Source organism: Carya illinoinensis, chromosome 12 (assembly GCF_018687715.1).
Source record: "Carya illinoinensis cultivar Pawnee chromosome 12, C.illinoinensisPawnee_v1, whole genome shotgun sequence".
NCBI lineage: Eukaryota > Viridiplantae > Streptophyta > Magnoliopsida > Fagales > Juglandaceae > Carya > Carya illinoinensis.
Genome location: NC_056763.1, coordinates 13,520,590 through 13,592,678, shown reverse-complemented (window position 1 = coordinate 13,592,678; position 72,089 = coordinate 13,520,590). Strand labels below are relative to the sequence as shown.

General features: G+C 37.5%; 4 protein-coding genes and 1 long non-coding RNA gene across 10 annotated transcripts in view; 3 read left to right on the top strand and 2 right to left on the bottom strand.

Moving 5' to 3' along the window:
• The first annotated feature begins 17,612 nt into the window (after window positions 1–17,612).
• LOC122289984 lies at window positions 17,613–21,711 on the top strand. 2 transcript variants are annotated; one of them, XM_043097482.1, is made up of 6 exons: window positions 17,613–17,797; window positions 17,909–18,014; window positions 18,517–18,874; window positions 20,446–20,941; window positions 21,053–21,114; window positions 21,370–21,711. In XM_043097482.1, exons 1-6 carry the CDS (start codon window positions 17,755–17,757, stop codon window positions 21,412–21,414), a joined length of 1,110 nt encoding a protein of 369 aa, XP_042953416.1. In that variant the 5' UTR covers window positions 17,613–17,754; the 3' UTR covers window positions 21,415–21,711. The 2 variants fall into 2 exon arrangements, with proteins under 2 accessions (XP_042953416.1, XP_042953414.1); XM_043097480.1 differs by having other exon boundaries at window positions 17,616–17,797; window positions 17,906–18,014.
• Window positions 21,712–21,991: 280 nt separating this feature from the next.
• On the top strand, window positions 21,992–38,212 carry LOC122289985. Of its 5 annotated transcripts, XR_006236277.1 has the most exons (4): window positions 21,992–23,291; window positions 23,388–23,530; window positions 37,480–37,563; window positions 37,808–38,212. It is a non-coding gene; the product is annotated as an uncharacterized LOC122289985 (long non-coding RNA). The 5 variants fall into 5 exon arrangements; XR_006236280.1 differs by lacking the exons at window positions 37,480–37,563; window positions 37,808–38,212 and adding an exon at window positions 32,435–32,949; XR_006236278.1 differs by lacking the exons at window positions 37,480–37,563; window positions 37,808–38,212 and adding an exon at window positions 32,463–32,943.
• A 4,098-nt stretch (window positions 38,213–42,310) lies between these two features.
• On the bottom strand, window positions 42,311–46,248 carry LOC122289265. The gene is made up of 4 exons (XM_043096248.1): window positions 45,836–46,248; window positions 44,229–45,713; window positions 43,317–44,072; window positions 42,311–43,199 (listed from the first exon to the last, which is right to left on the bottom strand). Exons 1-4 carry the CDS (start codon window positions 46,246–46,248, stop codon window positions 42,311–42,313), a joined length of 3,543 nt encoding a protein of 1,180 aa, XP_042952182.1.
• A 7,063-nt stretch (window positions 46,249–53,311) lies between these two features.
• Window positions 53,312–59,816, bottom strand: LOC122290357 (ABC transporter A family member 2-like). The gene is made up of 16 exons (XM_043097998.1): window positions 59,381–59,816; window positions 58,236–58,467; window positions 57,990–58,159; window positions 57,693–57,878; window positions 57,501–57,596; window positions 57,217–57,417; window positions 56,884–57,043; window positions 56,569–56,795; window positions 55,923–56,040; window positions 55,754–55,830; window positions 55,516–55,605; window positions 55,185–55,328; window positions 54,777–55,097; window positions 54,610–54,690; window positions 53,850–54,026; window positions 53,312–53,733 (listed from the first exon to the last, which is right to left on the bottom strand). The coding sequence occupies exons 1-16, from the start codon at window positions 59,747–59,749 to the stop codon at window positions 53,476–53,478; spliced, it is 2,907 nt and encodes a 968-aa protein (XP_042953932.1). The 5' UTR covers window positions 59,750–59,816; the 3' UTR covers window positions 53,312–53,475.
• An 11,459-nt stretch (window positions 59,817–71,275) lies between these two features.
• LOC122290005 (ABC transporter A family member 7-like) overlaps window positions 71,276–72,089 on the top strand; it is a 10,561-nt gene continuing 9,747 nt past the window's right edge. The window contains exon 1 of the mRNA XM_043097511.1: window positions 71,276–71,563. Within this exon, the coding sequence (XP_042953445.1) occupies window positions 71,486–71,563 (78 nt within the window). The 5' untranslated portion in view covers window positions 71,276–71,485. The remainder of the gene's footprint in view (window positions 71,564–72,089) is intronic.

Below are 72,089 nucleotides of genomic sequence, written 5' to 3'. Positions count from 1 at the left end.
AAATTTCTCATGGAGAAATGATCAGCCTGGTAGGTCCCCACCACCTCAGCAGCAGCCATTTAATCAGGGTGCTCCTCAGCACCAGTATCCGCCATATCAGAATCCTTTGAGCTATCCTTATGTAGCTCCTCCTGGATTTCAGCCTCATGTAGCTGCACAGAGTTCTCAGCCTTCATCATCTGCAAAGAAGACTCTAGATGACAGTATGGCTCAGATGGCCAATACACTTCAGCAATTCATGCAGATTCAGGCCACCACAAATAATCAGAACACTCAGACCATAAATGAGTTGCGAGGCACTATTAATAAGATGAGCACAACCTTGAGCACCCTAGAGAAAGGGAAATTTCCAGCACAGCCTCAACCTAATCCTCAAGTATACAGGCAGCAACAACAGCAAGTGCATAATGTCTCAGGGGATGTTATTGAGACAGCAAAGGCAGTTCTTACTTTGAGAAGTGAGAAGGAAGTTCCCCAACCAGAGATGCCTATAGACACACAGGTAGTTGGTCCTACACCTGAAGATGTAACAGAGACTGATAAAGTTGAGAAAGAATCAGAGGTAGTGAGACCAGAGCTGAAGAAGCCTGTGAGTGCAGATGTTGAGACTAGTAAGGGATACCAACCTGTGGTTCCCTATCCTCAGAGATTGGCAGTTGGCCAAAAGAACAAGTATCACACTGAGATTCAAGAGATTTTCAAGCAAGTAAAGATCAATATTCCACTCCTGGATGCCATACAACAAGTGCCTTCATATGCAAAATTTTTGAAGGACTTGTGCACAGTGAAGAGGAAGCTGAATGTGAAGAAGAAAGCTTTCCTAACGGAGCAAGTTAGTGCAAGTTAGTGCATTGATATTGAGCGAGACTCCTCAGTTAAAGTACCGAGGGGTATTGTAGAGGACGTGTTGGTCCCGGTGGACAAATTCTACTACCTAGTGGATTTTGTGGTTCTTGACATGCAGCAACCGGTCTCCACTATTTATCAAGCTCCTGTCATCCTAGGAAGACCATTTATAACTACATCAAATGCATTGATCAATTGCAGAAGTGGAGTTTTGAAGCTTACTTTTGGGAACATGGCACTTGAGTTGAACGTTTTCAACGCTTGCAAGATGTCAGCACATTTTGATGACACAAGTAATTTGAATGCTGTGGAGAGTTTGACACCAACAGATTTTATTTGCTCAACTTCTCCCTTCTCTGATGATGATTATATTTTTCAAACACCTGAATTTTTACTTGATGAGAAAATTGATCGTATCAATGAAGATGACTTTGATTTTTTTTTTATTGTTTTGCAGATTCTTCATTACCACTTGAAGTACAGTTTGCGGGAGCAAGATGGAAACTCCAGTTTGAAGCTCTACCACCACCAGACATGCTTAAATCTTCAGAGGAAGAAGTTTCCCAGTTGGAGCTGAAACCACTTTCTCAAGATTTAAAGTATGTGTTTCTTGGTCCTGAAGAAGGCACTTTTCCGGTGGTGATTTCCTCAAAGCTAAATCAGAAAGATGAAGCCCAGTTGATTGAAGTATTAAGGAAGCATCGAGGCGCAATTGGTTGGACAATAGCCGACATCAAAGGCATTGATGCCGCTGTATGTACCCATAGAATCCATCTTGAAGATGATGCTAGACCGGTTCGTGATGCTCAACGTTGGCTCAATCCTACCATGAAGGAAGTTGTGAAAGAGGAGGTGCTTAAGCTACTCGCAGTGGGTATCATTTATCCCATATCAGACAGTAAGTGGAAAGATGCAAAACCACGTTTGATTCGCTGGATTCTATTACTTCAAGAGTTCAACATCAACATTAAGGACAAGAAAGGAGTTGAGAACGTGGTAGCTGACCACCTCTCTAGATTGTCATCATCTCCTTCTTCAAATGTCAGCCTTCCTCTTGATGATAATTTCCCGGATGAGCAACTGTTTGTGGTTGATAGAGCTCCCTGGTATGCTGACATAGTAAATTATCTGGTGACTGAGCGAATGCCTTCTGAATGGTCCACCCAAGATAAGCGTCGGTTTCTCTCTGAGGTACGACACTTTTATTTTGATGATCTATATCTTTTTAAATATTATTCGGACCAATTGATTCGAAGATGCATTCCTGATGATGAGTTTTCTTCGGTTTTGAGATTTTGTCATATGGGTGCATGTGGTGGTCATTTTTTAGCAAAGAAAACAGTTTCAAAAATTTTGCAAAGCGGTTTTTACTAGCCTTCCATGTTTAAAAATGCTTATAATTTTTGCAAGGCTTGTGAGCCTTGTCAAAAATTGGGATCCATTAGCAAAAGAGACATGATACTCTTTCCCCTATTCTTACTTTAGAAATTTTTAATTGTTGGGAAATAGACTTCATGGAAACTTTTCCAGTTTCTTTTGGAAACACATATATTCTATTGGCTGTGGATTATGTTTCAAAATGGGTGGAGGTCATTGCTTGCAAAACAAATGACCATCATGTTGTCCTGAAATTTTTGCAATCTTTGTTTGCTCGTTTTGGCATGCCAAAAGTTAATAAGTGATGGGAGTTCTCATTTTTTCAACAAACCATTTTCTACACTTGTGAAGAAATATGGTATTACACACAGAGTTTCTACCCCTTATCACCCTCAAACAAATGGGCAAACTGAATTGGCAAACAGAGAGATAAAAATTATTTTAGAGAAAACCATCAAGCCTAATAGGAAAGATTGGTCGGTTAAACTTCTTGATGCTTTGTGGGCTTATAGGACAGCTTTTAAAATAAATCTAGGGATGTTTCCTTATCGATTAGTTTATGGTAAAGCTTGTCATTTACCTGTTGTTATTCAGCATCGAGCTCTTTGGGCCATAAAACATGTTAACATGTCACTTGATGAAGTTTCAGGGTTGAGAAAATTGCAGATCAATGAATTGGATGAAGCTCGTCGGAATGCTTATGACAACGCTCATATTGCAAAGGAACGCATGAAAATTTTGCATGATCAGAAAATTCATTCAAAGCATTTCACACTTGGCCAGGAAGTTTTTCTTTACAACTCTCGCTTGCACATTTTTCCTAGAAAGTTGAAATCCTGATGGAGTGGGCTGAACATTGTAAAGACTGTTCATCCTCATGGTGCGGTAGACATTGTCAATCCGAAGAATGACAATAGCTTCACTGTCAACGGACAACGTCTAAAGTCATTTCTGAAGGTCTTTGATCCACATGAAGAGATCTTGCTTGTGCAAGACCCCAAGAAAGCGTTTTGATTTGCTTCTCATTCTTTACAGTTTTCTTTACTTGCTTTGTTTTTATTTGTTCTTTTGCTTTGATTTTATATTTCATGTTGATTGTTTGTTTTGCTTGCTTAGTTCTGTACACTTTCTTTTCTTTTGTTCGACTCATTGAGGACTATGTCTCTCACTAGTTGGGGGGTAGCATGTGTGCACAGTTTTAAAAAAATAAATAAATAAATAAGATTTGTGAAATTTGAGCATCTTGGTGGAGTAGTTGAGCAGGATCATTTGTGAAGATTTATTTTCAAGCTTAAACATAGAGCATGATTTTTGATGTATCATATTTTGTTGATATGTGCTTGAAACACTGGGATGTTATGCTTATTGAGATGAAACTTGATAAAATTTTGTAGAACGAAAGACAAAGTTTGAAGGACATTTTGCACATGCTTACGCTTGTAGTGTTCCTTATTTACCATTCATTGATTTAACACTGGAGAAGTAAACTGCAGGACTATCGAGCCATGCCAAAAAAAAAAAGGAAAAGAAAAGAAAAAAGCATTTGAAAAGAAAAGAATAAAAGAAAAAAAAAAGAGAGAGAGAAAAGGAATAAAGGCGACTTAGTGAACTTTCCTAAGTAAAAAGGGCTAGAAATAGTTACCCAAGAATTTGGGGGTTGAGTGTCCAACCTTTAAAAATAGAGCTGGCGTGAAAACTACTAGACCCTTGGGTTTTGAGATAGTTAGAATCAGTAATGATTAATCTTAAGGTTGAAAAATTCTATGGTAAATCATGGCTAGTAATGAGGAACACACAACCGGTCTAGCTCCACACACACATTTGAGTTCTGAGACATTTGCCTTAATTCTATATGAAAGATTGTTGAGATAGTCTTGGTGGGTATAACCCTTGGGGGTTGAGTAGTAACATGTCACTTTTGTGAGAATTCAGAATTGTGTTTGATTGTTTTTGTTTGAATTTCGATCTTTATGCAATATTCATCTCAATTAATTTTCACTATTTTGCTCAAGGATTAGCAAAATGCTAGTTGGGGGGTGTGATTGAGCTGAATTATTGCATTTTTAATACTTTTGGAACCAATATATATTAATTCTTTCATTACTTTATCATTGGTTTTATATGGAAAAATGAATAAATCAAAGTTGTGATTTTAATTGATTAAAAGCATGAATTTCTGCTCTAATTTTATCAGCTGTTGATTAATATGGATTATGGTACATATCGCTCGAGCGACGGCTTCTGGCCGCTCGAGCGAAGTCAAGCAGATTTAAACGCTAGACTTCCACTCGACTTCCGCTCGACAGTGGGCTCGAGTGAGTTGCAGGAAAAGAGATCGCTCAAGTGGAGGCATTTGGCCGCTCGAGCGAATTCAGGCAGAGTCGAACGCTCGATATTTGCTCGACAGGCCGCTCGAGCGAACTTAGACAGAGTCGAACGCTCGATGTTCGCTCGACACTCTGCTCAAGCGAATATCGTATTTTACAGATTAGGATTTATTCCGCCGTCAGAGTATATAAATAATTTTTTACATCTTATGGCCGACCCTTTGGCTGGAAAACTCGGTTTTGAGTATAGAAACACTTAGAATTCATTTTTTTTCATTGATTTTCATTCAGATTCGGAGAGGATGATTCATAAAATCGATCATTCATGCAGCTACACAATTTCCACTGGATCATTCACTCACATTGCAGCAGATTGAAGAACTCCTTGAGGGGTCCAATTGCCACTGCAGCTCAGCCTCCTCCACCGCTTCGAATCTTAATCTTCATTCAATTGGTTTGATCTTTTCAATTCCCTACTTGCTATTTCATTTCAGTTTTAAGTTTCTGAATTATTTTGGAGAATTTTGATTTAGACGTTTGAGTAATTTATTTGTTATTCATTTAATTCATGTTATTTATTTTTATCGTTTCGTTAAGCTTTCATTTTAATAGTGATTACAATTACTGTGGTTTAATTTGAAAATTTATGATTTGAATACAATGATGAACCCTAGAACATTGATTTTGGGGCTTTACAATTTTCAGTGCATGTTTTGTCAATTACTTTCTAATTTAGTTTATTTCTTAATTTAGTTTTATTAAATTCTGAGTTTAATCCATTAGTCCTTTACATTCCAATCCGACAATCAAAATCCAAAAATATGAATCTAATCCAAGACTAGTACCCTTTTTTATCCATTGCACATACCATCATTTTATTTTCTCTTTGTGAAGTTTTTCACATTTTTCAACGAGTTTGATTTTTAAGTAACTTTCCCTGAGGAGACGATTTAGGAATTTATTCCTAATTATTACACGACATCCTCCTGCACTTGGGATAGTTTTAGTGCTACTCATTTTTGAGTGAGTCACTTTCACATGCCAAATGCCACGCAATGATAGGTAACCCGAGACCAAGAGATGAACGTGACATTGATGGAAGCAAAGTTAACAGAAGGAGAATGAAGAGCTAAAGCGGTAGAACGCTGCTACACCACTAGTCAACAATGAACAAATAGAAGGAGATGCGCAAAGTGTAGGAGGAGCCAATGTCTAAGAGTTAGAAAAGAAGAGACTACATGACGAATTGCGTAGTCTCATGGATAAATACGAGGAGATGGCAAGAAAATAGGAGGATCTTCCTCTATAGAGCAGCTGTTGAACCGAAAGGATCTTCCCTACAGAGATGAAGTAATGACAGTGTCACTCCCACCCAAATTCAAACTCCCCCATCTCGATATGTATGATGGATCCAGGGATCTTGTAGATCACTTAGAAACTTTTAAAGCACGCATGACTCTTCATGGCTTTCCAAGAGACACAGCCTGTCGCGCTTTCCCATTAACCTCGAAAGGAATAGCACGCAGCGGGTTTGGAACTTTGCGACCAGGGTCTATTAACAGTTTGAAGAGTTGGCCAAACAATTCTTAATGGAATTCATGGCGAGCAGGAGACGCTGACTACCCGCAACTTACCTTCTCACCATTAAGCATAGAGAATGGGAGAGCTTGAAATCGTATTTGACACACTTCAATAAAGAGAAACTGACCACGAATGATCAGGATGAGAAGATCACACTAGCGACCCTACCGAGTTGGCTGGGAAAACCCCCTCAACTTTAAAGGAATTCATAGACAATGTTGATGATTATGTTAACGTGGGCAACACGTTCTAGACCCTCTTAGAACCCAGGAAGCAAGAGGTGAAGTCAAAAGCCAAACTACACTACGAAGCGGATCTTAATCAACAACGGGAGCTCAGCTGACATCTTGTTCTGGAATGCCTTTGCCAAAATGGGCTAATTGATAAGCTACGCCCGTCACTGACCCTCTGAAGGGATTTTTTAGTGGGGTTGTTCAACCAATGAGCGCCATCACATTACCAGTCACGGTTGTTTAGGGGGCTAACATAGTTACAACAATGACGGACTTCTTGGTGGTTAAAACCCCCTCATCCTACAATGCCATATTGGGGTGCCCAACTTTGAATGATTTGAAAGTTCTCACTTCTACCTACCCCCTGAAAATGTTGTTTCCAACCGAAACAATCGTCAGCAAGGTTTGAGGGGAGCAAATCCTGTCTCGAGAATGCTACGTGCAAGAACTTAAGGCAAGGTGTCACGAAAACCTTGAGCACTAAGCTGCCACCTCCACCATTAATCATAACTAGCCAAGACATGGAGGCTAGTGACAAGAACAATCTAATGCAAGCAAAAGCAAATGAGCCTCTAGAGCTGTTAACATTGCACCTAGATTGTCCAAGCACCACCACTCATGTGGGAACAAGACTCCCACCTGAGTATAGAGAGGCATTAAAACAACTACTGATTGTGCACATGGATGTGTTCGCCTGGAGTCACGAAAACGTGCCAAGAATTGACAACTCCGTCATGGAACACAAGCTATGTGTTGATCTAGCAGCAAAGAACATAAGGTAAAATAGAAGAACCTTCAGCACAAAGAAGTGCATAGCCATAGCCAAGGAGATTGATCACCTCTTAGCCGCAGGATTTATAAGAGAAACATATTGCCCAGAGTGGCTCTCCAACATGGTGTTGGTAAAGAAAGCTAATGGAAAGTAGAGAATGTGTGTTAGTTTCAATGACTTAAATAAAGCTCGCCCCAAGGACAGCTTCCCATTGCCATGGATAGACATCATTGTAGATGCCATGACGGGACACCGGGTGTTGAGTTTTATAGATGCTTATTCAAGATATAATCAGATCCACATGAACAAATCAGATGAAGAAAAGATGGAGTTAATTACTGACAGAGGCCTTTACTGTTATCTAGTAATGCCCTTTGGGCTGAAAAATGTCAGGGCAACTTACAAAAGGTTAGTCAATCGGATGTTCAAACATTAGATCGGGAAGGCATTGGAGGTATATGTTGACAAGTTATTGGTAAAAAGTAAGGAACCTGCCTAGCACCTAGCTAACCTATGAGAATCTTTTGTTGTGCTCTACAAATATAAAATGAAATTAAATCTGACGAAGTGCGCCTTTGGTGTGGATTCGGGAAAATTCTTGTGCTTCATCGTCTCCAAGAGGGGCATCGAGGCAAACCTAGAGGAGATCGATGTCATATTGAATATAAAGCCACCCCAAAACATCAACGACACCCAACAACTGCTAGGAAGAGTAGCAACTTTGAACAGGTTCGTTCCAAGGTCCACGAACAAATGCCTTCCCTTCTTTAGGGTCCTACGAAAGGTTCATCCATGGAACAAGGAATGTGATAAGGCTTTCCAAGAATTGAAGTAGTACTTATCCAACCCACCACTATTGAAGGAACTTTATCAGAGAGAAACCTTGTATGTATACTTGGTAGTATCTTCTCATGTCATTTCTGCAGTCCCAGTTAAAGAAAAAAAAGCAATGCAAGCACTAGTGTACTATACTAGCCACACATTGAAAGGCAATAAAACCAGATATCTGTGAATTGAAATGCTAGCATTTGCATTAGTGACAGTCGCTAGGAGATTGCGGCCATATTTTCAAGCTCATCCCATGAAGGTATTAATGAAACACCCCCTGAGGAGAATACTACAGAAACCAGACAGCTTAGGTATATTGGTTGCATGGTCAGTAGAACTCAACAAATTTGACGTTGAGTACATACCTAGAAGCATAATGTAGGGGCAAGTTTTGGCAGATTTCGTCACCGAGTTCACCTGGTTCCCAGTGGAAGCTGAAGTTACACCTCATTAGTAACCCCAGCAGGTTTTTGTTGACGAGTCCACTTGTCAAATGAGACGAGGAATATGGATCTGCCTCGTCTCATTTGACAAGTGGCCGTCGAAGAAAATGGGAAAGAGCATTATTACATGGCCATACTCACATTTAAAACCACTAATATCTAAACCGAGTACAAAGCTTTGATAGTTGGACTCTCAATCGCCAAAGCTTTGAAACAAAGGTGGATTCCAAAATCATGGTAAACCAAGTCACCGGGGCGTACACTACGAAAGGAAAAAAGTTGAAAAAAATACCTAAGTCGGGTGTTTGAGATCCACGACCAACTGACCAATTTTAGTCTTAAGTAGATACCAAGAGAAGACAACGCAATGGTAGACAAACTGGCCAAAGCTGCCTCTGCAATGGATGAGGTAAATATCCCCTAGGAGGTACACAAAAGAGTGATAGAGATCCTAGCAATTGGAATGCAAGTGAGCCAGGTAGGGCCCGCAGGGCTAGAATGGGCCAAGGCAATTTCTGAGTACTTGGACTCAGGCAAGCTCTCCAAGGAGAAAGAGGCAATGAAGAAGATCAAAAGGCAACATGATTTGTTAGAGTTGATAGAATCATTTACAAAAAACGATTTACCGCCCCCTTGCTAAGATGCATCTCACTTGAGGAAGCGCAATACATCCTGCCAGTGATACATGAGGGCATATGTGGGAATCACTCTGGTGAAAAAGCTTTGGCGAGGAAAGCCCTTAGGGTGACCATTATTGGCCCAACACCTTTAGGGATGCCAAGCAATTTGCGAAAAAGTGCAGTTAATCTCTATCACTACCCCATGGTCGTTCACCTAGTAGGGAATTGACTTGGTTGACCCCTTCCCACCAAGGAAATGGGATAAAACATATAGTCATTGCCATAAACTATTTCACAAAATGGGAGGAGGCGAAACACCTTACAACTATAATGGCAAAAATTATCATTAAGTTTCTATAGAAGAACATCATCTGTTGATTTGGAATCCCTTATAGTATAATATTCAATAACAGGAAGTAGTTTGGCTCAGAACATTACAAAGAATGGTGCAAAGAGCTAGGAATCCAAGCTAAGTACTCATTACCTAGGCACCTACAAGCTAACAAGCAGGTAGAGGCGATAGACAAGTCTTTACTTGGGATTTTAAAAAATAAGCTAACTGATAGGAAGGAAGAGTGGTTAGAAGAGCTCCTAGGAGTGCTGTGGGCATATAGAATGACCATGAAGACCCAAATAGGCGAAATATCGTTCACATAAGCTTTCGGGAGCAAAGCACTCGCCCTAGTGGAAATCGATTTGCCTACATACCAAACCCGCCACTTTAGCCAAACTGAAAACAACAAAGTGCTAGAGGCACACCTTGACCTCCTAGAGGAGAAAAGAGAAGAAGCCAAGATCCAAAACGTTCTCCACAAAAGAAGGATCGAGCAAGTTAAGTCTAGATCCTTTAAAATAGGCAACCTAATTCTCAAAGAAACGGGACTGACAACACAAGATGAAGGAAAACTTAGGCCACATCGGGAAGGGCCATACGTAGTAGTAGCTAACAACCAACTGGGATCATATTGCCTCAAGGATAGCCAAGGAAAGGAGTTGCAACACCCTTGAAAGATGAGTATCTGAAAAGGTTTTACGCTTAATTCTTTTCCCTTATGTATTCAATAAAACAAGTTTAATAAAGGGGGATGGTTGTTCAGCTTGCATGCCCACGACCCTTTTACATAGCCACCAAAGTTGAGCCCAAGGACTCACAGTGTAGCCAAAGGGTGTGGAGGTCAAAAGGCTCCATGAACCCCTTGCTTAGCCACCAAAGTCAAGTCCAAATACCTCCAATGTAGCCAAAGGGCGTGGAGGCTAAAAGACCCTATGACCCCCTTACTAGCCACCAAAGTTGAGTCCAAATACTCACGGTGAAGCCAAAGTGTGTGGAGGTCAAAAGACCCCATGACCCCCTTACTTAGAAACCAAAGTTGAGTCAAAAGACTTTGGGTGCAACCAAAGGGCGTGGAGGTCAAAAGACCCCACGACCGCCTTACTTAGCAACCAAGATTGAGTCTAAAGACTCCTGGTCCAGCCAAAGGGTGTGGAGGTCAAAAGAACCCACGATCCCTTTACTTAGCCAACAAAGTTAAGTCCAAAGACTTCCGGTGCAACCTCCTTACTTAGCCACCAAAATCGAGTCCAAAGACTCGCAGTGTAGCCAAAGGGTGTGGAGGTTAAAAGACCCCATGACCCCCTTACTTAGCAGCCAAAGTTGAGTCCAAAGACTTTCGTGTAGTCAAAGGGCGTGGAGGTCAAAAGACCCCATGACCCCTTTGCTTAGCCACCAAAGTTAAGTCCAAAGACTCCTGGTGTAGCCAAAGGGCATGGAGGTCAAAAAACCCCATGAGCTCTTTACTTAGCTACCAAAGTTAAGTCCCAAGACTCCCAGTGCAGCCAAAGGGCATGAAGGTCAAAAGACCCCACGACCCTCTTACTTAGCCACCAAAGTTATGTCCAAATACTCCCGGTGCAGCCAAAGGGCATGGAGGTCAAAAGACCCCACGACCCCTTTACTTAGCCACCAAAGTTAAGTCCAAAGACTCCTAGTGTAGCCAAAGGGCATGGAGGTCAAAAGACCCCACGACCCCCTTACTTAGCCACCAAAGTTGTGTCCAAAGACTCCTAATACAGCCAAAAGGCATGTAGGTTAACAGATCCCATGACCCCCTTACTTAGCCACCAAAGTCGAATCCAAAGACTCAAGGTGCAACCAAAGGGTGTGGAGGTCCAAAGACCCCAAGCCCCCTTACTTAGACACCAAAGTCAAGTCCAAGGACTTGTGGTGCAACCAAAGAGTGTGTAGGCCAAAAAACCCAGGACCCCCTTACTTAACCACCAAATTTGAGTTCAAAGACTTGCGACGCAGCCAAAAGGCATGGAGGTCAAAAGACCCCGTAATCCCCTCACATAGTCCAAAGTCGAGTTCAAAGACTTGCGGTGTGGCCAAAGGGATTAACCACCAAAGTAGAGTCCAAAGACTTATGGTGGGGCCTGCCTAAGCATGCCTGAACACTCGCAATGAAGCAAGCAGGTGGCGGACATACATGGATTAAACCAATTTTAAAGATTACAAGGTAGGGCCCAAAGAGAGCAATATATTAATAGTTCAAAATATTACAACAACACATCAATACGAAATTGTCCAAAACATTGCCCAAAATATTACAATAGTTCAAACCATCCAAATAAAAGATAGGGAAATCTTTAGGGAGGTGGAGCGGTCAAAGGCTTTGAGGGTGACGGTGAGAGCAAGAAGGCGTCAGGCATGTTGTTGCGCCCCAAGGAGTCGATGAACTGGCATGTAGCTTCATCATGTTTGAAGGCATCAAGATCCAAGCACTTCAAGTCAGTTCGAGGATGGGCCAGTAGGTGAGCTTATATGCGGCCCATGCCAGAGCCATACCTATACCCAAAGGTCTAATCCCTAATATCACTGGTGAATGCCAGTTGTGGATGTAGATGGACCACTTCACCCCTTGAAGCGGTCAATTTTGCTTCCAACTTCGACAACAGTTTCTTGTGCTCCTTCACCTTCCCATCTAAGTGCATCATGGTTTGGCTCATCTTGTCATGTTCAGCATCTATTTTCTCTAGATCCTCTTTGTAAGTGGCAAGTCTACTGTGCAGACCTTCATAGGACCCCTCCATCTCCGACAGCTGAAGGCCAAATTGTCTTCGAGCTTCCTCACATGATGCCTTCGCCTTTGAAAGATCAAGGGAAAGCTACTTGTGGTTTTGCTCAAAAGCAGTTAATGCTTCGAGGTAGCTTAAGCATCGTTGCTCTATGGAAGCCAACAACTGCTAAGAGGATTCCAACTCTCCCTTAGCGTGGGACAACTAGGCTCAGGCTGAGTCACGTTCAGGCTCTGCTAATTGCAAAGCGAAGTTGTGTTTGGCATTGAGGGACTTGGCCCGAAGTAACTCACCATGAAGCTTAGACACTTCATCGTAAAGGAGGTCAAGGTCAGCCTTTAAGGAGCAGATATGCCCATTAGCTTGTTCCAAATGCGATTCCACCTCAATCTTCTTGGCAAGCAATCGAGTCATTTCTTGCTTGGCAAAAGATCCAAACATCCACATGGTGCGTACGACACAATCTTTTATAATCCAAGCCCCCAAGTCATCCATGCCATGCAAAACACAACAGCATAGTAAGAAATGGACAATACACAAAAAGAGAACAATGATAATAGTGAAACCAGCAGTGTCATACCAAAGACCAAAAATCTCTCAAGAGGTGAAGCATTCTACCACGGCCACATCCTAAGGAAGAGGACTAAAGTGAGAAGGTCCCTCGACCCTCCTGTCTTGGCTCCCCAATTCTCCATCTGGGCCCTTCCCAGGGAATATGTTAAAGGCATAGAAGAGGTAGTAGCAACCTCTATCTTTGGCACAAATGTATCTTGGACCAAGGGGTAACAAACGCAAAGTTGCCGTCGAGGTTTCCATCCCCTCTATCTCCATCTTCTTCGTCCCCCCTTCCATGTGATCTTATTTGAAGGATCCACCCACCTCCCTAGGTAGAGGAATCCACATCACCAGCAAACAAAGAGGGGGAGGGAAGAATAACGCTAGTCTCATCGCTCCTAGCTCCCACTGGGAGTTACCACTGCATTTTTTTTTTAATTTTTTTTACTCGTGATTAAGGAAATATTTTTTAATGATGTTGTGAATTTTTTTAAAAAAGTAAATATTAAAAGTATTAAAAAAATACATGAAAAAAAAGTAAAAAAAAAAAAAAACACAAAAATAACTAGCGGGAGCTACCAGTGGTTGCTGTAGTGGCACCTGAGGAGGGAATGGTGACCCTTTCATTATTTTTGGGTGGGGTTTCACCCCCAGAGATAGTTGCAGGCAGAGAACTAAAATTTGAACCTTGGTCATTACTAGTAGTAGGAGTCACCGCATCAGACAGTAAGACCCCAACCACGCCCATTGAAAATGCGTCGTATATGTTTGATGCATACTCACCACCATTGAGAGTTGAGACTGGTGAGAGAAGAGAGGGGAACTCAAAAGTCTAACCCCTTGGCAAACAAATCAAAATTGAAGGACATGGCCAAGTCAACAAGGGTTTGGCCCATGAGCCCATCAAGTTTGTCTAACCCGGGGTATGTAGGTGGCGACACTGACATTGGAGAAATAGAGGGCGTCTCTCCCTCCAAAATGGGGTGGACATTAGAATCAATGGCCGTATCTAGCCCCACATTGTCGGCCATGCCCTTAGCATCTTTAATGAGGCAGTTGGCAAGCGCCTTACCCTCAATTTGGCGAAGGCGCTTCTCAAGAGTTTCCAAAGGTGGGGAAGAAAGCTTTTCCTTGGAAAGGGGCTTTATAGCCTTCAATTTACTCCCTCTTACATGGGAACTGTCAGGTACAACAAGAAACCAATTGATGTTAATGGGAGTTAGGAGTTTCTCCATCCACAGGGCATCGTCATTGTCTTTAGCCCAATTATTCGATGCGATCACGTTCATGGTCAGCTAGATCTATAAGGATCTTTTTTTCATCAAGGACCTACCCCAATTAGCCCGTATGGAAAAATCCCGAATGTTCATTTTTTAGCCTGGAAATTCGCAACCATTTCCAAAAATAAAGAAAAATTTCTTTTAACATTGTTTGGCATTCAAATGGCGACTTTTAAAGGCCGCCAAACATTGGGAGCAGACACAAAAACTACAGATGTTACCTAACAGCCCTTTCATGGAGTAGAAAGAAAGGAGTTTACGGGCAGTCAAGTCTAGGTACCTCTCCCCAAAAGGTTTCAGAACCATGTGGAACACTACACATAAGCATAAAAGCGCACGACAAGAGTGCGAATGGAGTTGGGCAGGAGCCAGTTGAAGAAGACCAAAAACATTATGAACAGGGTGACAAAATAAGAGGCGCAAACCGTGCATCAGAGCAAAAATAGGGAGGGTAACTCTCCCCAAAAAAATCCTCCTTGTCGACAATGCCCTTGGAGGGAATAATGAGATTCACATAATCAGGAATACGACACAAAGCCCTCAGCTTTGTCAAGTCTTGGGCAACAAGTGTAGAGCGCCATGTGAACCCTTTAAAGAAAGGTGGAGTCTGACCCTCTAAATATTTGGGCACAGAACGGGAAGAAACCCTGGAAGGGGTTTGGGCAAAAGCCTAGTGGGAAGTGTAGGAAGAACCACGATGAGCTATTTGATGTTTAGATTGGAGGAAACAAGGTCAAGATAGTGGGAGGTTGCGAGTCTCTTTGGAAGCTTTAGGATGCAAAGAGAAAATGAAAGAACTCGAGAAGAATGAATGACCCAAGAAAATGAAAGAGGTAGGAGAAAGAAAGCATTGATGAGGGATTCCTGAGAAGGCAAACGATGGACAATGCCGTTGATTACCATTTTTGAATAAAAATGAAAATGAGGAATAAAAGCGTGTGAACAGTTACAGAGAACGTGTGTCATGTCTCTAACATACCAGAGTTAAATCTACAGCAGCTCGCACCCTAGTTAGCCTAAAACCCCAGCAAGGTATGATCTCTGGGGTTACCATTTGTCTCAAGCTAGTGGGATAGGAGGAAAGCATGAGCTGGTGAATTTTCCACGTGTAGGCATGAAGGAAATTAGCTGGGTAACTAGAATTGATAGTTAGGGACTCAAAGGAATAAGTCCATATACTAAAAAGCCCACGTCTGAGGTGCCATGGGCTGAACTACAAGCTCAAGAATTGATCTCGTTAATATGCATTATAGATAATAAGAATAGATAATACATTTGACTGATTAGGAATGTGATCACTCCACTTTATATAGAGAGTCTTCAAGATACACTTTAGAGTTCAATCGTTATCACCATCATCAGTACACTTTTATAAATAACACCTAAATGTAACACATTTACTATGTGGATTAATATACTTATATTGAGATTATTTCTCTTTAACTTAGGCATTGGAGTTCTAATTGGCACCTCATGCTGCCCTCTCATTTTGTTGCAAATTATCCGTGTTGTTAATGGTGTGAAACACCTTCTTAATAAGAGTATTTTTTTTTTAAAAACATACTACATTTATTAATAACTGACATTACAACTTTGACCTGAAACATACATTACAAGTCAATTATAATATTAATAACTCTTCAGTACATAACTGTGACTGACATGATCTAGTCCATGCTACAAATCTTTATAGACTACCGTCTGAGAAACAGTACAACTCTATTCAAGACAGAGTTAACAAATCCTAAACTCTATCTAAGACAGAATAAAGAACACACTCTATAGATAAAAGTTTAAGAGATTGTGTTTTTTTTTATTCTAAAATAAAAGACATAACAGAAATTAAAAATACATAGAAAAAAATTAATTACATTTTAGAAAGACAAATCCTTATTTTCAATTTTGAAAAAAAAATTATAAATAAAGTAACTGTGATGTGGCATGCTAAGGATGCGAACCTCTTTCTCTCTCAACATTTTTTCGTTATTTTCAACCTCCATTTACATTTTTAAATAAATATTATCCTTTTGTTGCTCAGCCTCAGTTTGTTTACATTATGAGATACCGAAAAAGAAAGAAATAGACGTTGGAAAGAGAGAGATGAGACGTTGGAAAGAGATACACCATTCGAAAGATACAGTGATAAAGGTAATCGAGCCCGAGAGTTAAAAAGAGGAATAGTGGGAGGTCATGCGGTGAGAGATGTGTGAGGAGTCCAAAGCGTTTAGACATTATTTTAAAAAATAAATTGACGCCAACTTTATGCGCAAGTCTTTTTTGTAAAAATTGGACGCAGATGTAAGAAAAATGATTTTTATAAAAATAAATTTGCAATATAAAGTGATTTCGTGTGATTTGAAAGATCTATTTTTATTATAAAAATAACTTTATATTAATTTTAAAGATCCATTATATTAAATTATATTACTTGATAAATCTATTTTTACGTAATTCTATTATAATTAAAACATTTTTCTTAAAGAAAAAGGCATTCCATTTATGACTAATGTTGGCCACCACTTTAGGCAACTTATATTGAGGGCCGGTTTAAATATTTAAATTTAAATTATCTCATCTCATATAATTATTATAATTTTTATATAAAATATAATAAATAATTCAATTTATTCAAATTTTAAAATAAAATTAATATTAAAAAATTATATTATAACAAAATATCAAATTTTATCTGAATTGTATAACTAGTCAACGGTGGCTAACTCTTTGGGCGGCCCAATTGGGGTGGTTGGTTAGCCATAGGGTCACCCGTCATGGGGGACCTCCTCTTTTCTTTTTTCTTTATTTATTTATTATTTTTTTTTATAGTTTTTAGTTTCTTAATTTTTGTCACTTTTCTATTTTTATTTTATTATTTTTACTGTTTTGATTTTTTTTAAATAACTACTTTTACGAAATTTGCTTTGTTTTTAATTTTAATTTTTTATATTAAGTTTATCTTTTTAATTATTATTTTTATAACTTATTTTATATTCAAAATTTTAAATTTGTTTTTATTAAGTCATGCTGACATGACATGTGCCTAATTCATATTAAATTTCTTATATAAAGATTTTATTCACAATTCTTACACCACATAACACATTTAATTTTTTATCTTTTTATTTATTTATAGTAAGTATGTGTTGTAGAAATACCAATCTTTTATTATTATTTCATCATCCAACTCGTCATACTTATTTTTGAAGAATAATATTACGTATAATAATTTAAAAGAATATGATTTATTATTAAAAAATTAATTTTTTTAATTTAAATATGATATTTATTCTTTTTTTTTTTTAAATCATTAGACTACGCTTAGACAATCATGACATGAAATACCATTTCTCTTCAAAATTATAATACTCGCACCAGCACCGTAAAGGCAGTTCCAACGGCAAACTCCGCCTGATTCGAAATTTCGAAATTCAAAAGAATCAAAACACTCCGTTTTTTTTTTTTTTTTTTTTTTTTTTTAAGAGGAGCGTCCTCTACAACCGGACCCGCGTGGGTCCCATCTCCATCTCCAGGTAACAAGACGACCAGCGCTCTGCATTTCAAATTCAAATGCTTCCCTCCCTCTCTCTTGTGTTTTGAGGCTGTGGGACCCTGGGGTTGGCTTGTGGTTTCTTGACTTTCCCGCCCTTGAAGGACATTGATTGGGTAATACATAAGTGTAATTCGGAAACTGATACAGAAATAGAAAAAAAGTAGTTTTACGTTATAAATTCCACTCTATTGGGTTCCATTAAGATCACACACCAACACAAACGTTAGATCAAGAGATATTCAGAGAGAGAGTGAGAGAAGCAGAGCCATGGAGGAGTCATCCAAGGATCAGACCAACACTCCGCTCCCAGGTACTCTCTACCTTTGCTAGCATTCCTTTCTCTGTTTCTTTCCTTGTCTTTCAAGATTTCTTTTAATTATGGCTAATGTTTGGTTTGGGATCTCTTCATGGAACGCAGCAGGATCGGCAAAACAGAAGCTTCAGCGGTACCCGCTGCGGTCTGCGAATAAATCCAAGGAGGAAACATCTCCGGTAGCCGAATTGCCGAACCTTTCCGCATCTAAGCGGTTCGTTTTCTTCTTTCAATCTTCACTCTTTTTTCTTTTCCCAAATATCATTTTTGTAGTTCACAATGTTTCTTGGTAATGGGTTTTTGATGATTTGATTGTCTGAGCACTCATAATTTCCTAGGCAATATAAAAATTTGATTTTAGATCCTTTTCTTTCTCTGGGCAATTTTAGATCATTTTAAGTGATGTATATGATGTGTTTCGCTAAACTATGTCCATTGTACTGAGCACATAACACGTTTTCCCATCCCAAATTCCAATCCTTGGATATTTCGTTTTGAGCCATTTTCAAATTTTGTGTGCAGTAAATGTAGTCTCAACCAATATATGATGTGTTTCACTAAGCTATGTTCGTTGTACTAAACACATAATGCGTTTTCACATCACAATTTTTTCGATATCTATTTTTGTGCCATTGTTAAATTTTATGAGCAGTAAGTGCTGTCGAAACCAAAAGCTTTGAGTCAAAACGGACTGATTTTGTATTTAAATTTTTCAGAGGGATTTCTACAGCAAGTGTGAGTAAAAGTGTTGGCGTTCTTGATCTCTCTATTAAGGACAAGTCTGTTAAGCCACCTAGAAGGCTCTCCATTCCTGCCAAGTCGACTGTCCGTCCTGCGCCAAAACTGGCTGGAAACATCACTCCAATTTCAGAGGCTAGGGGAAGAAGTTCTGCTACTGGTCAGGGGAAAAGTGATACACCTGTTTCAAATGTTTCCAGAACAACAAGCCGGAAGAAGTTCAGTGTTTTGTCATCAGCATCGTATTGGACATCTCAGATTAAGCTCTCTGAATCTGCTGCTAAGCACTCAATTTCACTTGGCTTTTTTAAACTTGCCTTGGAGGCAGGATGCGAGGTATACCAATTTGCTACTTTCCCACTCTTCCTTGCTTCTGAAATTGCACAATTAGATGCAGGTTTTAGCATAATTGTTGCAGAATCTACGTACAGAAATCAGTCTCCCAATTTAGTCGAAACGAAGTAGCTATCTAGTTTTAGTTCTTAGGATCTTATGATTGGAGGAATATTGACAAAATGAACATAAAGATTGCTGCTTCAGCCTTGGGAATTGCAAATATGCTTGTTTTTATCTCTGTTTGATGCTTCAATGGTTCTTATTTTGCTGAGAGTTCTATGCTGACTTCTTAATGTTTATATTTTCTTATGTTAAGTGCCCTTTTTTTTTTTTAAAATATTGTGATGGTTAGCAGGTAAATTTTATGTTTAGAAACCTGGACCGATTATACAAACATTTGTACTAACAAAATGAATGAATGCTACATTATTCTCTTAGTTGTTTTATATGGATGCCAAGGAGGTTAGGTATTTGCTTATTTCATGATGCGTTTAAGAATTTTCTAATGTTAGCTAAAAGCTGTCATGTAACTGACGATAAAATCAGTCAATTATTTAAACTATACAAAGGGGTAGAGGCATCAGATACAATTTATTGCATATATAATTTTCGAAGCGTCTATTTTATGTTTAGTCATGTCATTGTATGGCCTTCATAGATTTGGCACTTAATAAAATTCTGTAGGTTTGGAACGATTTTATTATTTTTAATAACAAATGCACCTTTAATTCTTTCAACCTTTCTCTTTTTTCCCAAAGCCACCTCCTTCAACCACTTGAAGAGAAAAATACCCATCGTTTCTCTCAACTTTTCCTCTTCCAACATGTTGTTTGTTGTATTATTCTTTTAAATTAAGTAAATAGAATGGGAATAAAGACTGCAGAGTTTTTCTATAATGGAAAATAGAAAAACAGATAGGAAGTCATAAGTGTTGGAGCTTTCAGGAACCATGTGGTTCTGATTGGACAAAAATTTTCAAAACTAGCCTTCATTTTCAACAATCTGAATAAAATAGCTTACAGTCTTGCACTTTATGGCATCAAATGGTCTTAATTTTTTATTCCTGTTGCTTTTATCTCTCTTACATAGAAATTTTGAGTATCCCAGAATCGTTTTGTATGTGAACGAGTGTTCAATGTGTGCTTTTCTATTCAGTTCAAATTGTTATGGATGGAGTAAGATCGAGTGAATGTATATATGTTGATGCTTTCACTTTATCATATAAAATCAACTTATGATATTCTAACTTGACATATTGTTTTATGCACAAAAAAAATTAAAAAAAAAAAAGATTTATGCAATTACATATTTTTTTAAAATTTTCATTATTCTTGTGCATCATGCAGATCTAGGACTAGTTTATATAAAGGTGAAACTGAAGTGTTATGTACATAAATCCTGTCGGTATTGCAGGCACATTTGTGATTTTAAACCGTTTGTTTATATATACAGGGTCGATATTGGACAAGCACAGCTCCTTAATTCACTTTGTATTCCTTGAAGTTTATGCATGATTTGATTTTAAGCTGTTTCCTGTTTTTTTTTTTCCTCACAAATAACTTTGAACTCAGCCTCTTCAACGAATGCGAGATGAGCTCAAGTTGTATGCTCAACGATATAATCTCAGTGAATATGGGGAGCCTTTGAAGGAATTATTTGAAAGGTATAATATCTCAGAAAGCACAGAGCAGTTGCAGGTCTCCGAAACCTATTCTCAGGTGCCTGAAGAGGGAACTAGATCATCTGACGATGATGTCCATAGCTCTTCTTCTACTGTGGGAACTAGGAAACTGAAGCCCAGGTCTTTGAACACTGATGCTACTCAAGCTTCGGAACTAAGCAAATCAGCCAAGCAGGATACCATTCAGAAGAAGAGTCGCACAATCGGGACTAGGGGATCTTTGAATAAGAATTGGGGATCTTTGAACAAGAATTCTGCCAATTCAAAGTCTGTTTCAGAGCCTGGGGATCGTAAATTGCCAAAGAAACCCGAGAAGCCAACTAAGCTGGAATCCAATAAGGAAAAGGACAAAATGAAGCAGGGAAAGAAATCTTCTGCTAAAGCAGGCAAGCATACATAGTTGTGTTTTTTTCTTTTTTACATTTTCTTTTCAGTCTATGAAGACATACTTAAATTGATTGCATGACATGCTGATTGTGATTTGCTGTCTTTTACAGTTCGAGTCAGCACTTTGCCTGCTGAGAATATGCCCCAGGAGGAGGAGAACAAAGAAAATATGGTATTGTTATTCAGCATGCTTTTTCTCAGTTTCAACTTTTTCATCATTGCTGAAAGCTTTATTTGTTTATTTGAAATGATTGAGTTTTTATTCCTGGGTTTTGTGTGTTCTTTGAATTTCTTCCAATCTGTACACTAATTGTATTGCTATTTACTACTGGTGAATGGTCAATATGTTTAGAGATGCATTTCATTCACGTTGTTAGGTCCTGTTGTGATTATTTTTAATAATTCTTCCCATCCTCTTCCCTTGTAGGATGCTCTCCCAATAGAAGAGATCAGCTTGACCGGAGTCAGTTAGACATTCTGCGACAAAGTTGCTGAATTTATCATTCTTATTCTCTTGGGTTTTGTCTTCAGAATTTTTTAAGTGAGGGCTTTTCATTTGTATAAAAAAGTGACGAAAGTGAAAGTGTTTCAGTCTGGTGTGGACGATGTTTCTTTTTTTTTTTTTTTTTTTTTTGTTGGGGATTTAATCTTTTGTTTATCTGTCTAATATTACACAGTTACTGGTGAAACTGTACTTGAATCATTAAACCTATCTACTACTGGTTTAATATTTTGTAATCTGTTCATCCATAAACTTTGATTTTTGACATACTTTGTTTATAACAATGTGAAATACATTCTGATAGTCAAAAATCATCCAGGATGGTTTTGAAAAAAATATTTTAAGGGGATGAAATTCCCCACCCCAATCAGTTTGAACCGAACCAACCGTTGTATTAAAGGTGTTATTCACATAACTAAGAAAAGCCACTATTAAAGAAGTTACATTAGATTTAACTTGCATAGAAAAAATTAAACAAACTTTGAAAAATCATCTACTAAAGTAAGATAGCAGCGCATGCCATGCATGAAAGGTAGTGGCTAGAATATCATAGTCTGTAAGAGAGATCTTTATTATTCCAATAGAGAACTTTTATCAAACGGCTCAAGTGCAGCTTTATTTCTTCAATATGGTATCACGAGCCTAAACAAGACTTGCGTCCAGCTCCTTCTCTATTTTCTTCTGGCTTCTTTGTCTTCCCTCCCATGGCATCATCTAATAAATCATCCCCCACAAACATCCTCAACACAGCCTCTCACTTATCACAATCAAGCTTACCATAGATAATTATCTTCTATGGAAAGCTCAGATTGTACCATTTTTATAGGGTCATCAATTATTCGTATGTGTTGATGGGTCGTTTCCTATGCCTACCCTGTCCTCTACTGATATTCCTAATCATGAGCATACCAAGTGGGTTCTTCAAGATAAATCGATTATGTCCACTCTTAATTCTTCTCTTTCTGAGTCGGTGTTAGCTAAGGTTCTTTACTGCACTACGTCTTCTGAAATTTGGAGTACTCTTCAAAGCCTCTTCGCTACAAAGTCTTCCACTCATGTTGTCCATACTCAATATCAGTTAGCCACTTTGAAGAAAGGCCTTGAATCTGCTTCCGATTACTATAACCGAGCAAAATCTCTTGTTGCCACCTTGAGTGCTACGGGACATACTTTGAGTGACTCTGAGTTCTCTATTTTTCTTCTTGCGGGACTGGGTTTTGAATATGAATCACCGATTGCCTCACTTACCACCCGTCCCGATCCCATTTCTCCTCATCAACTCTATAGTTATCTTCTGAATCATGAGTCTCGTATGTCTCATCAAACTCAAAATCTTCTTTCTAATAGCACACGTGCTGCGCATAATACTACCCATTTTTCTCCAAATACTGCATCCATTCGTGGTCGGTTCCTAGCTCGTGGAGGCAGATGAGGTTGATCTTCACCTCGTGGTTTCAACTCAGGACCACAAGCTTTTTCGTCTCAATTTAATGCGTCTTCTCCTCGTCCAGACACTCGTCCTCAGTGTCAAGTTGCCAAAAATTTGGTCACGCAGCTTTGTCCTGTTATCATAGGCCACTCCTTACCCAGCTTCCCCCTCACCACCTCTCACAGCAAATTATACTTCTCTCTCTCATTCACCTTCATCTGCCACTACCTGGTTCCCAAATACAGCTGCTTCACATCATTTTACCTCAGAGTTCAACAACCTCAACTTGGAGTCGACGCCATATCAGGGACCTGACCAAGTTCGCATCGGGGATGGCTCTGCACTGGCCATCCATCACCTTGGCACAACTCAAACGCCGACCACTTCTGGCAATTTCCTTTTAAATACCATTCTTTATGTACCCTCCATTTCACGCAATCTCCTTTCTGTGTGTCAGTTTTGTAGTGATAATTGTGTATCTTTTTAGTTTCAATCAGATTTGTTTTTTGTGAAGGATTCACGCTCCCAGGAATTACTCCTCCAGGGTCACGTTGAAGATGGTCTGTACGCCTTGCCGCCAACTGCCTAGATTTCCACCTCCTCCCCTCAAGCTTTTCTAGGTGTTCGGACTTCTGCAGCACAACTATGGCATTCGAGGTTGGTTCATCCCTCTCCTCACACCACATCACTTATTTTGCATTGGTTTAATCTTCCCCTCACTAATACTGCTTCAATAAGCCACTATCCCGCCTGTTCCAGTGCTAAAGTGCATGTTCTGCCACACCAGCCTTCTCCCTCACGTTCAACTCGACCTTTCCAGATTTTGTTTCTAGACGTTTGGTGCCCTGCCCCGGTGCCTTCCATGCATGGCATGTGCTACCATCTTTCTTTGGTAGATGACTCTTCAAAGTTTGTCTAGTTTTTTCCTATGCAAGTTAAATCTGATGTAACTTGTTTAGTATTGGCTTTTCTTCATTATGTGAGTAAAATATTTAATACGACGGTCGGTTTGGTTCAAACCGATTGGGGTGGGGAATTTCATCCCCTTGAATTTTTTTTTTTCAAAATTGTGGTATAACTCATTGGGTCACATGCCCACACTCTCATCAATAAAATGGGAGTGTGGAACGTTGATACCGTCATATTATTGAGACGGGTTTATCCCTTTTGTCTCATGCATCCATTCCACACATTTATTGGGGCCAAGCCTTTCAAACAGCTACTTTTTTATAAAAAATAAATTCCATGCCAACTCCTCTACTACAAAATAAGTCACCATATGAAGTTTTAAAGGGTCAAATGACTCAAATACTAGATTATAAATTTTTTAAAGTGCTCGGGTCCTCTTGCTGGCCCAACCTTCGGCCTTTTAATCAGCATAAATTGGACTATGATCCAAGTCCTGTGTGTTCATGGGCTATAGCATTGATCACAATGGATACATTTGTCTTCATCTTCCTACATGCCGTAATTACATCTCTAGGGTATAATATTTGATGAGTCCCTCTTTCCTTTTGCCTCTCAGCCCAATCCTTCTTCCACAACGATGGGCCCTAATATTTTGCCCTCTATTTCTTCTCAACCCATGTCACATATTCCTCTCATTTTACCTCAATCTAACCCAACAGCCCCTTTTGGCCCACTACTAATTCTCACATGACCCAACCCACTTCATCTCTTAGGGTTTCACCTGATTCTATCACTTCTGCATCTCCATTAGACTCATCAATAGCCACTTCCTCTAGCACTTCCTTCTCGCGAAAATCCTTCTCTTCCTTCCACAGAATGCTCCTCTTCTTCTCATGACCAACCATTGCCTTCTTCCACAGTCTCACTTGTGGTAGAGGAAAACTGTGGTACAATCATGGACTCTCAGGGGTTACAAATAATATTCAATAAGACCCAAACCCCTGAGTCAAAATACTAAAACCAAAACCTGAATACAAACTAGAGCCAGAAGCAACAAACAAAAATAAAACAAACGAACCTACAACAAAGTACCTGCAAAATAGAGTTAGTGCACACAAGATAATAAAGCAAATCAAAATAAGCCGAGACAGAATAAAAACCGAGGACTGCACTATCGCTAGTTACCACTACACTGGACCCTTGCATCGAAGAAATGGAAGACCCCATTTATCCACTCTAAGCAAACCACGCAATGTAGGAGGTGCATTTGTCATGTGAGTCCATTTAGCATCACCTTCCCTTGCACCAAATCTGACTAACCAATCAGCAACTGCGTTACCTTCCCTGTAAATATGAGAGACTATGAAGTTCACCTCAAGAAGCAGAGCTTGAAGCTCCTCCTAGTAGTCCTCTAAGTACCAAATGTTGCATTGATCATGTTGCAACCAAGAAAGGATCACCTTGGATTCAATTTCAATGTCTATCAAATGAAAATGCCTTTGCTTGCAGTGCTTGATACCTTCCAACAAGGCCATCAGTTCAGCACGGGCACTAGAGCCATAGCCAAGATTAACAGAGAAGGCTAGCAACAGGGAGCCATGCATGTCTCGAATAACACCTCCTGCCCCTGAAGATCCTGGGTTTCCGAGACTACTACCATCAGTGTTGAGTTTTACTCGATCCTAAGAAGGCTTTGTCCGTGAAATGAATTGAATTTGATGTTGTTGAGATGGAATTGGAGGAATGTTTAAACTATGTAAAATGTATCTATTAGCTGGAGTAAGCTTCTTCACCCTTGAAATGCCATGACTAATCATGCCAATCCAATGTTTGATAGAATACCACACTGCTTGAACCGAATCTAAAATGCCTTTCATACGCGCTAAGCACCTTTGCTCCCATAGTTTCCATGATATAAATGTGGTTCTACCAATCAGTAAGCCCAATAAAGAACCACATTTCTTCCATACCTCAACTGCAATCTCCCCAGTGAAGATGACATAATTCTGATCTTCATACCTACCTTGTTGGCAGCATTCACATTTCGAAGTTAGAGGAATCCCAATTCTTCTAATTCTATTGTCCACAGCCAGAGCACCATGCCAAGCCTTCCACATAAGGACTAAAAATTATTTTGGAAGCAAATTGTACCAAATCCACTTATGCCCTTCCCAAACAGAACCTCTAACCCGAATACACTCCCAAGCTGATTTAGTGGTAAACATACCACTATCAAATTTAGTCCAGATTAACACATCTGCTCCTTTAATTTTAGCAAGCACATTGAGGATACTATCAACTATTTCCATTCCCACCATCCTATCTAACAAATCCACATTCCATCCATTGTCAAGACAATAATCCTTCACTTGTAAAAGAGGTTGCTCACCCATAGGAAAATTTTCAGTAAGAGTCCCCTAATCTAATCACTTATCATACCAAAAGAAAACATGACCATAATTAATCTTCCATTTGGAGTTATTCAAAACGAGGGGAAGACAATTAGCGATCATACACCAAAATCTAGTACCTTTTTAAGGTTCTAACAGCAACAAAGGTCTATTACCAACATATTTGGAGAGGAAAAAATTAGCCTAGAGAGAATCCTCGTTCATTAGTTTCCATGCAAATTTTAAATGGAGGGCTCTATGCATATCATCTAGATTTCTAATTCCCAAACCCCCTTCGGTAGTAGGACGACATATTTGATTTCAAGCAACCCATTTTCACTTTCCCCTTCCTTTACTTTCTCCCCCAAAAAAAAGAACTCAACAACTGATTTAAAGAATAAATGATGGCTTTGGGAACCTGCAAAACTGCAAAAGAATGCAATGCCATACTAGTAAGGACATGTCTCAGTAAAATTAATCTCCCACCCATAGACAATAATCTCATTTTCCAACCACTAATTTTCTTATTAACTTTGTTCACAAGTTCCTCCAAATCTGCAATTTTAAGCCTCCCCGAAACTATGGGGACTCCCAAATATTTGAAAGGAAAAATACTCTCGCAAAAATCCATAATTCTCTTTAGATGACATTTACGAGTAATGGAGATTTTCTTCGAAAAAAAACATTGAGTTTTTTCTTTACTAATTGATTGACCAGATCACTCCTCATAAGTAGCCAAAATTTGCAAAAGACAATGGATAGAATTCCAAGCACTATTAGTGAAAATAACCACGTCATCCGCATACATAAGGTGGGATATCAAACAAGTGCCTTGAGGTTGAGAAATTGGCCAAGTATCTTCTCATCCACATTTTGCTTAATAAGTCTAGATAAAACTTCCTGGAAAATAATAAACAAGTAAGGGGACAAAGGGTCTCATTATCTTAACCTACGACCACCTTTGAAAAAACCTTTAGTAGTACAATTCATCATGATAGAAAACCAAGGAGTAGAAATACATTCATTGATCAACTCACAGACTTGAGGAGAAAAACCAAAAGAGCAAAGAACCTCCAACAGGAAGGCCAAACTAACACGATTATATGCCTTCGCCATATCCAATTTAAGCACCACATTCCCCCCATGAACCTTCTTGTGAATAGAATGAACCATTTCTTGAGTAAGACTGATGTTCTCAAAGATACTCCTGCCAGGGATGAATGTGCCTTGTTCCAGAGATATCATTTTAGAGAGAAAAGGAGTCAAACAATTCACTATCACCTTCGAGCAGATTTTATAAAATATCGTACAAAGACTTATGGGTTTAAATTTATCAAACCCCATAGGAATATCAATCTTCTAGATTAAAACCACATAAGAAGAGGTATAAAATTTGGACAACTTACCTCCTTAGAAAAATTCCGAGATTGTGGCCATAACATCAAGTAGAATAATATCCCAACATCTCTTAAAGAATCATGAGCCAAATCCATCCAAGCCCCGTGCACTATTAGAAGAGATAGAAACCAAAGCTTGGTGAACTTCTTCAATAGAAGGAATAGCAAAAATAGCGTCACTATCGGCCATAGATACAATCGGCGAAATGAGATTAGTTAAATCCGGTAGCCTACTAGAAGACTCTTCTTGCAAAAATTCTGAAAAATAATTAACAGTAGCTATTTGAATTTCCTTTGAGGAACTCAAATAGGTACCATCTTGAAGTCTCATATTCAAACTCTTTTCTTCCTTTTATACGATAAATAGGCATGGAAAAGTTTGGAATTTTGGTCTCCTTCAAGTTGCCACTTAACTTTCGACATTTGAGCCAATCTAACCTCTTCATGGTGCCTCCATTTAGCCAACTCCATTTGCTTATGCAACATCTCATGTTCAATACCAGGGTTCCCGTTCATTTAGCAAGTTTGACTTTAAAACATCGACTTGCTCTTCAAGATTGGGAATATACGAATCAGTTCTACCAAAGACACGTGTATTCCAATCTCACTGAGCCCCCCTTAGCTTCTTAAGTTTAAGGGCCAGCTTCAAAAGACTCGGACCTAATATTTTGAATACTGTATCGGATGTAGTACCGGTCAAGGCACTAGAACGAAATATTTCGGTACCGGTACCGTTTCGTGATAATCGATATATGAATAAATTATACACAAATACATATATATATATATATATTATAAATAGTCTGATCTGAACTGTGGGTCAAAAATGAGCTTGTAGTTTGAAGAAATGAAAAAAATAAAAGTTAAGGCCAAAATACCAGCTGGTATTTGGACCGGTACGAAACATGTAAAATATCTATACCGGACCAGTGGCCTGTATGACATATACCGGCTGGTACGGTACGGTATTTAAAACACTGCCCATACCACCTACGTCCTCCTACCAAAAAGTAGCCACAAAAGAATGAAAACCTTCATGCTCAATCCACATTTGCTAGAAACTAAAAGGAGAAGGGCCATAAGAGAAATGATCAGATTGAAACTCCATAAGCATCGAAGAATGATTTGATGTTGATCTCGATAAATAATTGTTGGTTGCATTCAGCACTTTGGTTAGGCAACTAGCATTCAATAAACATCTATCTAGTTTCGCCCAACTCCTCGATAAACCACTCTGCCCATTACACCAAGAGAACCTCCTTCTCACAAACTTCATTTCAATAAGACCGCAATGGTGAATCCAAGAATTAAAATCTTCAATTGCTACTCTTGGATGAGGTCTCCTACCCCGACGTTTAGAATCCTCCCTTATGATTTTAAAATCTCCTGCAATAAGACAAGGCTCATAGCCAAGGACCTGGCTATTTAACTTTCATAAGGCTTTTCTATCAATCATAGTGCATCTGGCATAAACAAAACAACAAAGGAAATTATTGAGACCATTGCCAACTCAAAGTAAAATAAATTGCTCACTACTTAAAACCAATTGAACTAAGATATCATCCTGCCAAAAAACCCAAATTTTCCCCGCAACCCCTTCATTAGAAATAAACTAATCCATATGTAAGAGATGCAACAAACCTTGAGCTTTCTCAGACGATGTAAAAGGTTCCATCAAAGCAAATATTTTAAATTTCATTCTAACAACCAATTTCTTTAATATCCCTCTCGAGGTGCCTAGATCTCGGATGTTCCACGATAAAATTGGACCAATCATAGAGAAATGTTATTGGGTCTAGCTAACACCCGAGATGATCTCTGAACATTTGCAAACATCTTCCAACGTCCTTTCTGTTCAAATTCCTGGTCCTCATTTTCAGTGGCATAATCTCTATGTTTAGCAAAGATTTTAGTGTAGAGTTTTGGATCAGGTTCAAAAAAAAAATTCTTCCAACGTAAAGGTTGCAGCAGCAGGTGCATTAGCGTCATCATCACCACTGGTTGCCAAAAGTCCCTCTCCTACAACCTCCTGAATATTTTCAACCTTCTCAATCTGTTGTTCTCCCTCTTTAGGCAAATTATCTTCACCCGACTTATCATCAACTTTGGTTTCCTCCACTAGGATATTATAGGAAACCTACATTCCACTATGAGACATATCCTCCTCCTGAATATGGATTGGTTCCACCAAATCCACAATTTGGGGAGGCAAGTTTTTACTAGTGTTGCCAAGATTAAAGTCTGAAATAACCAGTCTACCTTTGCCTTTTCCAACTTCATCCAGCGGGAGAGCATCTTTAACTTCCTTCAGGTTTCAGTTTCTAATCTCTTCTTCCTCTCCCAAACTTTTTCACCATTCTGCAGGGTCTTCATTATGCAGGTACGCACATTGTGCCCTTGAATCTTGCACTGAGAACATAAAGCCAATAAGGTCTCATAGATCACTTCTTGTTTAGGACCACTCGCTAGCAACCCGATCCAAAAATAAGGAATCGGCTCCTTCGCTGCATTCATCTCCAGACACAGACATGCACCATCCGTATGAGTTGCACAAACCGTCAGGTTATCTCTGAGAATGTAACGGCCTATTGGTGCAGTGAAGATTTTTAAAAAGGATTCTTGATAAAAGTTGGGTGGGGAAACACAAACCAAATAGGAACCAAAGAGCGTTCTTCATCTTCATCAAAATCAGGTTTCCATTGAAACACACGGTATTGGACACCATTCACCTCACAGGCTTCATGCGAAAGAGCTTTCTGAAAATCTGATTCATTTGACATGCCAACAAATACGTTTCTGGGATGCCTCATCGTTGAAACAACTAGAATGCATGATAGACCCCAATGATTGTGAATGTAAGACCTTATAGCATCCAGAGAAGGCCTCTGTCATAGGAACTTTAGAACAATGGAGAAATGGAAAGGTTCAACGGATTGAGCAATCTCCTCCTTAGAAAATTGAAAACACACTTTGCCATCTACATACTTAGGCCCACAATGAGACCCAGACATCTTCGGGATTGGTTGAGGCACTGTCGAGATGAGATCAACATAAGTATGTCGACCTACCTCTACGTTGTCCACCATGCAGCCCTACGAACCCTAGCTTCATATACCAAAACCCTAGCAAAGCCAAAATATTCAAACCCTAGCTTTGTATACCAAAACCCTAGCAAAGCCAAAATATTCAAACCATAGCTTCGTATACCAAAACCCTAACTACGCCTTCTTCCACACACGCAATGCTCACTAGGTGGTAAACAAACACTTATTGCCCTCGCCGTTAAACTGACGAAACTGTTTCTTGGCCTTTCTACAAACTGACAAATTCTCTCACCACCGCCTCTGTTTCTTCTTGCCCCACCATTCCCGAAATGCCCACTTCATTTACAAAGGCCTCCAAGTTTGTTGAATGGCATATTGCCATGGCAATTGTGATTGATGCACTTATCAACAAAAAAACCTAGGATCTTGTCCCTTCTTCTCCCACTTATAAGCTCCTAGATTCAAAGTGGGTTTTGAAAACCGAACGAAGAGCTGATGGATCCCTTGAGTGTCGCAAGGCGCGCCTTGTTGCTCAAGGGTTTAATCAGCTACTCAGTTTGGATTACCATGAAACTTTCAGTCCGATTGTTAAACTGGTTACTATTCGCCTTTTGTTCTCACTTTCTGTCACTTCTAATTGGCATCTGTATCAACTCGACGTACAAAATGCATTTTTTCACAATGACCTTAAGAAGGTAGTCTGCATGAAGCAACCTCCCAGTTTCGTGAATCTAGACTTCCCAACTCATGTTTGTAAGTTAAGAAACTTTATTTACGGCTTGAAACAGGCTCCTAGAGCTTGGTTTGTTAAGCTTAGTCATAGACTACTGTATCTCGGTTTTACTTGTTCCAGTTCTGACTCCTCTCTTTTCATCATGCGTATTGTTTCTAGTTGTTTATATATCTTGATATATGTAGATGACATTTTAGTCACTGGTTCAAATTATGTGCTTGTTTCTGATTTTATCAATTCCTTAAAGCGATACTTTCATGTTAAAGATTAAGGGTTGCTTCATTCTTTTCTTGGTATAGAAGTCTATCGAAATCAGTCTGGCCTATACTTGTCCCAACCTAAATATGTTACTGATTTATTACTATGTACTGGAATGACTAGCTCCAAAGTTGTAGCCATACCTATTTCAGTCTCTGAGAAATTAACTGCCTTAGATGGACCAACTTTTGAGGACCCTCACTGGTATCGTAGTGTTATAGGAAGCCTTCGATATCTTACATTCACTAGACCTGACATATCTTTCGCTATAAATCGTGTTTGCCAATTCATGCATTGTCCACGCCTTCCCCACTAGAAGGCTATTAAAAGTGTTCTCAGGTATCTTAATAAAACTCGCCATTTTGGTTTATGCTTTTCTCCATCTTCCACTTATACTCTTGCTGCCTTCTCTAATGCCAACTAGGCTAGCTGCCCTAATGATCGTCTCTCTACAAGAGGTTTTTGTATTTACTTTGGTACTTTCTAAATTTCTTGGGGTTCTAAGAAACAACCTTTTGTTGCTCGGTCTTCTATTGAAGCCAAGTATAAGTCTGTTGCTACTACTGCGTGTGAGGTTATTTGGTTGCAGTCATTATTACAAGAACTTGGAATTCAACTTCCTATTCTACCAAGACTTTGGCATGACAATCTTGGTGCCACCTATCTTTCTCTCAATCAAGTTATACATTCATGGACGAAGCATGTAGAGTTAGATTATCACTTTGTTCGGGAAAGAGTTGCGGCCAAATCCTTACAAGTCTATCATTTCAAGTAAAGATTAGATCATAGATATGTTTACTAAACCACTTTCTTCTCCTCGGTACACATAGATTCAATTAAGCCTCACTATTGTTCCAGTGATGCTTGGATCGCGAGGGGATGTTGAGACAGATACACACTCTGCCTTACCGAAATATCACTCACAACAACCTTCGAGAATAGTGGAGAATATTCAGGAAGATTCGGTCTGTAAACAGAAACAATGATGTGGCATAATTCTGTTATGATTTGTTTTCTATATATTCTGTACTGTGCAATGTAAAATGCATGAAAGGTTGTGGCTAGAATATCGTACTCTGTAAAAGAGATCTTTATTATTCCAGTCGAGAACTTTTATCAAACAGCTTGAGTGCAGCTTTATTTCTTTAATATGCATTATTGATACAAGAAAGAAATCAATGAAATCTTCTTAAAATCAAAGAGATAACGATGCCTTCTTTAGCATACAAAAATAAATTACAAGCCGAGCTATCTTCAAGTTAGAGTGTAAATTTTTTAAAAAGTGACCTAATTTATTTCTTTTTGAAGTTCCTTAGCCTTCTCTCAATTTATGATAAGTGAAATCATTTATCTATGGTTAGTTAATACATGCAAAGAAAAGTTAAGTTAGGTGTATTGAAGTTGCTTTAGGAAAGGTTTATAGTGAGTTGAGTTGAGATGAGATGAAAGTTGAATATAATATTATTTTTTTAATATTATTTTTACTTTGAGATTTTAAAAAAATTAAATAATTTATTATACGGCCACCAACTGGGTTTTTAACAAATCTTTTTGTACATCATAAAGTTTCCTAATATCTTTTGCCATCATATGTCGAGAAGGAATGTTATACCTAAGTTCCAAGTAGCTCATCCATTATGACCATACGAGCTAAGAGTTTTCTACACTCCTCTGGATTGCACTTTGTAAACCGCTTCAACGTTCTCCCCACTCTCATCTGCCATTTTTTTTTTTTTAAGTCCAATCTCTAGTCTAGATTGAATTTTTTCTTGTAAATATTTTAACATTAGACCCTTTTTGTATTGTTCTTCTAAGTGGACCTTCAATTGGGATGTACCGTGTCTCCTATACTGACATCCATACATTTTACAATAATGGTTACACTTAACATGGGGGTTATTGGGGTCACCACCCTTTATTTTGGTGAAGTGAGGCTAAACAATTGAAACTTGTTTCTTGCTTATTGGGGGCATGGAGGTAGGGGTAGGGGTACGTGTAGGAGTAGCGTTAGGGGTAGGAATAGGAGTAGGGGTAGGAGAGCTAGCACTAACACTTGAATTGGCTGACTATCCATTCCGATTGACTCACAAAAATTTGAAATGATGCAAAAATCATAAACAATTAAAAAATAAAACCATAAAATCTTGAGCATCACAACAATTTAAGGTTTTGGATTGAAACTCCAAAATAGATTGGGGTTATATTGAAACCTATAACATAGTTAAGGAATTCGGATCGAAACCCTAAATTAGTTTAGGGTTTCGATCCAAAATTCTAAATTTACATACACAAAAGTTTTTCATACAATCACCAATTCACACAACAAACAACCAAACCTCCACGGTACACAAATCACAATCTCATCCTCCAAATCCTCAAATCAATCCCATCTCCATAACTAAAAATAAAAATCATGAGTTGGGAAACTTACGATGATGGAGATGAAGCTAACTTTTGGCTACGACGGTGAGGCATGCAACTGACAAACTGAGAGTGAGAGAGGGAAGATCTGAGAGAGAGTGAAACAAAGATGAGAGAGATTTGAGAGTGGGGCGGGGGACTTAGCTCAGGGGGCTCATTTTAGGTATCAAGTAAAACGGTGTCATTTTGGGGATCCCCAAAACATCACCATTTTAATATCAAGGGGAGTTTTTTTATTTACATATATATATATAGATAAACGGAGTGGGCTGAGGCGGGAGAAGACGGGTCGGGGCTCAACCCACTATCCACACCCGCTGGGAGTCCAAATGCCACCCGCATCTGGTGAACAAGGGCGGGTCTTTGGGTGCGAGGGCCCACTACACTCCTCCAGGTAGAGGTTGAGTCGATTGATGGGTGACTCACTCAAAAATGAGTAGCACTAAAGCTATCCCAAGTGCAGGAGGATGTCGTGTAATAATTAGGAATAAATTTCTAAATCGTCTCCTCAGGGAAAGTTACTTAAAAATCAAACTCGTTGAAAAAAGTGAAACAAAGAGAAAATAAAATGATGGTATGTGCAATGGATGGAAAAGGGTACTAGTCATGGACTAGATTCATGTTTTTAGATTTTGATTGTCGGATTGGAATGTAAAGGACTAATAGATTAAACTCAGAAATTAATAAAACTAAATTAAGAATTAAACTAAATTAGGAAGTAATTGATAAAACATGCACTGAAAATTGAAAAGCCCCAAATTCAATGTTCTAGGGTTCATCATTATATTTAATTCACAAATTCTCAAATTAAACCACCGTAATTGTAATCACTACTAAAATGAAAGCTTAACGAAACGATAAAAATAAATAACATGAATTAAATGAATAACAAATAAATTACTCAAACATCTAAATCAAAATTCTCTAAAATAATTCAGAAACTCAAAACTGAAATGAAATAGCAAGTAGGGAATTGAAAAGATCAAGCAAATTGAATGGAGATGAAGATTTGAAGCGGTGGAGGAGGCTGAGCTGCAGTGGCAATTGGACCCCTCAAGGAGTTCTTCAATCTGCTGCAGTGTGAGTGAATGATCCAGTGGAAATTGTGTAGCTGCGTGAATGATCGATTGAATGAATCCTCCTCTCTGAATCTGAACGAAAATCAAAGAAAAAATGAATTCCAAGTGTTTCTCTACTCAAAACTGAGTTTTCCAGCCCAAGGGTCGTCCTAAGATGTAAAAAAAAAAACATATATATACTCTGACAGCGGAATAAACCCTGATCTGTAAGAATGCAATATTCGCTCGAGCGGAGTGTCGAGCGAACATCGAGCGTTCGATTCTGCTTGAATTCGCTCGAGCGGCCTGTCGAGCGAACATCGAGCGTTCGACTCTGCCTGAATTCGCTCAAGCGAACATCAAGCGTTCGACTCTACTTGAATTCGCTCGAGCGGCCAAATGCCTCCGCTCGAGTGATCTCTTTTCCCGCATCTCGCTCGAGCCCACTGTCGAGCGAAAGTCGAGCGTTTGAATCTGCCTGACTTCGCTCTAGCGGCCAGAAGCAGCCGCTCGAGCGAAATGTACCATAATCCATATTAATCAACAGTTGATAAAATTATAGCAAAAATTCATGCTTTTAATCAATTAAAATCACAACTTTGATTTATTCATTTTTCCATATAAAACCAATGATAAAATAATGAAAGAATTAATATATATTGGTTCCAAAATTAAAAATGCAATAATTCAGCTCAATCAATGGGACAAGACATGCACGTCCATGCAGCTTACCTAAAAACTAGGCATGCAATCTGCTTCATTGTAAAAATTGCCCACGTTAGGTTGGGCCTTGCTTCTGCATTCAGACATATGGCTTGCAGGTTCGTATTCCTCCTTTCCCATGCATGCTCTTGTTGACATGTCATTATTGGAGCACAAGCCTTGGTATGTCACCTACTACCATCTGAGCTCCTCCGTGTTATCTCAAAGTGTTCCCAACTAAGTATTAGGTTGTCTATTGCTCATTGCTCATCTTATGTATGGTTAGCACGTTCTTTGCTCGCTTGATGTATAGTGCGTACTTCTTTAGTTGCCTTATTCTCTTTGTGCTACTCGTACTACCCGAGCATCGCGATTCCTTGCCAAACCACAACCGAAGACCCATGAGTACCAAGGGTGCCACAATTAATATTCTTAACAAATTGAATAGTCATGGTAGAGTTACAAGAACATGGGTCGGCACTAACACATTTTTTCCTATGAAAACTAGCGATTTTGAAATATCATAAAGAAATATTTTACCTTGCTTTATAATAGAATAAAAACGTTCACAATCGTTTTTTAACTAATACACCTATAACTCTCAAACTCTTGTTTAACTCATTTAACAATCAACTAATGAAAACATATCGCTTTATTAAAAATAATATATAGTTTTACGAAACTTTCATGTGTTTAATATAAATTATAAAGTAATTGTACGATCGAGAATGATAGGTTAATCATTTCCCATTACATAATTGTATTTTCTTTCTATTAGTTATATTTGCAATAAGAAGGAACATAAACAACAAATGTAGAGATTGACAAGATGGATGGCTCATATATAGGTTGAGGAATTTTAGTTTCTTATTCTATATTATGCCAGATGCCCATTGAGATTCAATTTCTGAGTTGAACTTCTGTCGAGATGGATGATATGAAAATTTTGATAGTACATTATTATTCAAAATAATAATAGTTAAATAAAAAATATAATAATCGAATTTTAGAAAACAAAAACAATAATTTGAAGTATCCAGCTTTAATTATATATATTGGTATTTGTGTTTTCAAAACGATTTCATTAAAAGTGAAATAATTAAAACCACTTCCCATTGAGCTTGAAATACTTTTCCAAACTACCATTATATACTACGATAGGAAGGCTAGAAAATTTCCAGCGATTACAATTTGGACGCAAAAAGCAAGTTTGTCTTTTATAATTTTGCTTCTGGTGAGTAAGAAAGTCGCCTGAAATAACTTATTGCGGCGAGTTTTAATTTTTTACGGTGACAATAAACTATGGTTAAAATTATATTCATGAGCAGTATAACAAAAAACCTAATTGGATGTAAATGTTGATCACCATATCAGTGACCAAGCTGTGGATGACAGGGGTTCCTTAGATTTGTCTTCCACCATATTTATCTTTCTAATATCTCTGAATTGAGTTGTTAAGAGATTGGTGTGAATTTGGTAGAAATGAAAGATAATTTTTAGTCATTGCATCTCATTAGAAGAAAATGATCTGGTTGGCTCATTCGGGGACCCAAGTTTTGCCAAAGCTTATAAAATGGTACTTAGACTAAAACTCTACAGTTGAGTTATTCTTTCTCAAAATTATAGGTGGCCTTCAACTTTCATTTATCTTTGATATTTTTGCTTTTACTAACCACTCAATCTGCATGTTCCAGTTAATCAATTGCTTACAGTGGAGAATTCAAAATGAGATTGACCATATACTGGCAGTGAGTTGCATCACAACGTGAAAGAAATGGGTAATTAGCATGCATTTTCTGGGCCAAACACATACACCACACATACATCCTTGAAATTGATATTTAATATCTAATTTGTAGTAGGATTTGATGAATATTAATGGAATACATGTATCTTATTTGCATTTAGGATTTTGATCAAGAATTCCCTCTGGATGTTTAGCATTAACTTCAGTATACTTGAGATTATGAATTTATAATGTGAGTGGATTTTGCATTGATCTCCGGCTTTTTGTTAAAACAGCTGCAGATGTGATACTTTGGCAGCGGAAGAACGTGACCGTTATAAGCATTTTAAGATATATAATGAGTTGTACGACGTTGCATGCATGGCACAGAATGAGTAACGCTTTTTTTTTTTTTTTTTTTGTGGTTTTATTATTTAATCCTTGTTATGGTTAGCTAGTACTTCCTCCTCTCTTGTTAACGACTTGTTAATTCATCCATTCTGTTTCCACAAGTCCTTGTAAGCATATATCTTGGTTTCCTTACTAGGTTTAGTTGGCTTAGATCGATCACATTTTCTTAGAATTGCATTTTGAGCTGCTGATGATCTAGCTCTTCTTTGATGCAAAAGATGTCTTGTAACTTCAAACCCAAACTCGTTTTGCCATTCTTCAAAGATGAATGCAAATTATTCTGTCGGGAATGATCGGTTCAGATTCTCCTGAGAAGAAAATAACATGCTTTTCAGTGATAAGATTTGTTTAACGATTCATATCTATTTTATGTATTTGGGGGCTGTTTTAATACAAAGTTTTTTATTAGGTAAATTACCTTTTCCGGCTATGAATAGTAGCCTCAAAAATGATTTTCTACGGCATTATATCGTAGGAAATAATACATCTCAAGCGTTTTTATTCACCGAAAATAAATTTTTACGGCGGAAAAAAAAAGCCAAAAATGGTTTTTCTGGCTAATTTAGGGCTTTTATGATGACTTCTTGTTGCAGAAAAAAGCCATTTTATTGCCGAGAATATATATAATTTTATAAAGTTAAAGAGATAAATGTATAAAGTGGATCTCACAATATTTATCATTGTCCGAATATATTTCTCAGATGGCATTAAAAATTTAGTAAATGTTATATGTGGCGCCCTCGACCCTCACGTATGATTTGGTGGAAGTCGTAACATTGGGATGATGACCACACAGGTCACGCATCCCATCACCAAGTGCTTAGTGTGTGCAACATGCAATAAGTCTGCATCAATAATAATCGCAGCGAAAACATGTAAATGGTAGTCAAGCTAAGTACCAAAAATTTAAACAGTACAACAAAACAATTACCCTCCAGGAGGTTATACAGTCATCCGACAAAAATAAATAAAAGGGGGAAACAAATCCCACGACAAATAACAACACAAGCTCCATTGCAATCACTCCTTTGGCAGAGTCAGTCCCTCTAGCTCATACTCTTCCTCTACATCAAAGTCTACATTTCCATGAAACAGAATTGTAGACAAGAATGCCATAGTGAGATTTCGCAATCTCAGTGAGTAATCACCAAGCAACAATTAAGCAACCATACATGCAAAAGACCACAATATCAATTTTTCCAACCTTTTCCCAAAAGAACACATTTAACCAGAACCACACATGCCAAAAACCCCATTGGCCCAAACATATCCATTTATTACACATGCACCATGGTCTCCCCTAGAGACTATCCACACACCTTGTCTCCATTCGTCATACCACGGGTAATGACCGTGCATGTGACTTTGTAACCAGCGATGCCCAACTCTGCGCCCGGCGTGTACGTGACTAGGCAATATCCTCTTGCCCCCAACAGCAGAGGGGCCATGGAGTCGGTACGAGAACGTTACTGTCTCGTTCGAGCCCCAGCGACCTAGGGAACGTCACTCAGTTTTATACGCTCCCAAGTGATCAGAGAAACTCCACCAAGATAATGCCACATCTCGGTTTGGAGTCATGATACACACACACCCATATGTTATAGCCAGCACATACAAACCCAATTTCCAGTTCATACAACATGGCATAACACAGTATAGTTATATTATCAAGACAAATATTAATAAAGGTAAATATGTAGATGCATGTAGACAGCATATTGGATGACATGGCATAACACACATTAGACAATATACATCATCACAATAATCACAAGGTGAACAGTTTAACAAACCCAACTACATGTGTAATCCCATCCTCCATCCGGCCCATGGCCCAATTTTTGACAACAACTACAGTGATTATTCCCAACACTTCATCGGCCCAAGGCCCTTCTCAAGTCTCAACACAACCAAACTGCATATAGTGTTAGTGGTAAAAATGCATTTCTAAACCCAAGGATCACATCAGAAGATTGCTTACAACGCGGTCAAGTAAATCAGGAAGATCGAGCGTGCGTTGGTCTATGAGTCCCTCAATTAGACAAGCAAGCGCGTCGCTATGTGGATGAACACCCACAACATTAGTACGAAGTTAAAATTCAAATCAAAAATTAAATTAAACAACACAGGCAGATGGCTCACCAAGGAGTCGCCAAAAGTGGTGGCGCAGTGGCGAGGTTGAGTTACAACCCACGGGTTTGGTGGTTTGAGGGGTGTGGGATGACGGGGATCATGTTTTGGTGGCTCAGGGAGGGCTGAAAGGCCAAGGCGAGACAGTTGAGTATGGTTGGACACGACGACGCACTGCAAAACAGCCTTAAAAGGCTTCAAAACCTAGAATTAGAGAGGGGGAAGCAACTAAAGCTTGATTTGAAGGATAGAATGGCCAATCGAGTGATGCTTGGAGGGTGTGGAGGCTCGGCCTATTTATAGGCCGAGTTGGGTGTCTCCGCTAGCGCAGAAGGCATTGTGATTGGATAGAAGGGGCGGTGCAGGGTTTGCAAGGGACCACCAAGTGGCACTCCATTACAGGCCACAAGCAGTGGCGAGCTCCCACGGCAAGGAAGCTCTCGTTTGTAGAAAAGGGTTGAGCAAAAAGTAGAGGAAAGGCTCACAGGTTGGGGTGGTAGGCAGTCGAGCAAATCGGTGGAGATGGCCTGGCAGATAGGACGCATGGAGGTGGCTCAATGGAGGAGGTGGGTGGCGATGCAGGGGTTGGGGCATGGAGGAAGAGGAAGAAAGAAAAATGAAAGAAAAAAGAAAGAGGGAAAGAGAAGTGAGGTGTGGCGCAACAGATGGGGAGGGAAGAAAAAGATGAAACCCTAAGGGTTTCTACCAAAACGACGCCATTTTCAGCCTTAGGTGCTAGGCTCTCCTCACTCACATAGGCTCGGCCCTCACAAGAACTTAGTAATAAAGAAATAAAATAGTAAAACCCAATAATAAAAATAATTTGAAATAAGGAGCCAATAAATAAGAGCTAATAAATTAACAAATAATAAAAAGCACAAAAATAGCACATTATAAAGTCTAATTTATGTATCTATTTCTCTCACATTAGTTTTAAGAAATTTGATCTTCAGCCCTACTGAACACGATGAAGATAATAAGTTGGGACTCTTGTGGGCTTGGAAACCCACGAGGAGTTCAAGTTTTTTGGGATTTGATTTGGAGATAAGATCCCAATGTGGTTGTTCTGAAGGAAACCAAATGTCACACCCATTATATGTCTATGTTGAAGTTTTATCTGGAATTTTCAGGTTGTTTTATAAAGAATTGGAGACGATGTTTGCTCAGTTTTGATGGAACCAATGTGGTATAGAGAAAACGATGCATTGGGTGGGTTGAAATACATTGTGTCCCTCTAAATTTCAAGGTGGTATGGGTTGTAATAATTTGAAAATTTTTAATCTATCATCGTTAGCAAAACAAAGATGGAGGCTTATGCATGATTTTCATTCATTTTTTTTCCTGAGTTTTTAAGGCGAAGTATTTTCCTCACTCTTCATTTTTAAAGGCAACTTTGGGCAACAATCCATCCTATGTTTGGCAAAGTATTTTTGCTACCAAGAATATTCTTTATCATAGGTGTATTTGGAAAGTTGGGTGAGGTGATTCTATCAATATTTGGGATGACAAATGGCTCAAAACAAATTTGGCCTCTTATTTTCCAGTTGCTGGTCAGAATTTACAAGAAGTTTCCACTATTAGTGCATGATTGTTTAATAGTGATTCATGTACATGGAATGAGGTCCTAATTCATATTGTTTTAGCGATATATCTAATTCTTTGATTAGTAATGAGTACCGCAAAAAAGATAAGCAAGTACAGCTAGATACATCGAGTAATGCATTAACAGCAAGAGGGAAATCACGATCAAAGTATCCAGCAAAGAAGAAAGGTTTTCAATAGAATACTCGGGCCACATCATGTGTTTCATCAGTCGAGAGAAAACTTATGAAGATGAGTGTTCTTTGTGTCACAACAAAGGACACTAGAATAAGGATTGTCCCAAACTGAAAGGACAACATAAGAATCAACCTATCACAGTCAATGTCGCCAACAAAGATGAAGATCCAGACATTGCCTTGTCAAGTTCATCATTTATTTGTCATTTCGATTAATGGATTATAGATTCCGGAAATACCTATCAGTCCCAATCGAGACTGGTTTACTAACTTCACAAAGATTGATCGTGAAGCAGTACTTATGGGCAACGAGAATGCCTTTTTTTTTTTTTCAAAAGAGGATGGGCCACATGTCCAAGAGTAACCCCACCCTAAATTTATACAAAAGACCCTCACGTATGGCGGAGGAAAACCGTGGAACAAAATAGACACTTGGGGGGCTACAAGAAACACCCAAAACCCAAGTGTAAAACAGATATATTAAGCTAAAGCCAAAACCAACAACAAACAGCCACATCCCAGCATGTGGAAAAGGCCAAAATAAGAACCGGGTTTTACTTTCTGAGGGCAAACAGACCCATTTTGTCCACTTTTGTCCACTTCAAGGTACCATATGCTACATCTCCCTCCTCTCAACCAATTTGCAACTAACAAGGAGTCCACTTCGATCTCTACTTTCTCAAGTGCTAAGTCCTTACAATATTTTAGCCCATGATATAAAGCTCGTAGTTCGGCTTCATTATTGGTCCCAACCTCCATCTCTTTTGCGTAGGCCAACATTATACGACCCTTATCATCACTAATTAGGCCACCAGCGCCCATCTGACCCTGGTTGCCTAAATAGCTCCCATCCACATTAAGTTTAGCCCACCCCACACTTGGCTTGTTCCATTTCACCAAACAAGGTGACGGACTAAGTCCCACTTTCATCGGGATACCAAGGTTTTGTAAGACTTTGTCATCCCCATCATTAAACTTTTTGCTAGTGCGTAATCTTAAACCAACCCAAGCTAAGGCAGCTTTTATAGTCCCCCACAATCGATCTCCATTTTGCGTCTTCCTTTCCATACGAGCTTTACATCTCCAAACCCAAAGAGACCAGGTTATAATACTAGGAACAATGCCAAGAAGCGTACCTTTTTGGGTTGAATGGGATGCTTTGCGAAACCATAGTTCCATATTTTCCTTCCACTGTCTCCTATGGGCATACGGCATGCCCATAAGAATAAAAGCGCGTCTCCATATGTACGAAGCAGTCTTCCCTATAGCAAGGACATGGTCTTGATCTTCTATACACCCATGCTCACAACACTCGTATCTAGAAGCTAGGGGAATTCCCAAGTTTCGAAAGCGATCATCAACACTAAGGCTATGATTCAAAGCCTTCCAAATTATAACCGAATACTTCTTGGGGAGGGCGGGGTGCCATATCCAGTTGGCTCATTCAGATTTTGGTGCGTGAACACGAATACACTCCCAAGCCGACTTAGATGAGAAAACTCCATTCAAGGCCGGTTTCCAAATTAGCACATCAGTGCCTTCTTTGTGTGCCCCTAGGCTATTTAGAATTTCTTCTGCTTTTGTTTCCCCCACCAAGTTTATTAGCAAATCCACATCCCAACCATTCTGAATTCTGCACTCCCTTACCTTTAAAGATGGTTGTGCACTCATCTCGCAAGACTCCACCAAAGGGCCAGACTTTAACCAGGGATCCCGCCAAAAGGAAACTTGTCCTTCCTTAATCCCCCACCAAGCATTATTAAGAATATTCGGAACCATAGTCATTATACATTTCCAAAGAGGTGATCCTTTAGTGTTATCAACTAAAGTCACATGCTCTCCCTTACAGTATTTTTTCCTGAAAAAATTTGCCCATAGAGAGTCACGAGACAACAGGTTCCAAGCAAGCTTCATGAATAGGGAAGACTGAACTTCTTCAAATTTTCTTAGTCCCAGCCCCCCTTCCTTGGTCGGCATACACACCTTTTGCCAAGCCACCCATTTACGCTTCTGTTTGCCATTTGAGGTACCCCAGAAAAAATTGCTCATAATCCTGTTTAGCAAGGAGACCACTTTCTTGGGAGCATGTAACACTGAGAGTAGGTGAACCGGGATGCTTGATACCATATGGCGTAGTAAAAGGAGACGAGCACCAGCTGATAGAATCCTATTTTGCCACCCCTCTAGACGATCACGGATACGGTTTAGTAAATCCTCAAAATAAGACACCTTTATCCTTCCACTAAAGAGAGGAACACCCAGATATTTAACCGGAAATAGGCCTTCTGAGAAGAAGGTCAACTGAAGAAGATTTCTTTTTCGGGCCGAGTTGACATATTTGGGGAAAAAAATGGATGACTTCTCCTTACTAACCACTTGACCCGATCAGCTTTCATACAAGGCAAATACATCAGAAATGGCTTGCAAGAAGGCTCTACCCCCTTTTGCAAAGACCACAATATCATCAACATAAAATAAATGGGAGACTAGGGGTGTGCCCCGAGGGTGGGAGTAAGGTGCAATTTTCTCCATCTCAAAATTATGTTTTAGCAAGCGAGATAGGATTTCTTGAACTAGAATGAACAAGTAAGGGGACAAAGGGTCACCTTGGCGCAGTCCACGACCACTGGGGAAGAAACCTTTAGCAGACTCATTCATAACCACTGAGAACCATGGAGTCGAAATATATTGTCTGATTAATTCACAGAACCGGGTAGAGAAGCCAAAAGATGTCATAACATGTAGTAAGAAATCCCAGTCAAGACTATCGTACGCTTTGGCTATGTCCACTTTGATGAGTACATTTCCCCCACGGACCTTTCTGTTTATCATGTGAATCATTTCTTGGGCCAAAGTGATATTTTCAAAGATGCTTCTCCCTGGCAAGAAGGCCTCTTGTTCAGGAGATATAATTCTGTTTAGGATAGGGGAAATCCGTCGCACCAGAATTTTTGCAAATACCTTGTAAATGACCGAACACAAACTTATGGGTTGAAACTTATCAAAAGCTGTGGGTTGTTGCATTTTCGGAATGAGAGCGATGTACGAAGCTGAGTAGAATCTTGGCATTGGGACCCCACTGTACATGTCTCTGACTGCTGCCACCACATCAGCTTCAACCAAATCCCAGCACACTCTATAGAATCCTGAGCCAAACCCATCAGGGCCAGGACTACTATCTACGGGGATGGAAAACATAGCCTCTTTTACCTCTTGGATCGAAGTGAGCTTTAGGAGGCTATCATTCTCCTCCTCTAGAATAGTGGTCTGAACATAGGCCGACAAATTTGGGAGATCTTTATGAGGTCTCGCTTGAAGAAATGAGCTAAAGAAGTCCACCGCACCTAAATGAATGGATTCCGAGGTGGTCAAATGTGAACCATCTCGAAGTCTCATTTCCTGAACCACAGGCTTGGATCGTGCGACATAGGTCCTGAAGAATTGTGCCGATGCCTCCCCTTTTTCTGTCCAGTTAAGCTTTGCCTGTTGGTTTAGTCTGATCTCTTCTCTCTGAAGCCATGTACCAAGATTTTCTTTAGCAACTAACAAATCTGATTCAATAGATTTCGAGAAACCAATCTGAAGTTGGTTTTCTAAATCCTCAATCTGCTTCTCTAGATTCTGTATGTTGGTTTCAGTGTGCCTGAAAACCCGCCAGTTCCATTCCTTTAAAATCCCTTTCATTTTCTTCAATTTGGTAGTCAAACTGAAAATACCCCTGGGCACAATTGGGTCGTTCCATGCATTTTTTACCACATCTTTGAAGTTCTCATGAGAAGCCCACATTTGTTGGAACTTAAAGGGGGTGGGACCATACCGAGTATGAGGGGATTTTAGAACAAAAGACATTGGGGCGTGGTCAGATGTCGTGCGAGATAAATACCTGCAAAAGCATCTGGTAAGGAGTTGGCAGCCAGTGAGTTCAGCATACATCTGTCAATCTTCGACCAGCTTCTAGAGAGACCCCTCTGGCCATTGCACTAAGAGAATTTACTTCCTACTGACTTCATTTCCATGAGTCCACAATTATCAATAAACTCATTAAAATCATCCATAGCAATCCTCAAACGAGGTCTCCCGCCTCTTCTCTCCTCCTCCCTACGAATAATGTTAAAATCTCCAAGGCATAGCCAAGGAGTGTCTTGCACGGCATCCAGTTGTAACGACCTCCAGAGTTCTCGCCTTTCCAAATAACTGCATCTGGCATAAACTACTGATATGAAATAACGTTGAGAATTTATAACCAATGAAATGGTGATGTGTTGGGAGCTAAAATTAGTGACTGTGATATGTAAGCCACCTCCCCAAAGCACCCAAAGTTTCCCACCAGCACACTGATTGGAGAAACTGTGTTCGAACTTCAGTCTATATTTCAACATTTCCAACCTGTTCTCATATGCAAAAGGTTCAGCAAGCATAATTAAATTTAATTTCAACTTTCTAACCAACTTACCCAATCTTATCCGGGATGATTTGAGGCCCCGGATATTCCAATATAATGGGCTACAATTCATAAATCCAAGCATACGGGCTTGCGAGGCACCCGAGTTGAGCTTCTGAGTTTTTTCCTACCCTTTCCTTGAGATTTCTCCTTTTTTTCGTCACTGTCCGATGGATATTGTTTATTTTTACTCAAGTGTTCCGCAAGTTCATTTTTTGGTTCTGAGTAACTTTCTTTGGCCCTACCGTCTTGTGTATTTCTGGAATTATATTGGTCCCCTTGTCCAGTATCTTGCGACTCTTGAACAAACATTTCTTCTGGCCTAGTCTCCGGCACCATTTCCACACTTATTTCATCACTACCCACAATGGCATCCCCGTCTAAGCGTAGGAGCAGATTTGCAGTCTGTTCCCCTATCGGTGATAGTTCCGGAGTTTCACGAGAATTGCCTTGAGCTTCTGTTACTTGATTTTCTGTATTTCCCATTACGGCTTCCTGTTCCCTTTCATACGACCACAGTTCCACTGTATTTACCTCCCTGTTTGCATGATCTTGCACCTCTTCTCTTTCCGTCAAAGGCCCTTCTGTTATTGGTTTATTCCCTGTAGTTGAGTCCGTCCCCACTCTCGGAAATTCAGTCTCTATCTCTTGGGTTGGTTCGGCAATCATTGGTTCAGTATTTCGGCAATTCGACAACTCAATAATTACTGGGTTATAATTCTCACCATTTTCCCCGTTAGCTACCTCCCCCATTTCCGTTCGGCAGTTCGGCAACTCAGTAATAACTGGTTCATTATTCTCATCATTTTCCCCGTTAGCTACTTCCCTCATTTCCGACCACACCACTAATTCATTAGCCTCTCTTTCGGCCTCTACATCTTCAGCCTGTTTATTTGGTTTTTCCTTTTCCATTTCCATCAGACAAGTTCTTGCTTCCATTTTTAAACTCACGGTATTATCTACCTTTAAACCACTCGGACCAGCACCCCCAGTTTCAACCATTTTCAGCTATTGTAAAGGCTCTGTTTCTTTACCTTCTTCTTCTCCATTTGTTAAGTTCTGAAGCTGACAAGTTTTTTTATTTTCCTCCCTTTCTCTCCCCTTTTTAACTCCAGTGTTCTTGGCCCCCTCTTTCCGTTTACACTTCTGGAGATTATGGCCTTGAACTCTGCATTTAGAGCAATAGGCAGGGAGTGTTTCACACTCTATCTTCACGTACAAGCTGGAACTATGGTTGGGCGTACCAATCCAGATTCCTCGAACTGGTTCTACGGCAGCGTCCATCTCCAAGCAAACTCTCACTCCGTCCGTCTTGGTGGCGCATCTTGTGGCATTGTCACGGCGTAGGAAACGCCCAAAAGGGGAAGTAATATTTTTCAAAATGGATTCATGGTAAAAGTTAGGAGGCAAACCTGGAAGGAAAACCCACACTGGAACTAGGGATGGTTCGGCCTCCTCATCAAAGTCTGGATGCTAGTGGAAGCCCCGGTAAGGAACTCCATCTACGTCGGTTGCTTCCCTCGATAACGCCTTGACAAAATCTGGTTCATTGGAGAACCGAATGAACACGTTTCTGGCTCTTCTCATTGCCGAAATCACAGGTTGAAACTCTAAGCCCCATCGACTCCGAATAAAGGCACGTATAACATCTAGAGATGGCCTTTGCTTGAGAAACTTCAAAACCATGGAGTATTTGAAAGGGACAGCAAACCTCTCAATTTCTTCTTTAGAGAAAATCACACAAACTTCTCCATCTATCACCTTGGCCGGACGAAAAGGGATTTCGACCTCCGGTAAGGGCTGAGGGGATTGAGCCACCATGTCTGCGAAGTTTCGCTGCCGCCCAACGTTCGCCGTTGGCCCAGGGCCCCCAGCAGCAGCCATGCGGCGCTACTCTGTTTTGAACCCTAGCAGAGCATAAAGATGGAAAGAGGGCAAAATCGTCCAGCGCTTGTTGAGTACATAAAGTACCTTCGGCTGACTATAGGTTCATGAAAAGGCCTTTGATTTTGGAATATTACTAGGGCAACGAGAATGCCTGTAAGACTCAGGAAATAGGGAGCATTCGATGGAAACTACACAATGGAATTGTCAAGACTCTGACAGAAATTCAGTACATTCCGGTCTTGAGGAAGAATCTCATCTCACTTGGATCTCTGGATTCAAATGGATTCAAAATCACTATTGAAGACGGAATTCTCAAAGTAGTAATGGGAGTTCAGGTGGCTATGAAGAGTTTGAGGCAAGGAAATATGTACTTATTGCAATGAAGTACTATTGATGAAAGAGCTTCCACAAGCTGTGAGAAGGTAGATGAGATTGATGCTAACACGCTAGTCTTTGGCATATGCGTATAGGACATGCCAGAGAAAAAGTTTTACAAACACTGGTAAAGCATGGCTTACTCAAAGGTGCCAAGATTGGCAAATTGTCATTTTGTGAGCACTATGTAATGGGGAAGCAAACGAAACGAGAATCAAGTTTGGAACCGCTGTATACAATACATAGGGATATTTGACTATGTACATTCTGATGTTTGGGGACCTACCAAAATTGTATCTTTGGAAGGTAAGATTGGTTTGTAACTTTTGTAGATGATTATTCTCATAGTGTGTGGTTGTATACGATGAAGCATAAAATTGAAGTGCTGAATATCTTTCTTGTTTGGAAGAAAATGATTGAGATTCAGACTGGCAAAAAAAATCAAGCGACTCAAATCAGATAGTGGAGGAGAGTACACGCTAGACCCCTTTATAGAAGCATGCCGAAGAGATGAAATTGTCAGACACTTCATGATACGAAGAACACCACAGCAGAACGAATGAACCATATTTTGTTAGAGAAAATACGATGTATGTTCTTGGATGCTAGATTCAGTAAATAATTTTGAGTTGAAGCTGTGACATATGCCTGCCACCTCATCAACCAATTACCCGCAGCTACCAATGGCAGGAAAACACCCATTAAAATGTGGAAAGGTACACATGCTACTGATTATAACTCTTTACACATTTTTGGATGTCCTGCTTACTATCATGCTAAAGAAAGTAAGCTTGATCCTAGAGCCAAGAAAGCAAAATTCTTAGGCTTTAATACTAGTGTAAAAGGGTATAGACTCTGGTACATAGAGTCTAAAAATGTTATCATCAGTAGAGATGTAACATTCAACAAGTTTGAGATGCATAAGTCACATAAGCATAAAGATTCTAATGAAGGTAGCCATCATGGCGAAACACTCGGTGATTCGCAAAAGGAGGAGTTTACTACTTCAAAGGATTCAAGAGACACAGATGAAGAGCATGGACAATATGAGATTGATAGTCCAGTTACAGTACCTTCAAGTCAACCTGAATCAATAGCAATAAACAGGTCAAGATGAGAGACACGTGTACCAACATATTATGCGGACTTTGTAACATATGCATTACCAGCTGAAGGGAGTGAGATCCCAACCACTTATAGAAAATCCATACAGTCCAATGAATAAGCTGAATGGGCAAAAACAATGAATGAGAAGATGCAATCTCTTCACCAAAACCAGACTTGGGAGCTTGTGTCGCTTCCACAAGGAAATAAGTCAATTGGCTATAAGTGGGTTTTCAATCAGAAAGATTATCAACCTGGTAAAAATGGAGTATGATACAAAGAAAAATTGGTTGCCAAGGGCTACGCTCCGACAAAGGGAATTAACTATAATGAAGTATTCTCTCCTGTTGTGAAGCATTCATCCATTTAGATATTACTAGCTTTGGTTGTACAAAATGATCTTGAGTTAGCACAACTTGACGTAAAAAAGCCTTCCTACATAGTGATCTAAAAGAGGAGTCTGTCTTAACCAAAAGGTTTTAAAGAAGCTAGAAAAGAAAAATGGGTTTGCAGTCTGAAGAAGTCTCTCTATGAGTTGAAGCAGTCACCTCATCAATGGTACAAGTGTTTCGACTGCTTTATGATAGACCTGAAATACACTCGTTGCCAATATGATCACTGTGTGTATTTTAGAAAACTTGCAGATGGATCTTTTGTATATTTACTTTTATATGTAGATGATATGCTGATTGCATGTAAAAGCAAGGTGGAGACAAATCATTTAAAAGCTCAGCCAAGTCATGAGTTTGAAATGAAAGATCTAGGAGAAGCAGGAGGAATATTGGGCATGAAGATCAACAGAGACAGGGTGAAATGTACAGTTCACCTTACTCAGAAGCAGTATCTGAAGAGAGTACTACAACGCTTCAATATGAACTCAAAGACGAAGCTCGTGAGCACTCCAATGGCCTTATATTTCAAGCTTAGTGCATTGCAGTCTCCAAAAAATGATGAAGAGTGGGACTATATGAAAAATATCCCGTATGCAAGTATTGTAACAAGCCTAATGTATGTCATGGTGTATACATGACCTGATATCTCCTAGGCCGTCAGCTTAGTCAGCCGATATATGCATAAACCTAGAAAGACACACTGGCATGCGCTAAATGGATTCTACGGTATATTCTAGGGACCATATATCTTGGTTTAAATTTCAAGAAAAGTGAAAATAGTCTAGTAATGAGATATGTTAACTCAGACTATGTAGGTGGTCTTGATAAACGTCAATTGACAACTAGATATGTGTTCACTATAGTTGGAGGATCAGTTAGTTGGCGATCAAATTCGCAATCTATAATTGCACTATCATCCATGGAGGCTGAATACATGATTGTAACAGAAGCCATGAAAGAAGCCATTTGATTACAGGGACTAGTAACAGATTTGGGCTTTAAGCAACAAGAGGTTATCATTTACTGTAACAATCAAAGTGTAATTCATTTGGCCAAGAATCAAGTGTATCACTCTCGAATAAAACACATAGATGTCCGATTTCACTTTATACGTGAGATATTAGAATAAAGGAACATTCTACGTCAAAACATTGGCATTTAAGACAATCCAGCAGATATGTTGACAGAAGTCGTCACAGGGATCAAGTTCCAACACTACTTAGACTTTATCAATATCATACACTGCTTAGCACCTTCGGGTGTATTGGCGCCTTAGGGCATATTTGATAGCGGAAGTCTCTTATGTCAAATCTAATGAGCATTCCGAGGAAAAGATGCAATCATTTGAATGATGCAACAGTTTGTAAACAGCCTAGTATGGCACACTTGAGTGGAGGGGGTGATTATTGAAAACCACCTAAGTGTGAAACCAAGAAGTCCAAAGACTGCTCTACACCGTCCTATATAGTTGCAGATTGAACATAGCTGCTGCAAGTCACCATTTGTCATTAATTTGTGGTTGATATTTAGTAGAACTTTTCATAAAAGAAGAGCTCTAATGTGTAAACTTTGTGTGTGCAAAAACAGATGAGAGAAGAGAGTTTATACTGAGCGTTTGTAAACTTGTACAAACATAATGGATTTTACTCCAGTGGACATAGGCAAGTTGTCAAACCACTTAAATATTGTCTCTATCTTTTCTGTGTGTGTTCTGGGCGGTTTTGAGTTCAACAAAACTGTCATTGAGGTTGAATGTGGTTTTACACCTGTGAACAGGAGGTTGACACATGTTCACACCTTGCAATATAGGATTTTTGCTTATTTTAAAAAGGCTCTACAAAGTAGCCGTGTTTGGCTATAAAAGATTTTGAAAATGTTTGTAAAAGGTAAATAGAATTTAGAAAAGATGTTTGATTATAGTACTCTTTTGGTAATAGTTTTTGTTGTGATTCGGGATTTGAATGCAAGAGATGATTGGGGGGAAATTATGGGTTTGTCATTGGTGCCTTGTGAGAAGGAATATTTAGTGTCGAGAGTGCAGCTAAGAGCTGTGTTTGGGGAAAATGTTGTTCCCCTTGTATCTCTTCCTTTTCTATGAACAATATAGCAGGGGGATTGGGTTTTGTATAAAGTTAACAAAATTCAACAATGTGTGGGGATTTCATATGATAGATGTGATGACCAATTTACAGCACTACTCACTGCGATTGAGGTAGGCCACTCATTTGAAACCAAATCAAGATTTAAGAAAAGCAGGGAGTTTAAGCATCTTTCTTGAGCAATCAACTATGATGCTAAAGGAGGTAATTCAAGTCGAGGGAAGACTAAAGAAATGGCATTATAAAGCTATCCACGTAGAGGGAGTTGCGGATGGAGTAGTAGTCTTAAAAGAAACAAGGGGTTGGGGTTGGGGAGATGTGTTATGTTCCCGTTCGGGCTTGGTGTATTTTGGATATATTTCTAATTTTCATGGCTTATTGGTCATTAGGGACTCTCTAGTATGGGTTATGTGTTTTTTGTATACACCCAATATACTTAGTTGCTCCTATCGATATTAATATATATAATATTTTTACTTATAATAAAAAATATATATATATATATATATATATATATTTGCTGTGATATTTGTAGTAATTTCCTTGAGATTTGAAAATGTTTGGTCTTTTTTTTCTTTTTGGATTATTTCTTCGGAAACTTCCACTACACGTATATGCTGTTTCACCAATTCCTCGAATATTTCTCTTCAAACCTTAGCCAATTTCTTTCCCCTCAACTTTTGTCATTGATCTTCCTGCTCCTACATGCAATTTATCACAAGCCATTTAATTTCAAATATGCTGCCACGCTTGTCCTCTCTGATTATTCATTCCACTTACGCATTGTCATTCATCAAACTCAATCCATAAACAATACCTATATTTTTTTTCTCCCAAGTCCTATCATACCTAACGCTTCAATTCCGTCTCCCATCCCTACATCCCCTCCTATACATAACGCCTTGGCAATAAAGTGGCTTTTAAGCCACTTGATTGGTACAGTATGGCTGGCATTTAAGCTCATAGGCACCACTCCCTCTTAACATTTTCTGCTCCTATAGCCATTCTAGTTTGAATACTGGAACCAAAAATCTCAGGAACAAAATTCGAAACTTTGATTTAAAGGCAAGGAATTGTAGATGTTCTATGAATTAGACTAGATGTTTGCCAATTTTTAACAGGGAATATAATCTTCCCAACGATTAGGCTGAATTAAGACCATAAAAAATAAAGAATACGAAAATTTGTAACATCGGATGATTTGGGTACAAAGCCAAAACCTGTAGAAGTTTTTTAGGTATTCAAAATACAAGATATATCTAACTGAATGGTAATGCTCACTAACTGTAAAAAAAATGCACAAAAACATTATAAATACAACAACTCAAGTATATGCACACGTCAATATTAATTTGTAATACCGATTTGATCGGGATTGATCACAACTCCATGGACTGTTCCTGCCCGGCCAAAGAAATTTCTTTCAGAAGTGGGTGCTGAAGGCATTGTTGGAACATTAGGAGGGACTGGAATCTCGGCTGAGTGGCCAGAAATGCAGAGGGCACCGGTATCATCTTGCTCCCAGTACACTTCCACCATTATTCCTCTTGGATTCTCTTCAGATTCTGTTCCTGGAATCCCCACAAACCTGGCTCCTACAGGTATCTGTGCAATCATAGTACAAGGATAAGATATCAGTGCACTGCTACACTCCTAAAAAAAACTGTTTCACCTGAGGTAACCTGGTTTTAACAATATAAACAATAAAGAATATATCCTACCTGAACTGAGGCTCCGGATGTTAAAGTCAGAGTTTCCAACCTCCCTTCAACTGCAGCACTCTCTAGCTCTGCCTGCCTTGCTATATTCAAGAAAACTTCTTCCAGAGTTGTAAGACCCAGTTGGATGTCAGATATACCAAATTCTTCTTTTCTATCTTCGAGATTCTCGAAAAATTTCTGTTCAGGATTAGCAGGACCAAAGAAAAAAGGTAATAAGCAAAAGTTGAAAAAAAGTGCGGAGGAAAAAAGAAATACATTATATGTATAGATGAAATTGATTTGTACAATCATCTCAAAATCTCCAAAATCAGTTCTAGTTATAAGTACTCACATGTTAGAGTGTAATCCAATGAACATAAAAATATGGGGGATTGTTATTTCTTGAGCTATACATTTCACTTTATAACAGTTCCAACCATGTCATAATCTTCAATCAGTTTTGAGATTGATGAAGATATTGTGGCAGCAAAATTAGCAATGAGAGCTTTACAGAATTATTTTATCAATCAACATCACACAATTAAAGCTGATGCAATCTTTCTCCAATTGGACTTTGTGATATGTATCATTTCAAATAATACAATCAACATCAAATAATGCCTTGGGAAAAAAGAATTAATAAATACGCTGACTTAAGGTTCAAACTTCTGATACCGCATTAACGGAAAATGCAATATGGTTCCTGATATTTGTAAACACAACAAAGGACAACTTTAACACCAGGTACAAGGTTAAAAATACAACCGAAAGAAATCTTTACCGTTAAAAGCCTCTCTCTATCATGAGGGATCACGAAAGTCAAAAAGGCTTTATTCTCCTCTTTTGGTACTACATCCAATCGCTGCCAAAACATTCCCCTTGTTAGAAGCCAAACTCATTGCATGTTAAAGAAAAGTTTTGATCAATCAATTTACTTTTTTAACTTACATCTTTAAAGAACTCCTTCACAGCCTCGTGATGAATTGTAGAAACTGCAGCCCCATTGGAAAGAGCATGAGTCGGGGGAGTTTGTCCATTTGTTCTTCCCAAGAAGCTAACATTAGCAATGAAACCAGTGCCAAACTGTGACTTTAACCTGATTGAGGTTCCAATGCAGCGAAGCCTACCCTTGGCCATGATTCCTATGCGGTCACTCAAAATGTCGGCTTCTTCCATTGAATGCGTTGTTAGGACAATGGCACGCCCTTTCTTTGCGTCATTTATTATGTCCCAGACATGCCTCCTTGTTATTGGATCCATGCCAGTTGTCTGCCAATTAGGATAAAAATTGAGAATTTTCACATAAACAGATCATGTAATAGAATAGCTGCGCATGTTTATTCGTTTCTGTATTACCGGTTCATCCAAAATGACCAACTTAGGATCGCCAATGAGAGCTATTGCAACACTGAGGCGGCGTTTCATTCCTCCACTGTAACTCCCTGCTCTAATTTTTGCTGCCTCAGTGAGTCTCACCTCTGCCAATGACTTCTGAGTAATCTGCATTTGAGCAGAATTGTTTATCTTAAACAACAGATACGGAATCAACAATAGATTATCATCTTTGCAGTAACACATATGAAGGCCATTGCATACTCAGTTTGGGATTGTGAAGTTTGTTTTTAATCTTTAATTAATGACAAGGACGAAAGCAGATGGAACACCCTTTTGCATGCATAATACTTACCGCTCTTATAGAAGCTGGGGGTATGCCTTTAATACAAGAAAAGAGGTGGAGGTGCTCTTGGCCAGACAATGCATCCCAAAGGATATCAAACTAGGAAAAGATACAAAATTCAAAAACAGGTTAGCATATAACTTCTATTCTGGGTCATTGCTATAGTCTATAAAATGAACTATGCTATATGTTGCTGAAACAATCAGCAAAACTCACACATAGCCACACCCACAGAATCAGAGATTACCTGGGGACAAACACCTATAATTCTTTGAATGTCTGACATGCCAACTGAGCTTCGGACTGAATTTCCATATATCAATGCTGTTAACAAGGCAGATACAGATGATATATCCTTCTTGACCGTAATTCCATAAAATAAACAAACAGAGAGAGAGAGAGAGAGAGAGAGTCACCATCTCCTCCTGTCACTGGTGTAATGCCAGTTAAACAGTTAATTGTTGTAGTTTTCCCCGCCCCATTAGGTCCAAGAAGACAAAATAACTGATTCTTTGCAAAGTTCACCCATAAGCCCTGAACGCAAGTCTCAAATCAGTGTCAAATCTACCAAAACATATATACAAACCATGTATAGAATCATGATTGTCATCTCATGCATTATAATGATGGTCAATGGCAACCAAGAACTGGTAAAACAAAATTTAATGATAGTGATACAAAAGAGCATCAGTCTAGATGAGGATAAAGGCTCTCAACACACCAATGTATAACAACCAGAGTGATGGATAGCCGGAGCCACCACTCAGTAGATTCTGCCACGAAATTCCATTGGCCGACAATTAAGCATAGTGATCGATACTAATATTCTAGGTATGAATGATACACATAATCACCACATGAACAAAGAGCTTACATTCATTACCTCAACTCGGCCGGAAATAAAGTTGGAAAGAGGACCTTGCACTAGTCTTCTTACATTTAGGTAAAGATACGAACAAAATGCTCATAACTCATAACAGCTACACAATCGTGTATGCATTAACAAAAAGCTTACTTTTAGCCCTCAACTTGGCTAGAACTAAAGTTGGAAAGGGTCCTTACCCTAACAGCATGGTATGATGGAGTCTTCTTACATTTACAACAACCACACTGCCTAGTCCCAGGATATGACTTTGCAAGACCACGGATCTGAACAGCAACGTCTGTATCAACCACACCTTCCCGTGTTTGATGTTTTACTCTGTTTTCCTCTTCAAGGACATCTCCGTCATCTGGAGTAATATGCTCTTGCTGTGGAACTGAACCTATGCAACTACAAATCCCACCCTCTATGATGGGAAGGGGAAAAGGCATCAGTCATAATTATAGGCAATGAGGAGAACTCACGAGCATAGAGTGGAGAGAAAACTGAATTACCTCTCACTTTGCTTCCACCTCTTCCTGTCCAATACCCAGGGTTTAGAAAGTAAAACACAGATTTTCTCACACCAGATGCATTTGGGATTATGTTATCGAAGTAGATGGCCAATATGAACCATAGTAAGAATGTAGCAACCAGCCATTTGTAAATATCATCCTGTCATGAGAATGAGAGATACAAAATAACTGTGATGGAAATGATCCAGCATAGATTAAAATACGGTGACAAAAATGAATGTGCAATGTAAGATTGGAATGTGCTTTTTCCCACTAGAATGTATAGAGTGATGTATTAATTGTCACAATTGGGAGCTTGAAGTTTTCACGTACAATCGTTATTACACATTCTGTATCGTTTGGTGCACACTTGGCACGTCTACTCCAAGAAATCCCAACATCTTGAGGGGTTGAAGTTGCTTCAGCAAGCAGATTTAGAGCTGCAGCAAGAAGATTAGGTGGGAATAACGACCAGATTGCTCTTAAGGAGGTAGAGAAGTTGTCACTGTATGGAAATCCAAAAATTGTAACAAGCTGCAACAACATAAATGGAAACAAATTATACAAGTGAACGGTTAATTAACTTCTATCACAGAGATTTGGCAACGGAATCTTGCCTGAGTCATGAAGCCAACAATAAATATGGAGAAACCCACTGTTGTGGATGAAGAGGATTTGCTAATGAAGGCTGACAACATGAAGGCAAAGCCAATCTAGCATCAAAAGTTGGAAAAACGTACTTAATTAAAAACCAAATCACAATTAATAAGCAAAAAATGAAACAGTGACAAATGAGACTTGCTCCTTACCATATTAAGTTGGAAAAGAAAGAAAACAAGTAACACTACTTCAAAACTGTTGTTCAAGAAAAAATCAAACTGAAAGAGCATCCCAAAGAGAACTAAGAATACTGAGGAGAGAAGCGTAAGAATTCCCTCCCACGTGAGCCACGAGAGCCAGTAAGCAGAATCATAAAGACCCATCATACTCATTGCCTGTAGGTATAAAAATAAAGAAAAAAAAATGAAAAATTGATTAATTCTGCACCCCGCAAAGAGAAGGAAATGATAATCCTATTTTGATTTCAGACCACAGACTGTCAATACCTGCCGAAGTTTAAGCTCTTTCTCCGTGATCAAAGAACTGATATTAAAAACAAAAGCGAACATGGCGGCTGCAAGGAAAAAGGTTGGTCCTGCTGTAGCCACTGCAGAAAAAATTTCCACTGCAGGGTGCGCGAATTCCTTGAACCCGACAGCCCAGCTTAAGTTTGAATCTGAAAATGCAGAGAAGATTTAACAGCATTAAATCCTGTGACCAGAGAATTCCAGACTGGGACCAGAATTTAATACCTCCAATCAGCAATCTTGCGATCTCACGCTCTGCCGCAATTTGAAGTGGTATTTGAAATTTAAATGTGGGATCTTCATAATTCCCTCGCACTGCAGCTGGAGTTGAATTAGTCTGTATGCCGTAGCTGATTATTGTAGCATTTCTTTGCACAAAATGCAAAGCTCCTGGGCACCTCATAGGATTATTAACAAGCCATGTGTCTACATCACTTGGTGTCCGAAATGATTGAACCTGTATTAACAAAGGACACCATTTAGAATGGTTTTAATTAAGATCTTCGACGGTCTTAATCGTCCATCATATTTCCTTTTTCATTGACCTCCTCAACAAAACCAAAAGCAAGATTTCAATCTATTACATTTAGGAGCAGACATAGAGAAGAATTCCAAGATTTTCAAACCAAATTTCCAATCCCACTGAAGCCAAAGGATAGAATTAGATAATTCCACTTTTCGTTCGCTTCGTCCTTTCTTGTAGTTGTAGATTCTCAGCAACCAAACAAAGATAAAAATATCCATAATTTTGGAATTATCTATTTGAAACTAGCTGGTCAACTGGCTTGAAATTCTTTCATTTCCAATTTTATTTTTATGGACCAGGCAACTGGCTCGTTAATGTGAAATTTCTTATTTGCGTTGAATTCAATAAAGAGAAGAAAACAAACAAAAAATTTCAAATTCACCAAGTATGAAAAAGAAGCAACCAGAGCACCGCCCTATTTCCATTTTTCGCTCGCTTTCTTTGCCTCCAATCAGCGAATGGATGTAAATAAAGTCCAAAGGAACTCAATAGGTCTCGTTTCGTTGTTAAATCCAATTGAAATGAACTCAATTTAATTTTAAACTGAATCTAATATCTCAACACTCAATTTTCAAATTATTAAATTTATAACAATTCAAAATCTATTTATACGTAAGATTCATAATATTTTTCAAATCAAAGTCTCTAAACATATTTTAACGTTCAAGCACGTCTAAACTTATCTCATATGGATTTCTCATAACTCACTCCATCAGATTCGTCTCATTACTATTCAAAAACAGGCTGTTCGATATCCAAACGTAGCATAAGACTCTGGAATACGTAATTCTCTTCGAGTATCCATTTTCCATTTTGTTCTCCCAGAAGCGAAAAAGACACCTACCTTAGTTGAAGGAATCGGCCTCCCAGGGTTGTTCGCCATGATGCCATCCACAATGGTCCGAGCCGCAGCGGTCTCGTTTCCGCTCCACAGAAAGTCAAAGCAAGGGAGCTTGGTATAGAACTTGTCCTCGCAGGGCGGAATCGGAGGCGAGACCAGGGGTTTGGGATCGGGGACACTCTTGTAAGAGGTGGAGGTGGAGTAGCGAGCCTGGATGGCCTCCTGGATGCAGAAGATGAGAAAGACGAAGAAGAAGGAGGAAAAGAGCTGGAGAAAGGTCGCCCTCTTGTTCCGCCATGAGAGCAGGAGGTTCTTCTTCAGAAGCGCGGTGTATTGCTGAAACAGCAACGGAAAACCGCGCCGTAAGTTCATGGCTTTTAGAGTGTGCTTTTTCTTCCTGTGTTTGCAGTGAAGAAGATGAAAAGGATTTGGATTTATAAATGTCGGAACCAAATCATTCGTAATGCAGTTTTGTGCGTTATGCAAGGTGGCAAGTTGGAAATATTATTGGGCTTGGTCTTAACTATAATTACAATAGATGCCACTTGTGTACAGTTTTTGTCTGAAAGCTGGTGTATCATATACAATTTAAAGTTGACCATGCTGTCTTTTTTTTTAATATATATAAAAATGTAGAATTAAATCTCTCTTAAAATCATAGATAGAAAATGCAAAAGTATTTAGAGTCTTGAATTTTGTATTAGGAAAGGGATTCTGCCCAAATCTATCATGATATCATTTATTTATTATCAGTACTGGTTTAATTACATAAAATTAAATTATCGTATCTCATATAATTTCATATAATCATTATAAATTTATTAGATTTTTACATAAAATATTATAAATTATTTAACTTTTCTAAATTTTAAAATAAAATTAATATTAAAAAATTATATTATAATAATATTTTACTTAAATTTTAATAAAAGATTATATTTTATCTCATCTGTACTGTAATCAAACTAGACCTCAATATATTATTTTTTAATCTCAAAAGAAATCGATTAACAAAAAAAAAAACTATAACTTTCTAAATTGAGTTTGTCTGAATTTTAAAATATAAAGCGACGGAGATTACGAGGTCATATAATATTTATTAGCACTCTCTGCAAATTAAATTAGTGTGAAATCTAATCTTCATCTCTTTTCTCTCTTTCTCTCCCCCTGCAAGATAATGTAAAATGTAATATTTTATGATCAAATTAAACAAAAAACAATGGTTCTTTTTGGTACCACCTATACTTTCATCAGTGAAAGGGTACTCTAGTAAATTTGGTTGCAGAGGGAGAAGGGCAAATTAGTCATATAGATTGTAGTGACACTTGCACGTAGATTCATTTAGTCAAAGATGGAAATGGCAATCTGTGTATAATAAATGCATAGAAAAGTATGACGTTGTCACCATCATTTTATTGTTGCTTAGTGAACAAGCAATCCCCTCGCCCACTCCACTTCAGCCCCACCTTTACTATTCAAAGAGGCTAGGTTGGACCGTTGGTGGATGTATTAGGCTATTGGCCGCGTAAAGAAAGTCTGCGGGATTTTATTTATTTATTTTTCATTTCAAATTTTTAAAACTTTAATATTCGGTTAGAAAAATATAATTATAAGTATAATTATATATTAATCTATTGATTAATTTAATGTAATTGATTAAAAAATAAATTTTATTAAAAATAATATTAATTTAAATTTTAAGTATGAATGAATCAGTATTAATACATAAATTAGTACGCGACTTTGCTTGTATATAGCAAAACTCTATTCCGTTTGAAAACATAATTGTTATTCTTATATTTTTTTTGCTAAATATCATTTAAATATAAAATATTTTTAAATTTCAATTCTTCAACTTTTTTTAATAATTACCTACTCATTATAATTTTCTTAAATTCTTAAACAAAAACAAAAAACAATATTAACTTTTTAGATTTTAAAATAAAAATTATATTCAAATAATTTTTTAATATTTTTGTTTAATTTTTCTCTCTTATTTCTCAAAATTTAATATAATATCTTAATTCAAGTTATTTCATTACTATATATATATATATATGTATAGTTAGATATTCTAAGTAATCAAATGGATCCTTATTTATGGCGTATGGGAGATAGTTTAAAGTGAATTTTATATTATTTATTATTATTTGGGTGAGTTTCAAAGAATATTATAAATGATTTATGACTTATTTTTACAAGTTCCTCTCTGTTTCATTCTTATAACTATTAAGAATCTTAATTATTCGAGTATCAACATTTTTATTCAAACTGAAAAATAAAAATTAAAAGACATAAAAAAGGTAATCACTATTCTTTTTCATTTATTTTTATCAAATTATTTTAAAGACATAAATGAATTATAATAGGAAGGAAAAATATTTATGAAAATATCTCTCTATAAGTATCTCTTTACCATTGGAAGCCCCCCCTTTTTTTTACGTACCCAAGTCATGATAAAGTTACAAAAATTCATGATTTTATGTGAAGAATTATACATTAAATTATTTATGAAAATTCATGATTTTATTAAAGGAGTTATGCATCAAAAGATTCATGAAAAGTCAAGATTTTATGTGAGAGTTATGCATTAAAATATTTATAAAAAGCCATGCATGATTTTATGTGAAGATTTATGTGTTAAAATACTTATGAAAAATCATGATTTTATGTGAAGAAACATGTATCACGGAAATTTATGAAATAATGAAATCTGTGATATGATATGACAAGTATAATTATGATGAAATACGGATAATAAGATACATAACGGCCTATGTTATGATATGAAGACGGTATCATATGTTATGGGCATATAGTGTATCTTTATGGATTTTACAACTCACGGTCATAGGTGGAATCGGAATTTACTTAATGTCACTAACCCTAACTCACGGGAGTCAACAGTGGGTACCGACTTATGATAAGTGAAAGATAATTTCATGTTCATTTTATTTAATGTATTTATGAGTATGCATATTTTTCAAGAAAACCTTATGTTTATTACATTTATTGTATGATATGTTACTTATTGATTATTCGATTTATTTTTATATATTTTTATGTTTTTAAACCACCCCAGGTGTTGACATTTATGAGGATGGGACCGCAAAATAGAATTTGACCCAGGGAGGCGAGGTAGAGGCCTAGATAGTTTATGTCATGCTCAGTTTTATGATTTAAAATTTAATAAGTTATTTTGATAAGTACAAGAGACTTTATTAAATTTAAATAAGTATCTCCGTAGACTCTCTTTTAAATTTTAAGTATTTAATAAAAATTAAATTTATTTATTTATGAGATCTTTCGTATCTAGCACTTCGTTAAGAAAAAAAAAGTTTTTAAATTCAAGTTTAGCAGCACATTGTTTCTCTAAAAATTTTTAAAATGACTTTATTGAGAAGCGGGATGTTACAAAAATGAAAATGAAAACTCATGATTCTAGAGCTAATAAAGAAATATTACTTTTAGTTTATAATTAATATAATAAAAAACTTCTAATAGTCTTTTTAATGATATACCTATAACTCATTTAATAGAATTAGACTTTCTCGCTTGTTTTTTTGCTGATAATAGCTTACTCTTTTGTAAGGCTAATGCAATAGAATGAGACAACTTATTTAGTCTTCTAAAAGTTTATGAGGAAGCCTCGAGTCAGGGACTGAATCTTGAAGAAACCTCCATCCAATTTTGTAAAAACACTGCTAAGGACACACAAGAATTCATTCTAAGCATTGCAGGTGTGAGGTCTACTATGACCTATGAAAAGTATCTTGGTTTGCCTACTATTGTTGGTAAAGTAAGAAAAAAAATCATTTTGAGGCATTCTTGATAGAGTCAAAATAAGGGTGAGCAGAGAGAGTTATAACTTTGTCTCAAGCAGGGAAGAAGATATTCATCAAAGCTGTAGTGCAAGCACTCACAACCTATAGCATGAGTGTCTTCTAGCTACCTGGCAAGCTGCTTCGAAATATAAATAGTGTCATGAATAATATTTGGTGGGGATAGCAAAAGGCAGAGAGAAAAATACATTGGGTGTCATGAAGCAAGATGGGAAAGTCAAAAGAAGAAGGTGGGATGTGGTTTTGAGATTTGGAAGAATTTAATCTTGCAATACTTGCAAAACAAGAGTATAGATTAATTCAATATCCATTTTCCTTAGATGCACAAGTTCTTAAGGCCAATTATTTTTAGGATACTTCTTTCTTGAATGCAAGGTTGGGGCAAAGACCCTCTTATATATGGAGAAGTATTCTAAAGGCAAGACCTCTAATTAAGACATACTTATCGGAGAATTGGGACTGGAGAAGAAGTGAGAATATAGGGGGACAAATGGCTTCCAAAAGATACACCATCAATAGTTCAGTGCCCAGAATCATATCTGGATGGCAATACTAAGGTGTAGGTGCTCATAAAGCCAAGTGAGAAGAGATGGGACATGGAACTTGTTAGACAAATTTTTAACAAAGAAGAAGTTGACATTATTGCTCAAATACCCATCGGTTCATCCATTAGCCCTGATAACATGATATGGAAAGGAACCTCTAAAGGTATATTCATAGTCAAAAGTGCATACCAAGCAGCAGAAGGGCATGCCTCAAGTAGTCATGACTTTAAGAATGTGTGAAAAATTCTCTGGAACTTGCAAGTCACACCAGGAGATAAAGTTTTTCTGTGGAGGGCCTACTTAGAAGTTTTGCCTACTCGTTCTAATCTTTATAAGAGGGAGATTGTTGACCACCCAAACTGTACAATCTGTAATCTTGAAGAAGAAATAGCAGCACATGCTCTATGGGAATGTGAGTCAGCAGAGGATGTTTGGTGTCAATGTTTAAAGAGGTTACAAAAAAGCCATTTCTCAAAGCTAAACCTATTGGAAGTACTTGAGACTATTGTTGATTCTATGGACACAGATTGCTTTAAGAGTTTTTTTTTTTTTTTAGAAGGGCCGGTAGCCACACATATAGCAACCCTGTGTTAAAAAATTAACCCAACAAACAAATAAATGCAACTAACAAGCCTAAAGAAAACCAACCAAACCTAAATAAAGAAACAATTGATGCTCTTATTTTGTCCATAAGCACCTTATTGACCGCCTATAGGCGAATAGCATAAAGACCAATTTTATCAATTTTGAGAATCCCTTTGAGCAAATGCGGCAATTCATTATAAGTATTCCATGTACCATTTTTATGATTTGAAGTCCACCGTGCCAAGAAATCTGCTCCTGCATTGCCTTCTTTATAAATATGTCGTACCTTAACTTCCAGGGTAGCAAGAATATTTTGTATCTTTTCCTAATAATCTTCAAGATACCATATACCACATCTCCCTTTTTCTATCCAATGAACCACTAATAAAGAATTTAATTCGACCTCCACCATCCGAATTGCCAAGTCTTTACAATATTAAAGACCATATAACAGAGAGATGAGCTCAACTTCATTATTGGATCCCATGCCCCAATTCTCAGGCAAAAGCCCAAATAAGATCCCCCTTATCATATCTAATTAAACCACCTGCACCTATACGACCTGGATTCCCTAAAGAACTTCCATCCACATTTAATTTAAACCAGTCTGAGACCGATTTCATCAATTTCACAAGACTAGATCTTTGTCTCTTAACTGGTTTAATAGGGATAGAAAAAAGGTTAAGCACTTTTTCATCTCCATCATTCATTTTTTTAGAAGCATGCAAGCAAAGTCCCACCCAAGCAATAGCAGCCTTAATCGAAACCCACAGAGAGCCCGCATAACTCCTTCTACCTTCCATACAAGCTTTACATCTCCAAACCCAAAGGGACCAAGTCACAATAATAGGAACAAGGGCCAATAAAGTACCTTTTCTAGTCGAGTGAGCAGCTCGTCGAAACCATAATTCCATAGTTGTTTTCCATGATCTACTAGGGTCATACGACATCCCCAGCTATAGAGATACACGTCTCTAAATATCTAATGCAATCATCCCTTTTGCTAAGACATGATCTTGGTCTTCCACACACTCTTGAGTACAACATTCACATTTTGAAGCCAAAGGAATGCTTAGAGAACTAATTCGAGAATCAAAAGCAAAGCTAAAATTAAAAGCCTTTCAAATGGTAACTGAGTACTTCTTAGGAAGCGCAATGCCAAATCCACAAAGCCCACTCATATTTGGGGGCATAAACACAGACACATTCCCAAGCCAACTTTGATGAAAATTCCCCATTTAGATTGGGCTTCTAGATCAACAAATCTTCTCCATCCTTTTGTTCTCCTAAGCAGGTCAGAATTTCTTCCATTTTGGATTCCCCCACCAATCTCTGCAACAGGTTCACATCCCACCCAATATGCAACTTGCATTCCACCCATTATAAGAGTTTTACAGTTGTTGCAAAGCAAATTTGGTGGAGGTGAAATGAGTTCATTTTCAACCAGGAATTTAAGCATCCTAATAAAGTGGTTTTTGTGGCTCAACATAACTTGAACATGTTGAAAGAGTTGGTAGTGCAGAAAAAAGTCTCTTCAAAACCTAGTAACAACAACATTATCCAATGGTAGCCACCCCCTATGCACATTTATAAACTTAATTGTGATGCAACAGTTGACAAATCTTGAGCTAAAGTTGGGATTGGTAATGTACTCAGAGATTTTGAGGGTAGAATTATTGCTACATTAAGGAAAAACTAATGCTTATTTCCTCTTCCTTCCTTGGCTAAATCGTATGGGGCAGTGCAAGCAGTTTGTTTTGGACTGGAGTTGGGGCTCAACAAGATAATACTAGAAGGGGACTCTTTACCAACAATTCAAGCTTTGAAGAAAGAAGAAGATCAGTTGACTAGCTTTGGTATGTTTGTCTCTAAAGCCAAGATGAAACTTAGGAGTTTGTTAAATGGGATGTCACTTATGTAAAGAAAAGTGGCAATGTTATGGCCCCTGTGTTGGCACAAGATGCCTTAGTCATTTCTTATGTGATTATTACTATGGAGGATTTTCCTCCATATATTTCATATTTGATTTAATGGAAAAAACTTCATAGCTTCCTTTCAAAAAAATAATAAATAAATAAATAAATAAAATGGTGATCGTAGTCTTGCAGGATAATAAATCGACACTAAGAGCTTGTTTGAATAGTGAGATGAGATGATATAGTTTTAGATAAAAGTTGAAAGTTGAATAAAATATTGTTAGAATATTATTTTTTAATATTATTATTGTTTTGAGATTTGAAAAAATTGAATTATTTATTCAAATTTTTTTCTCTCATTTTCAAAACTCCATAAGACATCTCAATCAAACAATTTTATTACTATTTATAAATTATTTTATTACTATTTACGTATCATCTCATCTTATCTTACTATCCAAACGAACCTAATACATTTTAGGCTAAGAAAATGAAAATGAAAACTCATGATTTTGAAAGATCACAAGGAAATATTACCTTGTTGTTTATAATTAATATAATAAAAACTTTCCTAATCGTCTTTTTAACGGTACACCTATAACTCATTTAACAATCAATCAATGCAAAAATATCACTCTATTAAAAATGAGATTTAATTTTATAAAACTGTCATGCATTTAATATAATTAAAGTTGTAAAATAACTATGAGAAAATTCTAAGTTAATCATTTTCCATTACATATTTTTTATTTTCTTTCGAGATACCCATTAAGATTCAATTTCTAAGTTTAACTTCTGTCGAGATGGATAATATGAAAAATCTCATGGTATATTGTTATTAAAAAAATAATAATTAAATTAAGAAATAACAATAATCAAATAAAAAAAAATGAAATAACACTCCCATTGAACTTTTTTTTTTTTTTTTTGTTTTAAGGAAAATGTCATCACTCATTTATTTATTTAAGAGAAATTTATATTTATGACTAGATATATGTAGAGATATCTCCATATCAACCATTTGAAGTTTCACAAGTATACTATTGGACTGATTTGAATTTCACTGCTACTGATATTCTTTATAGAAATACATTCAAAAGATATCACTTTACTTAAATAGAGATTCAATCTCACCCTTCATATAAAGGGGGGTCTCAACTTCTACAGACACAACCGTCCAATTAAGAGACAAACTCATTTTTTATTTTTATCATATAATAAGATAAACAAAAAATATGAATTACAGTTTAGATCAACTTTAATAGATTTTGACAGCACGTGAACATTATAAGTTTGTCTCTACTTCCCATTGAATTTGAAGTACTTTTCCAAACTACAATTATTCTAATAGATAGTCTTAGTTATTAGACATCATTATTAAAAGTAGCGGGTCGCATGATCTATTGTCCACGTTATTGCGTTCAAAGGTATCACTTCAATTTTCAAGCAAGCAATGGTAGATCAGTTCCTTCGCTACAAGTTTCAGACGTTTGAAACTGATCACATGTCATTTTCTTTACTCGGTCTTCTTTTCGTCATTTTCTTAACCTCTGAAACTGACCACGTCATTTTAGCCATTTTTCAATTATATATATATATCTTTTCGTCATGAATCTATTAAAAACAAGTAGTAACCTCAGTCATCTATCTCTATTTCTTATCTTTTATTTAAATAATAACACTTGGTCATAGACTCATATTGATTTGTCTAATATCCACAAAAATTACGAGGTAGGAATATAAACTTAATACATATTAAAGAAATAATAGTTATAGTCGTGTGAGTATGTAAGTACCATACAATCATTTTAAAAAATAAATAAATATGAAATTTACATAAAAAATTAATTTTTTAATAATTGACAACTGGACCTTATTTTTTTTTCAAAGCGTCATATAATGTGATTATACGACACTTACACACTCCATGACTATATTCAACTTTACTCAATATCTAAACCATGCAATATTTAATAAATTTTTATTATCATTTGCAAATAATAATATTAAGTGGTACGACCCATGCAACATTCCCTTTCTTCGTTTGTAAGTTTTAGAATAATGTACTATCAGAGTTTTCATATTATCCATCTCGACGGAAGTTAATTTAAGAAATAACAATAATCAAATAAAAAAAATGAAATAACACGCCAATTGAATTTTTATTTTTATTTTTATTTTTTAAGAAAAATATCATCACTCATTCATTCATTAAGAAAAATTTACATTTATGACCATATAGATGTATGGATATCCTCATATCAACTATTTGGAACTCTACTAACACATTGTTAGACTGATCTAAACTTTACTATTACTGATACTCTTTACAGCAAAACGTTCAAAAGACAACACTCTACTTAAATAAATACTCAACCTCATTATTTATAAAAAGGAAGGTCTCAACCTCTATAGACACAACTGTCTAAGAGACAAATTCTTTTTATTTTTACCACACAATAAGGAAACAATAACGAAATATGATGGATTACAATTTGGATCAACTCCAACAGACTTTGACAACACGTGAAGGTAATAAATTTTTCTATACTTCCCATTGAACTTGAAATACTTTTCCAAACTACAATTATTCTAATATATAGTCTTAGTTAATAGACACCATTATTAAAAGTAGTGGGTCTCATGATCTATTGTCCACGTTGTTGCGTTCAAAGATATGACTTCAATTTTCAAGCAATGGTAGATCAGTTACTTCGCTACAAGTTTCAGACGTTTGAAACTGACCACATATGTCATTTTCTTTACTCGCTAGCTAGATTGAAGATTTCAGGCATTTTTCAATTATATATCTTTTCGTCCTGAATCTATTAAAAACAAGTAGTAACATCAGTCTTCTATCTCTATTTCTTATCTTTTATTTAAATAATAACACTTGGTCATAGACTCATACTGATTTGTGTAATTTCCGTGAAAATTACAAGATAGGGATATATACCTAATACCCTTGAGAGAAATGCAGATAATTGCAATCATATGAGCGTGTAAATACCGTATTATACTCATTTTGAAAAAATAAATAAATATAAAATTTACATAAAAAATTAATTTTTTAATAATAACTTTCATTTTATTTAAAGTGACTTCATGATACTTATACAAATTTTTTAATAATGAATTTTAATTTTTTTCAAAACAGCTTCACGATGCTTATATACTCTATGACTTATATCTCAATACCTAAACTATGCAATATTTAATAAATTTTTATTATCATTTGCAAATATAATAATAATAATAATAATAATAATAATAAAAAAGAGGTACGACCCACATACCATTCCCTTTCTTTGTTTCTAAGTTACGTGATTGCGACAAATTATAATGGAAAATGTTATTTGTATTTATAATTTTTACTTACATAATAATATATATTGATGTATCAATTATTAATATAATAAACATTATAAAATCTCAAAATAAAAATTCTATGTTCAGTTACTTTTATATATTTTTTATGTATTTTATCTGTGTGATTGGTTGTGTCATTTTTTTAAAATAAAATAATTATTTTGACCAATCACATTAATAAAATGTATAAAGAATCTACAAAAGTACTGGCTATATATAGCAAAACCTAATTCAATTTTAATTTAAAAATAAAACTGATAGTATGAATCTTGTACATAAAATTGTATGGAGTCCTTTTACAGTCACCGAAGGTTCTCTTAAAAACATCTCCCGAACTGTGCATTTCAATTTTTCAATTTTTTTTCTTTTTTTATACATTTTTTAATCATAATAAACATTTAAAAAAATAATAAAAAAATTACAACATTATTTAAAAATATTTTTTTAATCACTAAGTTATAAAAAAAAAAAAAAAAGAAGGGAAATCGGCACACTCATTCAGGTCACTTTTTCGGTAGAATTAATATTTATCAATTGTATGTATATGTATTAAGTTGATTGTTTGTGACCAATCCCACCTTCTTGGAAACATCTTAGAATTTGAACAATACTTCTTGTCGTCGAGGGCTTCGGCTTTCCTCCTGTAACGGACATCTCATGTTATTAAAACTTTACGCGTCATTGAAAACACGTCATTGAAAAAAAAAAAAAAAATACAGAAATAAAGGGTGCGAGATCAAGTTTGACCAAATAAAGATGATATACATAAGTCACGTTGATTTTCATAGCCTTTTAAATAATTCCGTTTTAAATGAGTAAAATTTTTATAAATTACTTAATAAAAATTATACTATTAATATTGTTTTATGTAAATATTTTTAATTTAAAATATGATTATATAAATAATTATAAAAATATAGTGCGAGTATTGTTACTCTTAGCAAAATGATGTCGTTTTGAGAGTGGCATCTCGAAAATGAAATCCGTATCTTCTTTGAAATTGATCCTCTTGGCATTTTGCATAAAATAGGATGTTTAACATATAGTTTTTGTATTAAAAAATGAAAAGAACAAAAGCTGGGGGTGAAAATTTGTACCAAGGGGACTCTCTCTGTACATTAATTGCGTTTTTTAAGATATTTCGTCGAAAATATCATGTACTTAGGGTCTTCATCTCGACAGCGACCAGCGGAACATTCGCAGCCATTCATAAAGTGTAAAAAATATATGAAAGTAATTATATATAAAATTTTAAATATTGTTAAGTTAGTAGTAATGATAATTAGATGTGGCGTGCTGTTTTATATAATTTTTTATTTTTTATTTTTTGTTGTTTTTTTATATATTTTAAAAAATATTTAAATATTTTTAAGGAATAAAAAATGTATAAATATATTAAAAATTATTTTCAAAAAAAAAAAAAACTCAGATATATTTTTTTAAAATTTTTATTGTCCAATTAGCTCTGGCAACCTTGAAGACACGTCACCATCAAGAGTCAAAACCGCGTGAAGGGGCAACATAGTCATTTAAAGAAGGGCAGTCTCGGTAGATAACGGTTCTCTACCGATTCATAACCATTTCCGAAAATTCATAAGAACAGCAGGGACAATCTAGTCATTTAGGTCCTGGAAATCTTCCCCTCTCACTGTGCTACCATTACGTAACGCTGCATATATAGACGCTGAAAAAAATTTGAAAGTTGAGAGAAGCGGAACAAAGTGAACAAAGAGGGCTTTCAGTTGAGAGAAATTCTTATATTTGTCTGAGTTTGGAATTTCCGATATCCACCGGGAAGTTTGCAACGGTCATATTTCCCCGTGGAGGGAAACTCCGGTGGCTCCGGCTTCAATGGCGGATCTATCCCTTCGTCCTGCCAGCTTCTGGACCCAGGCCAACGCTCTCCTCAGAAAGAACGTCACCTACCAGGTCCCTTTTCATCCTCTCTCTCTCTGAGTACCGCTACTTTCGAAATTATAAGAATTCGGAAAGAAATAAAAAGATGAACGATAATTTTACGCTTGTTTTTTTTTTTGGTTAATTGTCGTTTAGAATGTCTTTTTTTTTTTTTTTTTTCCCTGGCCTTTTGATCCAAGAGTGGCTTCATTTTCCTTCTACCTTTTGGAAATATCTATCTTTTGGTTGTTTTGACTTTGTGGGTTCTCTTTGATTAGCGTAATGGGTGGATATGTTGATCGCGTTGATGGTAGTTTTTCACATGGATATAAATTATTGAATCAAATCGGCTTGTCTCTTCATTATTCGTAGTTCCATTATCCTTCTTTCCTTCTTTGCCCGGGGGTATATAGCTTATTGGAATAGTTGATATGATGACTATGTCCTCAGCGGCATAGTCTTTTGGCTATGGTCGCTGTTACTAGACTAAGGTCTTCTCTGTAATAAAAAAAAAGGTAATTGGTTCAGAAACTGACATCCAGACACAGAGAAATGTTAA

What these genes read in the sequence shown, in the direction of transcription:
- LOC122289984 (XM_043097480.1), top strand. Translation starts at nt 17,755, where the DNA reads ATGGAGGAGTCATCCAAGGATCAGACCAACACTCCGCTCCCAG. An exon ending in AACCTTTCCGCATCTAAGCG is followed by an intron (nt 18,015 to 18,516) that starts GTTCGTTTTCTT and finishes TAAATTTTTCAG; the next exon opens with AGGGATTTCTACAGCAAGTG. An exon ending in AGGAGAACAAAGAAAATATG is followed by an intron (nt 21,115 to 21,369) that starts GTATTGTTATTC and finishes CTTCCCTTGTAG; the next exon opens with GATGCTCTCCCAATAGAAGA.
- LOC122289265 (XM_043096248.1), bottom strand. Translation starts at nt 46,248, where the DNA reads ATGCTTGCTGAACCTTTTGCATATGAGAACAGGTTGGAAATGTTGAAA. An exon ending in ATTTCTGATGTATTTGCCTT is followed by an intron (nt 44,073 to 44,228) that starts GTATGAAAGCTG and finishes TCCTCTCTTTAG; the next exon opens with TGGAAGGATAAAGGTGTCTT. An exon ending in AATGGAGTTTTCTCATCTAA is followed by an intron (nt 43,200 to 43,316) that starts GTCGGCTTGGGA and finishes TTTGAATCATAG; the next exon opens with CCTTAGTGTTGATGATCGCT.
- LOC122290357 (XM_043097998.1), bottom strand. Translation starts at nt 59,749, where the DNA reads ATGAACTTACGGCGCGGTTTTCCGTTGCTGTTTCAGCAATACACCGCG. An exon ending in TTGTTGGCTTCATGACTCAG is followed by an intron (nt 57,418 to 57,500) that starts GCAAGATTCCGT and finishes ATGTTGTTGCAG; the next exon opens with CTTGTTACAATTTTTGGATT. An exon ending in ACCAGTGACAGGAGGAGATG is followed by an intron (nt 55,831 to 55,922) that starts GTGACTCTCTCT and finishes CCTTGTTAACAG; the next exon opens with CATTGATATATGGAAATTCA.